This window comes from Dermacentor albipictus, unplaced genomic scaffold, assembly GCF_038994185.2.
Source record: "Dermacentor albipictus isolate Rhodes 1998 colony unplaced genomic scaffold, USDA_Dalb.pri_finalv2 scaffold_12, whole genome shotgun sequence".
Classification (NCBI taxonomy): domain Eukaryota; kingdom Metazoa; phylum Arthropoda; class Arachnida; order Ixodida; family Ixodidae; genus Dermacentor; species Dermacentor albipictus.
This window is the reverse complement of record NW_027225566.1, coordinates 13120094-13192182: the sequence shown is the minus strand read 5'-3', so window position 1 is coordinate 13192182 and position 72089 is coordinate 13120094. Positions and strand designations below refer to the sequence as shown.

The following is a 72089-nucleotide window of genomic DNA, read 5'->3' as shown; positions in this document are numbered from 1 at the left end:
TCAGAGATAGGCCAGGGATGATATGATTGAGCGAAATTATACTTTAACACTCTGGTTCGAGAATACACAAACTAGTCTGCTTGTGTTTATCCAAACATTAACTCCCTATCGCATTTTCGGTGGCTAACGAATGAAAATTACAATCAATGTATTTTTTCTGATAACTTCATGGCGCCTTTGCAAGTTCATGTTATCTCTTACAAGTATTACAAACATGGCCACTATTTCAAACAGGAAGATGACTTTTCCCTCAGCATTACATAAGTCTGAGCTACTGGGATAGAAACAAACATTAAGGTAGGGTAAGACCTTGAAAAGTGGTATGGAACGATTGAGGAGTCACGAACATGATTGTGCTTCTTAAGCTCTTCATATAGCACGTTATATTTGGGCTGTCTTAACCGCACAAAATTTTAAAAATGTATTGCAGCTTTTTGTTTTTATGTTTTCACAAATACACCTCATTTGTCATATCTATTAGTAGCAAAGCATTCCAATTTTGAACAAGGACAGTGGTATGCTACACAAGTGGAACTAGAATTACATAAATACATAAAATATTAGGGGGAAAGGCTTTTGTTTTTTCATACTAGTATTGCCTCTATGGCATGCATTTATTTGTTTACTAAATTGCCATGGGCTCATTGCCTGAAGTTAAGATGCAACCAAGGGCAGAAAAAAAAGCTTTAGGCCAGGGATGAGTGTCACTTGCTACTACTTTATTTAAAGTAGTAGCAAGTGACAGATTAAGTAATGACAGAAGTGACAGTAGTGACAGTAATGACAGTAGTGACAGAAGTAATGCATGAGTACAGATTGGATAAGACAAGGTGCATACGGCTTTCTTGGTGCCTCTGATGCTTCAGAGTTGCTTGGGGAGACAACCAAGTTAATCAGTGCTCCATCATGCACTGTGGTACACACAATACTCAAACAAGTTTGCATCATTATACAATCATACAGTGCAGAAACTGCCGTTCAGCGATATGTAAAGCCACAGATGTATCGACGACACAGACGTCATGTTTCATGTTGATGAAAGAGGCCTCCAATAATTCCCATGGCAGATAATCTGCTTTTACCAAGAATGCGGGTATGGAAAAGATTTGGCTTACACATGCGGGGATTGCGGCACCAAGGCAATTGTGTATTAATCTTATTCTTGACAGACAGCTCACGTTCCCTTGCCAAATCGTTATGCAGCGTCCTGTCTGGCCAATATGCACCCAGCTGTGATTAGGTGGAATTTCGTACACCACGCCGACTGTGCAAGTCACATGTGGCCTTTTATAATTTTTACCATAAATGGTCAGCTTCTGTGGGTCTCAGATGCATGGGCACAGGCAAGTAAGCTTCTGTGGAGCAAAAAAGAAATAATAATAATAATAGGTACTTTGTACCTGCTGGCCACTTTCTTTAAATCGTGGGCCACTTTATGCATGCATGGAACAGCATGTGGCCTTTTCTCCACTAGTGGCTCGGCAAGTGACAGCCAAGTGTTCTTTCTGGCGGTGACGCTCGCCGCCTGAAATCATGGGTTGGGGGCACTGCAATGAGCTATTAATGAATCAGTTTGAAAATTTTTGCAATAGAACGCTCCCAACAGGGCACGTAACTTCCAGCATATAACCAAATTGCCTACGTAGCTGGTTGAGGGGCCCATAAATGTATTGCTCAAATACCGGCATTTTAGCCTTCCGACGTACGACAGATTTTAATGTTGTACAGAGTTAATGCATGAGTACAGATTGGATAAGACAAGGTGCATACGGCTTTCTTGGTGCCTCTGATGCTTCAGAGTTGCTTGGGGAGACAACCAAGTTAATCAGTGCTCCATCATGCACTGTGGTACTTTCATCCATGTCGACGTAGCATTGAAACTGGTCGTTGACGATCTGAAAACAAAGCCAGATGGTTTAGCGATAGTTTTGCACATTAAGTGTGAAGCTGTGGACACTCAACAGACATAAATAATTAAACAGCCTTTTTCTATGGTCGCTGTACTGTCCCAAACAGGTTTGTTATTTAGAGCCATCACAGCACAGCACGACACTTATCCTGCTGCCCATATGTGAGCTAACTACAGGACGCATTAAGCATACAAGGCTGAGCCTATTTACCAATGTCACCAATGATCAATGTATAAGAACAGATAATTTCACAGATAGAACCATATTGCTGATTGCACAAGGTTTTCATAGTCCTATTGCTGAAAATGCAAACAATTTTTTTTTCCTCAGTAGGTTCAAAATAACTTCATTGCTGCGTGATTGCTGCAGCACACAAATGACATCAAAGATTGAATAGGCAGGCAACAAGTGTCTGTTTTCCTCGCCTTTTCTATTCACAGGATAAACGTTGCAGAAATTTGCAGAATATGGCATGTTACGACCGGTTACGCTAACTAAAGCACCATTACATTGACTGAACCTGTTAGTACTTCACTTTCCCCCACCAAATAGGGTAGCGATTGCACACCTGACCTCAATATCAGTAGTAAACCAACCGCGCAAGTTTTCAGAGGATGGAAGCCGTGAAAACGACTTGTTTTCTTGCGGCTTTTTGACACGGCAACAATTATAATTGAGCAACGTTGTGTTCGTACGGGCATGTATGCGTTGCACTTGTCAATTTAAGGTCAAGTGCACTGGCTGTGACGAAACAAAAATATTAGTAGTTGGCAGCACAGTGAGGTGACACAGAGCAATTTCGTAACACTCGATCTGTCAATTCAACGTGCGGCGACCCAACAGTTACTAATCGTGCTCGACATTTTCGCTACGCACACTCTTGCTATTTTGCCTATATGAATCAAACAGTGACCAAATCCTCTTTGAGCTCCATAACGCGCAGAACATTCACGCTCACCTGTATTAGAAGATCGCCGTTTGTCATCAGGTGCGCGAACTCACCCGTCCGAAGGCTTTCGTGAAGGTCGGCGAGTTTCCGGGCGCCTGTTAGCTTCACCACTTTTTTTGACGGCCCGTGCGAAACGAGGCAGAGCACTTCTTCTGCATCAGTCGGCGAGCAGTTTGCTGAACGACATGCTGCCGCCGCTGTCAGGTTTCAAAAAAGAATGCCACTCGCGTTTCGATAGCTTTTGTCGCCGTGGTTTGCGATTCCAAGGAGCCGTTGCCGCGCTTTTCACAGGTGTGAATCCAAAGTCGAAGTAAATACGGAAGCCATGAGTCAGCCACTGTACAGGGTCCCCAATATTTCGCTCTGCGTATTCGAAAAAAGATTTTGCACTCATCGCTGCACTGTTCTCGCTGAAATTTTGCAGAACGATCGCATTTTGGCTACGACTTTGTTTGGTATAACACTTGGCACAGTTAACTGCCCTGTTTTTAGGAAAAAAAATGCAAACTGGCCAGCGCCCGTGGGAATGCGAGCTGCTGCGGCGATGGGCCAAGCATAAACTTGTGTCGCCACCTGCCGTCAGCTGCAGAAAGCTGTATTTTATTGACGGCTGCCGCGTGTAGCCCGCTCCTGGAATAGGCGACTGCCATCCTTGAGACACTACTTTTTGCATATGATGGCAGGCGGTGTAACAAGTTTAAATTTGCAACGTCGTGGTAGCTCCTTGCATGCCCGTGGGCGCTGCCAAATTTGCAAATTCGCATTAGTCATGATTACTATCAGAGACGCAAAGGGCTGCGCCTTTCGGCTCGGGTACGCTTCAGTGAGTGAATAGATCCGTCTGTAACTTTCGGTGCCCACGATGCCCATTTTTCGCACAGAAATTCACACGTGTGATACGGCACCTAGAAGAAGTACACGCGTCGGACCCAGACTTGGACCCGGACAAGATTACTTGTGGCATTGAAGGCTGCTAGAACACTTACAAAATCGCTGGAAGCTTTCGAAAGCACGTCTACCGTCAACACCAGTGATGGCTTTCAACACGTGACGGGGATTCAGCCATGGAATCTTCAGAAGAATGGTGTGATCCCAATGATGCCTCTGATTTAGCTGCGAGAACTTGTCCTGACGACAGAGATGGTGACGGCCGCTCTTCCCCTTGTCAGCAAAGTGAGCCACCTCCGTAACCTGGGACGTCTGACCGAGAATTGGATCCGCCAACATTGCAGTGCTTCGCGACGGCTTTACTGCGAAGCCTGGCGAAGATGTTCTTTAACATATCCGAAAGCCGAAAAGTGCCATATTCAGTCTGTGACAGCTTGTTTCAGGAAGGGCAATCTCTGGTGCACTCACTCTTGCAAAGTTTTGCCGGGTTCATAAAACAGGCACTCATTGAATGTGGCTGTGTTGTGCCAGAAAGTCTGACACAGCTTCTCGACTGCAACTTTCTTGTTGGCTTGTTTCATGAGATTCGATCTCAGTACCAACGATTCCGCTACGCCAAAGCCAACTTCCCATATACAGAGGCACAGCAGCTCGCCTATGCAGGTGATGACCGAGCCTCAGATCAGTAAATTTCAGTTGGCACTGTCATACGTCAGTTTGTACAGTGTAAACATGTTTTTGAACACCTTATGAGGACTGAAGTTGATGGCAGTGCTACACTTCGCACTTTTCGGGATGGTTCAGCCTATAAACAGCAGCTGAACACTGTGCTCCCCTGCACAAATGATAAGATATTTCACCTAGTTCTGTACATGGATGAAGTGGAAATAGCTAACCCAATCGGCTCTGCCAGGGGTGTGCACAAGCTTCTGACTGTGTACTATACACTTCTGAATGTACACCCGCAATACCGTTCTCAACTGAAATTTATGCATCTTGCCATTCTTGCGAAGTATGCTGATGTACAGAAATACAGCTTGGAGGCTGTTCTGCGACCATTGCTTCATGAACTAAAGGAGCTGCAAGAGAGAGGCGTAATGGTTCAAATAGGGAAATATGAAGTGACCTTGACGGTTTTAGTTCTAGCATGCTGTGGAGATAACCTTTCCATAAACAGGCTTGGGGGCTTTACTTGCTCTTTTTCACGAGGTGCAGTTTGTCGCTTTTGCATGGCACAAGTGAGAAATCTTGCATCTCTTACGAGGGAAGAATTGTGTCAAATAAGAACAAAACAGCTCTATGAAAGTCACCTCGCAGCCGTTAAACTAAATCCACTTCTGTACAAGAAACTTTATGGCGTAAACGAGATGTCAGCGATGGACTGCCTTCCAAACTTTGATGTCACATCACAGCTTCCACCTGACATTATGCATGATATCTTTGAAGGTGCATTCCCGTTTGTGATGCAGCATGTACTCAAAGGGCTGCTTCAAGACAATGTTCTTGAACTATCGGACTTAGACGAAGTTTGAATATTCCACTATGGCCGCAATGATCGTACAAACAGACCACCACAACCCACGGAAGCCTTCGTACGAGGCAACGCCCCGCTAAAGGGCACTGCTTCACAGAAGTGGTGCCTTTTGAGACTTCTGCCTCAGATTTTAGCTTCTAAATTTCCAGAGGGAAACGAAGATTGGGAGGTTTACCTCTTATTCAGAGAAGTTGAAGATATGATTTTGTCTGATGAGCTTTCTTCACAGTCTCTTGTGTATGTGGAGATGAAAATTCAGGAATTTCTCCGTTCATTCATTACCCGCTACCCAGGAGCCCACATAATCGCAAAGTTCCATTACCTTGTGCACTACCCACGTATGATATCTCTTTTCGGACCACTCAAAGAAATGTGGTGTATGAGGTTCGAGGCTAAACGCCAGTACTTTAGGAATGTGGCATCAAAGACAAAAAAACTTCAAAAACATATACAAAACACTTGCAGAGCGTCACCAACTTTTGCAAAGCTATGCATTTAGTGAGATTGTCTTCAACCGAAGCCACACCATGTCAGGCCTGAAACCTGTGCAAAGATCTGTTTTACATACATGCATTGAGGAACGTCTGCCTGCAGGTAATGTATGGCAAGTAAAGTCAGTCACTATTGAGCATATGGCATACCATGTGGGAGATGTGCTTGTAATGGCCAAGGGAGACGACCCGCAATTCGCACAGATTGTCGGTATTTTTACTACTCAGAACGAGGTTCTATTCTTCTTAGACAAGATGGGACTTGTTGAATTCAAGAGACACTGATATGCATTTAAGGTATCTAAAGGCAAAGTAGTCTGTGCGGCGCGGCCAGGAGATGAGGTATTGCCAGAGTACCTGGATCGTTATCTGGCAGGGGAGCTGGTCCCCAGATTTGAAATGGTATTATTTCATTAAATATAGTAATATTTCCTTAGCCTTATGTCATGATGACTTTACGAAGTGCACTTCCGACTTTGTGTCCTATTGACATTGTGTGTATAGTCGTGTTATATTTCACTTTCTTTTTGTTCTATTCTGTGCATGTTCAATAAATTGTTAAGTGCTCCCTCCCCCCTTGAAGGTATTTTTATAAACCAAATATATATTCATGTACAGTGTGTTTTATATAACCACCATCCAGTGTTCTCGCTTTTGGAGTTTGGTGTTGTACCATCCTGTTTCTATTATTTTTAACTGACTAATGAAAAAAAACAATTATTATTTCTTGCCATGCTGATTACTCAGCAATGCAGCACTGCATGAAACACATTAAACTTTTTTGCGGCTATATACTTGAACTCGGGTAGTTAAATATTATGGTGTTTTCTTTGCTTTAGTCAATCAGTATCTTGATTGAGTGAACAAATGAATCCACATGATTTGCAACCTATAACATCACATATGCCTTTCACTGACTCCCTTCAAGCAGCATGGGAGTCATCAATTTCATGCGTTAGCCCTGGCTTCATTTTGCGACTCCCATCGCAAAAAAAAGGTAGTCAGTGACTGAAAAAGAGAGTCGAGGTAGTCGTGACTCTCTTTTGACTCCCTTTTTTTTTAAGAGTGTTGGTCATGTGTAAGGGATTTTAAATCATCAGTGGCTCACGTGCTATATGGCCAAGTGTGCGTTGGTAAATGCGCTAAGTCTAAGCAAAGATTGATTTTTTTTTTTGGGGGGGGGGGGGCAAGTGCGATATCACTTTCGTAAAATGGAATTGTAACTGCCAGGCCTTGGTTGTTATGGCTTTGAAGATGAGTTTAGAGTGTGCATCTCGGAGTGCACCTGCAATTATACGCAGATCTTTTTCTGTAGTCTATATATTCCGCCTAAGTTCTTTTTCGTTGTTGTGCTCCATACTAGATAGCAATAACGTAGTGTGGATAAAAATGAGAACTATATATTAAAAGTTTAATTCTTTGTTGCAAAAGAACAAGCAGACACGATAGGACACCTACTATAGGAGAAGGTTTAGAGTCGACAAGTTCAGCCCAATAGTTCCATTGAATATTTTCGTGAAAAATGACTCCCAGCGTTTTCACTATAGGTTCAATTTAATTGTTTTCGAACCAATCGTTAGGGCCGAATCGCAGTTTACGGGCTCATTTTTGGGACGAAAGAGTACTGATTTTGCTTTAGAGGTGTTTATAGATAACCAATTGTTTATGCTCCTTGTGTTCAGTAATTCTAGTATACGATTTTGTCTTAGAGGTGTTTATAAATAACCAATTGTTTATGCTCCATGTGTTCAGTAATTCTAGTATACCGTTTGCTTTATCCACATGTTTACGCAAATCGCAGTGCTTAAATACATAAACTTGTATCATCCATATCAATAAAGAAAGTTCTGAAATTATCAATGTTGGCCAAGTCATTGACATAGATATTGAATTGTAGCGGACCGAGAGTACTACCTACGGGCGCGTCATTTGATGATTCCTTAAAACTAGATGCATGGCCATTCATTTCAACTTTTTGCAGTCGGTATTCCAAATATAATTTTATGACATTTAAAAGTAAGCTCTGAAATCATAGTGGTTTAGTTTTATGATTAGTGTAGTGTGATTAATTCTATCGAAGGCTTTTAAGGAGTGAACGAAAATTCCAAGTGTGTATGTTTTCGAATGCGTCCAGTGTAATTTCTTTTTTGGATAGTACCGAAGTTTCGGTTGAATGGTGCTTTGTGAAACCAAACTGAAAAGGCTTCTTAATGTGCTGCTTGGTTAAGAATGAAACTATTACTGAATTACTATAGCGCCAAACAGACGACACAAGAAGAGGCATGGACGAGTGCTAACTAACAACTGATGCTTTATTGACGGAAACACACAATGTATATTTGCCAATTTGGCGGCGCAACTCGCGCATTGTCAAACGTGACATGGTAATCAGGCAAAAGGCGATAGAATGATTGTGAAGGTTACGTTCGTGAAGATGACACGCGGTGTACAGGGCCAAATGACTCTAAATGATAGTGGTTACGCGGTACACAAACACCGCCGTAAGGAACTACCGCATAAAAACTAAAAGATTAGGAATTTCTCACCAAGCGCAGGCAGCGAAGCAACATGCTCAGTTCTAACTAAGGGCTTCTAAAAAAGGACATCTCATTTTTATACAGAATTTTTGATGGTTCGCTCATGCATTCAAGGCCCTTCCTGATAATGTGGAAGGCTTCCTTCAGCTCACGGGAAACGCTGTCTCGACTTCTGTCCAGAACGATGGTATCTCTTGGCCGAGGCTTGCATCCGCACTCTTTGCAATGGATGGCCATATTGGAACCAGTTCCTTTTTCCTGTGACCGTTCGTGTTCTTTTAGCCTTTCATTTAAACACCACCCCGTTTGTCCGATGTAAACTTTTTGCATGAGAGCGGAATCTAATACACTACCCCTTCCTTGCAACTGACAAGTGGATCGGTATGCTGGGTTCCGCCGGTCGTGCGTTCTGTTCTTTGGTTGTTAACGCGGGCGCATAATGTAGCAAATTTTGAAGGGGCTGAGAAAACAACCGGGGCTTTGAATCTACTCGTGACATTTTTCATGTTGTGAACTATGCGGTGAGAGTACGGTACGACTACAGGTCTTAATCTCCTGGTTTGTTCTTGCGTGTTTTTTCTTGCTTTCCCTTTTATTTTCTGGAGCAGGCACTCTACTACAAAACTTAGAACTGTCTGTGGAAACCCGCCTCTTTTAGTCAATCAATCTGCTGATGGAAGCTACTTCGTATGGCCATGCTAACATAATTTCCCGGCAGCCGATTCCAATGCCCCTGTGGCTATCGCTCTTTTTACGATCTTAGAGTGGGCTGACTCATAAGACAAGAGATCTTTTTGAACTCGGGGTTGGTACTTCCAGTGCACTTCAGCTCCCAGGCTGAGCTCGAGGTCTAAAAAGTGTAACTTATTGTTCTTTGGTAGTTGAAAGGTGTATTCTAAACCATGGCAATATTTCATAAAAACATCTAGCATCTCTTTGACAGATTCTTGTAGGCCTGGTGGATCCTGTCTGTTTAACACAATTAGGAAATCGTCTACATATCTAAATACTTTGAAAACCTTCTGTTTGTCAAGCATGCTGTCCAAAACGCTATCAATGGCCGAAAGAAAAATGTTGCTTAAGATAGGGGCTACACAGGACCCTATACAGATGCCCTTCTTCTGAACATAAACCCTATCATCAAACTGAACAAGCGTGGAACTAAGATAAAACTTCAAAAGCCTAATGAACTTTTCAACTGACATGCCCACAGAATTCTGAAACGGAACGGTGTCTTTCTTTTCAATACATGCCTGTACCGCTAAAAACAGTTCCTTGTGTGGGAGAGAATAGAAAAGATCCTTAACATCTACCGAGAAAAATACCACCTACGGTACCGCAGGACTGCAAAAATCCTACCACATCATAGGAGTTCCTTGTTTCGAAAGGATCTTCTATGTTAATTGAACTCAAATGCTTTAGTAGAAACTGGCTAACATGACGTTGCCGAGATTCCCTTTCGCTCACGATACACCGGAACGGAACTCCTTCTTTGTGGGTACTGGCGGTAAAAAACATGCCCAAAGTCTTATTTTTGCACTTACTTATAGCATTTGCTATTTTTCTTAGTTTCAGTTCCTTGCACAGGGACACAGCCTGAGATTTCACCCCAGCCGGCTTGAGGCTTGACGTGGCGAAATTCCTTTCCTCAGCTCGGCAGGCCTTCTCCATGTAAATTCCTTGCGGGACCACAATGAAGCCTCCTTCCTTGTCAGCCTGTAAAAGGGTCAGGCCATTGTCCTTGAAGAATGTGACAACTTTGTTAATCCCAGATCGGTTGCTCGAAGATTTCTTCGAAACTTCTTGACAGAGCGCCTACTCCTTCCAATAGGCACCTTTCCTGGTCTTCAGGTGACGCCTTCTCGGCAACACGCCTATTCAAAGAAAGTAGCTCATGCGCTGCAGTGTCAGGTTCGAGGCTGAACTTCGGTCCCTTCGCCAGCACGTTTTTTACATCCTCCGTGACTTGTCCCAGGATTTTTACGGCACCACTGGCCTTCTTCTTGTCTGGCGGCTTGGGTGTGTTGTTTACCATATGTCGCCACCAGAATTCCACCGTTTGAGCCGCAAGCTTCCTGTGTTCCCGGAATCTCTTCTCGGCAACCTACTCAGGATAATTGATGTGACATGTCACGCGCAAATAGTCAAAAAAGAGCCGCACTTGCCTCCACAATTCCGAACGTACAATCCTACACGCCCGCTTTGCGTGCCCGTAGGAAGGCGGAATGGCACCGAAGAGGGCTGAAATTTCACCAGAGATTAGTCCCTTCCTGGGGCAAAACGAGATGTGTCTGGCGCGGCATGAAGACCATGTGGTGTTGGTGACGAGGGCTGCCATATTTGACGTAGGGGAGGAAACACATATTGAAGTGAAGGGCCCAGCCGGCCGGGCAGCATTTCCCGATGCATAAACGGTACCACTCATGAACAGTACACATCCGTAGAACAGCGCACAACAAACCGGTACAAAGTGCACGCCACTCGACACCAAATCCGTCGTCGATTACGCCGTTGAGAAACACGAACACCTTCGAAAATTCGCAAGTCTAACGAAGATGTGCTGCGAACTTCAAACAGATCTTACTGCCCTGACCATTTGATTCTACTGCTGCGCAGTTTGCTGTCCTCGCTGTTGAAAGCAATGTCAGCAAAGCTGTTGAAACAGGCCGCCTAACACGCACAACATGGACATAGTACGCCTCTACTACCCATGCGATCACGGTTACCGGAACCAGAGACGTCGTATTAACCATCCTCCATGGTATTGAAATGACATCATACCTTTTAATTTCGGACCGAGGTTTAGAGTTACTTTCTCACCTGCACGACTCTTCTTTTCGAGCAGGGCGCGACTTGGGGCGCTATTCTGGACATTCCGCCATTTTCTTCAATTGGTGCCGTAGACGCGACGCGAATAAATAGGCGCTGATGCTCCCAGATTGCTTTCGTAGCGTGACGCAAACTTGACGTTTTGCCTACGAAACTGAAATGAAGGCATTGCACGTAAGGTTCTCGGTAAAGCAAACTAGTTTCCCTCCGCAGTAACAGTAAAACAGCTAGCTCAAAGCGCATGATTATTCCGTCGAAAACGTTTCTCGCTGCCGTCGTCTGCTGCGTACAAGGCGTCATCTGCTTCATTAGCTAGTATGCTTGTCTCTGGGAAATGGAATGAGTCATCGTATGTTGGTGCCAACGCACTTGTTTTCTTGCTTGAGACAACATACACGACCTACCAGTGGTGATGCGCGCACATTCTAGGCCACCTTATCACTATCTCGTGTAACGTAAGGGACTCTGCCCGAGTCGGCTGGCAGAGAAACGCCAAATATCACCGGTAGCGTTGCGCGTGCCATTGATATCCGCTAGCGCAATGCAAGCGCCGGCGCTGCCCACTCTTGTTCTTTGTACTGGTTACTTGCACCGCGGGAGGAACTTTCAAGGCGCTGCCTTGCATTCAGGTGCCAAAAAAAGTGGTATACTCCACACAGTGGTAGCCGGAGCAGCCGCACACTTAAGTCCCTTGATAATTTGAAAGTAGCGACACTCTTTGAACTCTGCCGCCGCCGCGCGAACTCCTCGCCCCTTGCGCGTTCCGCCGCGGCAACCAGTCTTGCCCTCGTTTTTCTGCACCACGATTGGTCTCCCTGCCGTTGCCCTTGGAAACGCGCAGATCTTGAGTTTTTCTTGAGTTTTTCTTTTTCGTTCGCGCCAGTTTCCTCCTTAGCACGGCTGGCTCGGCGCTTTTGCTCGGCGTCGCGAACGTTGTACGCTGTGTTTCCTGCACTTTGCTAGCGCTATGGCAGGCTGTTGCGCATATACCTGCCGCAAGGAGCCTGAAGATGGTTATGCCGTTTTTATGATACCGCAAGGAAAGCGTGACGGCTTGCGCAGGAAGCAGTGGCGGCATGACATTGGCCGAAATAACTTTGTTCCGACAAAGAACAGCGTTGTTTACGAGCTGAGGCGTCTTTCTTATAGCTCGCAGCAAAGCATTCCACAATGCTGCATTTTTTTTCATGCTCCCGGCCTGTTCAACAGCGTTTTTGTTGCGGTTGTCCTCAGTATGCTTAACATTCTGGGGTGGCTGCATCACTTCACACGTCGCTAACTGTTGTTATTCAGTTGGAAGTGCAGCATTATAGATTCTGTTTTGCACCCTGAAAAATTATTGGCAAGTATACCCGTCGTATTGCAGGTGATGAGCGTTAGCTAGTCAACATTGAGTTTCTTTTTTGAGGCGGAAGCCTTCAGAGCTCCATGTTTCAAGGTCGCGTTGTGAACTGGAAGTATCGCGTGACCCAAAGAAGGCCAGAGGTGGCCCAAAGCCTGTCCACCCTTGTATTAGAGAATGATTACCCAAGTTAATAAATTAATTATTAGTGATTGACATCAGGTGGATTAGGAAGGATTAAGGTTGATTAGAGTGTAATAAAGAAGATTAAGGTGGATTAGAGCACATTAAGGAGGATTAAGATGGACGAATAGGATGGAGGAGGATTGAGGTGGATTAAGGTGAAGGGTTCACGAAAGGGTATTAAGACCGATAAGGGTGGATTAGGGTGCATGAACGAGGATTAGGGAGGATTGAAGTGGGTAAAGGAAGATTAAGGTCGATTATTGTGGATTACGGTGAATTAGGGCTGATAAAGGATTATTAAGACCGATTAGGTGGGATTAGGGTAGATTAAGGTGGATTAGGGACCATGAAGCTGGATTAGGTTTGATAAAGGTGGATTAGGGTGTATTAAGGTAGATTGGGGCTATTAGGCAGGATAAAGTTGAATTAGAATTAGGGTGGAATAAGGGGATTATGGCGGATTATGGTGGATTAGGGTTGATAAAGGAGGATTAATCCCGTATAGAGTAGGCTAAGGTGCATTAGGGGCGCTGTAGGTTGATTAGGTTGTAGTAAGGTGGATTGGGAGTATTAAGGTGGATGAAGGAGCATTAAGGTGGATTAGAGTCTACTAAGGTGAATTAGGGCTCACTGGGTATTAGGACCGATTCGTCTATCATAATCCTCCTAACGCACATTAATCCGCCGAATCCACATTCATCGACCTCTTTCTTTCACTTTATTCCATCATAATCCACGAAAGTCCTCCTTAATGAACTCTAATCCACCTTAACCTACTTTAACCCTCCTTAGTGAAGTTTAATCCTCCTTAATCAACCCTAATGCTTCCTCGTTTCCTTTATTCCACCCTAATCCACTATATTCGTCCTTAATTCACCCTAATCCACATTCATCTACCTTAGTCAACCGTAATCCTCCTTAATCCACCCTAATACTCCTTCATTCCCTTTAATTTACCCTAGACCACCATAATCCTCCTTAATGCACCTGAATACTTCTTAATACACCCTTATCCTTCATCATGCACTGTTGTACGCCCTAATCCTCTATAATCGTTCTTAATGCACCTCGACGCACCTTCATCCACCCTAATACACCTTCATCGACCTTAATTCAACCTGGTCCTTTACGAAACTTAATCCACCTTCATTCACCCTAATTCACCTTCATGGACTTTAGTCCACCTTAATTCTCCTTAATACACCCGAATTCATCTTAATGAAATCATTATACAATCATTACTTTTATAATAATTAATCATCTTTTAGACGCGGTTGCACATGCTTTGGTTCGCGTCTCGCCTTCCTTCGGTCACGTGACATTTTCTGTAGCTCACAACGAGACCTTGAAACAGGTGTCTAAGGCTTTCGCTTAATAAGTCACACACAAAGGGATGTGTCGCAAGCAATACTAGATCAGACGCACGAAGTAAAGCATCTGATCATGGGACAGAAAAATTGTCTGGAGTGTAGAACTCGCCTCAAAGCTCCCTTTACATCATTATACCCCGTTCATACGGTCTTGAGAAAAAAACCAATCTCCTCATAAACGTTGCCTCCAGCATTATCGATGCTGTTATTAGCATTTCTCAAAATTTTCATCCCCACTGGGGCACGCAACTGGCCCAAAATAACAGGCCTCCATAAAATCCTGCGGCCCGTACGTGGGAGCCCAGGAGGAAAAGCGCGCCGTGCGCAGCCGGCGGGCAAGTGGAATTGAGGAGAAAAGCGCCGTGAGGAGGAGAGTGTCGCTACTTTCAAATTATCAAGGGGCTTTACCGCACACTGCATCGCGACGCCATCTACATTGACACGAGCCAAGCAACATGCCTGCAGATAATAAAGTGCACCCATTGGCTGTCTTGATCCCAGATGCTGCCTGTAGATGGCGTTGCGATGCTGTTTGCCGTTGCTCCGGCTCCAGCTGCGTCGAATATACCACTTTTAGCGGCGCCTGTACATTTCCTTTTATAAATAAAAAGACGCCGTTGTCATATATTTTGAATGTGCAAAAAGGCAATAATCTTGATTACAATAGAAATGCAGCAGCGAAAAGTGAAGAACGTTGCCGAAACATTGCTATGTTAATCCAATATTATTTCGTATAAACGCGTTGTTTTAAAAATGGTAGCTCAAAACAAAAATGACAACAGCACCCAAGAGCGATGCAAATACTGTGAGCACGCGGTATGAACAAAATATTTCCATGGCGCCAAACGACGGGGAAAATGTGGCGATACGCATTCCTCTCGGGTACCATTGCACATGCCTGCGCATTAGCATAATTTGCACGGCTCGCCACACCACAAGTTATGGCACAAAATCTCTGCAATGGCAATCTAGCGCAACCTCAAATTGACGCTTACGAAACGGCCGGTCCCCACAGCAAATTCCTTCAGTCAATTAGCGAGCTGGCATGGCGGCTATCTTGGATCGCCACCACATACTCGCGAAATTGCAGATGCAGAGCATTGGGTTATGTACGCTGCCGCTCATTTTGTTTTTGAAGCGCTAACGCCGCAGTATAGCTGCCAAGGACCAAGAAAATGTATTAGCCGAAAAAATTTGCAGCTCCATGTCAGGTTTTTTCATATTGATGAAAACACAAAATTGCATTTTGCAAGAATTCCTTTTTCCGGCACAAATTTGGAGCGGCGTTACCTCTCCACAGCCAATCACAGAGCAAACATGGCGGATAATGGCGGCCGTGCAGCCGACATGCGTGTCGGGAATAGTGCCCTTGTTCCTGGTACCGTAAGGGCGCCGCGGTCGAACTCTGCGCCAAGTGAGCGGAGCTGCTCTGTTGACATGTACACCCTTGTTTCGAGTGTTTGCGCTTCTTGGGTAGCCGATTTTATTTTGTCACTGTGTGTGCCTTGCCATTGTCCTCGTGAACGTGGCCGGCAGTCGAGGCCTTTTGCGTCAGTACGCCAGTACCGGCGCCAGTACCGGCGACGTGTGGGTCACCGAGCGTTAAGATGGCTTGCGCACTTTGGTTTGTAGGCCCACTTTTTTTCATCTCATTCCTTTCTTTGGACGTGCACCTCCAGGTATGGTTTATGTAGAATAATATACTTCACTTTAAACAACAACAGAAAGAAACAACGGCTGCTTTATTCAGCGGGCACCATGTAAATGCCGAGTGGCCCAACAAACAACCATAACCGTACCAGGCTACAGCAGACGATGCTAGGACGCTTGTCGCGGATGTCGATGGCAGCGCTGCGGTGGCGGGAATGGCAGCGGGTCGCTTGGTGCGCATAGGCGAGGCGAGGAATCGAGGTACTTAAAAAGAATCTATAAACCTCGTTGCGACGGCCCTGGCAGCCGATGTGATAGTGATCCCTTGATCATATTTACGCATTGCTTAGAAAAATTTGCTCCTTTTTGTGTGCATTAACGATCACTAAACCCTTGGGCCAGAGCAACGCTTTAGCTCACTGTAAGTTTTATGCGGTGCGCCGTTGTGGATCATCGTAGTTTGGTCCATTCGCGCTTTCTTTGCATCCGGCTCATGAGAACCTCTGATACTCTCGCCGCTCCCACATTGGGTTACAGTGCGCGGAATAATATGTTCATAGTTGTGCTATCGCGTGCTGTAGTTCACCGCAATTCAACAGTGGTTACGCCCGAAGAACCGTTGGCGCAGTCAATGTGGCGTGAACTGACACGACGGAGCGCTGACATCAAAAGGTAAGCACGGCACCTAGTGCATTTGTGTGGTTAATGTAGTGTGCATAGTCATGCGAAGCAGAAGATCATTAGCACTGCTACAAAAACAATAAAAGGGATTTCCTAACGTTCGTTCGACATTGTGGGGCACATTTAGCAAAAAGTTTCACAAAAATTACCCCGAGATTGATGTTGCTAAGAGCTTCATGTATTGTTTGTTTGCTTTTTTTGTGGAGTATGCCAGCGCCGGGCATCGCACGGTCTGAACGGGCACAAAAATTAAAGCAGGGAATGTCACTGATTCTGTACGTAATTTCTCATCATGAAATCGTACATACATTCGTAGAAGTACATAGATTTGTTGTTTTCCTGGATAACGTCAACGTGCGACTTTACCCGAATGCTCTCACTTATGAGAAGATTTTAGCTTGTATGCAGATTTTCGTGCTCATAGGTTGTTGCCAAGGCAACCTGTATTTCTTGTGCTTAGTGTTCTGTGTGTTTTCGTGCATTTTGCACGTTGAACAACTGCCTGTGATGTAAGAATGAGCTATTTAATTTGTCTAAGTGGATGCAGCTTCATGTAGCTGGTTGTACGAGAGCATTTCACAATTTAACGCAATGTTGTTACATCACAAGTTTCCAGTTTCACCAGTGATTACAAGAAGCTCAACATTTCTTATTGTTAAGGGATGTGATAATTTCCTGACACGGAGGCATCTCTGCACTACATAGCAGTCTGCGGCACTAATGCAGCCTGAACAGCACGACAAAGCATCTGATCTGCTTGCTTTGACAAGGGCGTACAAAACGGTCAAAATGACTTATGTGTTCTAAGTTCTGTTCGTGTGTTTGGTACCTGTCAAGTTTCCTTAATCGCTCGTGGAATTTACAAATCCTTGCTCATTCTACAATTTTACTAATGTTCCATTAAGTAATGAGAATGAAGTTCTATTGGTGAAGATGCTTTAAAGCTGTTGAGAGATGGGGTGGCATGGGATTGCGAGAATGCACCTAAAAAATAGTCATGGCACTTATGCTGCTTTCTTAATTGTTAGAAATGAAAAATTTGTAACAAAAACACCCGAGCGGCACCTGCTTTAGGCAAGATTATTAAGTCACGCTCCAGAAGCAGGCTAAATTGGCAGCAACAAAAGCACTGAGAAAAACACACTGATCTAAATACATGCTGTTAGTTTCTACTGTTCCAATTATACTGCTTGTGTACAGTGGGTCAAATAAATAAACGTTAATAATGTATGCATAGAAAAATGTGGGTGCTGAGAGAAAGCTTCAAGAAAGTGCGCCCCGTCTTTCAAACACAGGATTTCTGTTAGGATTTTTGCAAAATGTAAAGTGCACAGGCTAACAGGTTTGTCAAAAAAGGTTCAGCAATTTTACTTTAGATCTTAAAGTAACCAGTTCTTATGTGTCCCTAGTACAGCTTAGCGTCAAGCTTTAAGATGATCTCTGATCTCACATCAGTTGCAGGTTGTAATAACGTGGTATAACTAAGTGCTTGTTACGCATGTCAGTCAACCTGGTGCACAGGTCACATGTGGGAGTACAACCGAAAGCTGGGTGTTCTTTGCCCTTCTGCACATGATTAGGGATAGAGCTTGAACTATACTATAGTGGCACCATCTCGCTCACCTTCTCCTCCCCATTATTCTGTTAAGGTGCTAATATACACAACTTCCAGAGGCTTGATTACGGTGTTGACTGCTGAACTTGGCTGATGTCAATGTCAGTAGTTTGTGGTACCCTCAAAGCCATGCTGTACTTTGAATGCATTTTAACATGGTAAAATTGAAATATGTGATTACATATTTCAAACTGACCGTTTGAAAATGCTGTTTATTATGCCAAAGCCAATTGGCTGCGGCATTCTGTGACAAATAATGCTTCTTGTTGTGAATAATGTATGTATGCATTATCGCATTTGCTTGTACTCTTTCGGGGAGTAGCCCATAGGCTCCTCCTCGAGAGTATCAAAATATATTTTCTCACTGAACAAAAGTGTTTTATGCACGCCATGCACAAGCCGTGCTGTCCTACGACAAGTATAGCTGCTATGTCAACAGCTACACACTATTGAAAGCGGCAAACAAAGGTAATAACGGACCTTAATTTCACGGTTAAAATGTTGTGACTAGCTAAGGTTTAGCCTTAGCCCCCGCTGACGTAGACAGCATTAGTGCAAAGGGAGGCGTATGTCATTAACAAGCTTTCGGGATAAGTACATACTGAATAAGCATGTGTCATGATATAGTGGTACCACCATTATGCCCCACCCACAGCTTAATTTCATTTTTAATTTCCCATTTAGACCAAGTAGCCACGTTTCTCTTTAGCCTGTGCAGTTGCTTCACAATAGGGGAATCCCATTCATTTCTGTCTTTACAGTGACTCCTATCATTCATTTTCATGTTGTTTGGTATAAAAAGGCACATTGGGCAAGGCCGAAGGTAGGTGGTTTGAATGTGTGCCATATGAGTTGGGTCAAATATCTCACTGAATATACTTATGGATTGGCCTTAAGGGAACACTGAAAAGAAACACTATTTCATTTCAGATGCATCACGTATTCTTTCATTTTGTGCCTATTTTCTGATGGGAGGTTATTTATAGAAGGGTGTATGAAAGTCAAAGCTCCATTTTCTACCAAATTTTGCACACAACCGGCACTGCCGCTACGTCAAGGAACATTGTGCATTCCAGAGTATTTTACTGTAGTTTGGCTGCTGCGGCTGAGTACATTTGCTCGAAAATTATAAATTACAGTATTTAGCTCTTTCAGAAGCCTATGTAATCTATATTTTCCAAAAACAAATTAATTAGGCCTTAGCAGATGGCGAGCAAGTGCGGCAACTTTATTTCAGTTCCACCATCTTTATTTCATTCTTGTCTCTTTTCTGGCTTACCAAGCCTCCTTTTTGGTAACTGCAGTCTTCTTCTCATGTTGCGGAAGAGTATTTAATAATGCAGCTCAGAGAATTACTTTTTTCTGTGGTTCCTTAAATATTTGCCTGAATGATGTGACAATGCTGCCCGAATATATTTTGCGTGTCAGCGGTTTGTGTTGCCATGTAATCACCAGTAGTGTCCGTGGTGCTCAGACATGTCACTGCACTTGCTCATTTCCAAAGTCACTAAGAAGCCATTAAAGCAATGAAGAGCATCTATTTGAAATTTCGTGCAGTAAACTAGATCATACGGTGTTTCTTGATGCTCTGGTGGACGAATGCAATAGAAAAGCACGGTCTTCTTCAAAGCATTTACAATGTGTCAGAAATGTTTTGCGGTTCATTTTTACCTCAACAGCCACGGGAATATTTATTTATCGTGTTGACTGTGGCACATTTATATCAAGCCTGGTCTGTGTAGCTGAATGTATGCTTATTGATTACTCAGAAATTAAACTAGTTTTCGATCTATTTTTAAACTAGATCTATTTTAAAACTATTTTTAAACTAGTTCGCTGAAATAATAGCACTAGCGCAACTATATTTTTTTCTTAAAGCAAAGTACCGTCTTTCAAAGCAACTTGAGTAAGCTTTTTCAGCACAATGGCAGACAGGATGTCAGTTAAAATTAAATTTCCTAAAAGAGTGCCGCTTCGGAGGGTATGGTTCATGCTCTATGTAACCATTGCAGCATTCTATGCTCCCAGTTATCGTTTTCATGCTATTCACAGTGCACACATACTAAAGAGATAAGGGACATGTAGAGGATGGAATGTGCAGCATGCAAAATCCAATAACGGACACGCAGTGTGTAAAAGAGCACAGAGTTTTATCACTCTCTGTTGCTTATTTTTTGAAGTGTGCGCGCTATAAACACCATTACAATGACCTCTTACCAACTTGACCAAACTTCAGCTCTTGCGATTGTTGTTTTTGTCCAGAAAATGCCCATATGTCACTAGTAGTGCTGGTGATATTTGCATGTATGTAAAAGAGGATTGCTTGATTCCAGAACAATTTCATTTGTTCTACTCATGATACTGAACTTGCCAGTGTTATAATAAACGTGAAACTGGGTAGGATGATGTTGTGGTATCTTGAACGGTGCCCTGGTACATTTAGCTTGTATGTCCTGAAAAAAATTGGGCTTAAGTTATAGAAAGAGAGGTGCAAAAGTCTAATGAAAACCCCTAATAGATATGATGAGTTGTGCTGCTGTGGACATCAGTTGGTTAGCCTTACTGGGTAATGCTGTTAGGGTTATGGGTGATTTTACACTTTAGGGCCTACAGGATGGCTAGCATCCCAAAACACATTAAAACGAATGTAAGGATGCATGTCGTGCTATGGTATCATTGTTGGCTCAAGAAGTTACCACCTTTGCTTACACTACGTAGCAGTCTGATATATTTTACTTAACCTGACTGCCATCTATGAACGAGGAGGAGGACGGAAACAAAAAAAAAAGGCACCATCCAATAATGTTTTTGCACAGATGGCTCATCCCTATTGAAAAATTTGCATGAGAAATAGAACGAGATGTAAGCATGTCGCACAGATTTGACGAGAAATAGAACGAGATGGATGCATGTCGCACAGATTCGACGAGAAAAGAACGATATGAAATGCATATTGAACGAACTCGCAGAGAAAACGGGCGAGATCTGTGTGATGTGCTACGCAGACATTTACGAAGTGCACGAGATTTATGCGATGTGCGATATGAATGCATAGAGCTTGAGTGACATGTGTGCGATGAGTTGTGTAGACCTGACGAGATTATGTATGACGTGTGTGAGGTGGCATGTGATGTGTACGCACTGTAGTCGTATGAGCAACTTGATCTTTGAAGATGACTGAATTGTATAAAAAGTGTGTGCACTTAAGTCGTAGTGCATACAAAAGCTCATTAATGACAGTCAGATTTATGAGCTGTTCGTAGTAAATGCAAGAGTGTGATCAATGTGCTGTATGATCACATTGAATCATTATGACACATATATACCAGCATAAACTACAGAGCAAATAAGACGTTCAGAGCTCAACTTCTGCAATTTCATCCCCATCAAAGCTGGTGTCGGTACTTTTGATGCAATGATTTTCACTTGGGGACATATTCTCGGATGAACACTTATGGCGATACTACTGCCTTTGCATGACGCATTCCTCGACCAGCCAGTAAGCACTGGATAGCACAATGATATTGTCAAAAGCTATCAGCAGAGTTTGAATCCCTAGTACAGAGAGTAGATCTGCCTAAGATTTTATTGCAATATAGGAGTCAGGTACCATAAAAGTTTCATAATAAAATGTTACATGTTTGTTTGTGCACGCAATAAAATAATCTGGCAATGTGATTATAGCACTTTGGAGATGCTTCAAACAAGGACGAGTTGGCAAAGTTTATTGCAAGCAGTTTGATCAGTGATAAATTATGTATGCACTTTGTCACATCCTAATAATATTGCTTGCATCAGATATATCAGTCAGAGGTAGTATAAGGGCGAACTTGAACCTGCATATTTTCCAAATAGCCAAGTGCGTCAATCACAATACTGTCAAATACAAATCTGCTAAGAGCATGTTAGTGCCTGTTTATGTCCAATTGTAGAAGGCAAGCGTGCGATTGGCCATGCATGCCCACATATAAAAATAAAAAGCAGAACCACAAGACAGTATAAATAGGTTGGTGAACAGATAGCCAAAATAGCAGTCAAAATCCATCGCACTTTGTCACAAATAAATTAAAAATATTGTAATTAAATAACAATCCCTAAAAATGTCATGTGATCAATTGTGGTAATGATCACAGTTACTGCTGTGAAAAATTATTTGCACTAAGTGTTTCACAACTTGCTGAGAGGGCTTGACCTAGTAAAAAATCCTCATATGTGCACAGCAGTGGCAAAAAAACGAGATGAGCGTCGCATCTTGGTGACCATTATCTCCCTACATACTACACAAAACTGAATTTGAAATTAAAGGAGAAATAACAAAGCAGTTCGTGTGCCAATGATGGTTAAGCGCACTGCAATGCCTTGCCATGCGTTGAAAGCTGACCTCCAAGCAACCAAAATGTAAGTGACCCTACATTGAAGCAGCGTCTCTAAATGACGAACGTGTATCACATCCTGGCATTCGCAGACGCAGTCACCAAATGAAAAACACCTTTGCAAATCGCAATAACGACGAATGTCACACGCGTGCGCACACAGACAGAATGCGAGCAGTTTCCGAAAGCACTCGCGAAAGACTGTACGGACGTTCCTACGCGTTCCACGCATATCAGAAGCGCGCGCGCGCGCGCACACATACACACATACACACACACACGCACGCACAAAAGGCGAGCAGTTTCCGGAAGCACTCGACAAAGACGGCACGGATGTTTTTACAAAAAAGCAAATCCCACCGGCGTGGCACCATTTCCCGATGCACAAACAGCACCACTCATTAACAGTACACATCCGTAGAACGGCGCACAAGCCGGAACAAAGCGCACACCACTCGACGCCAAATCCGTCGTCGATTACGCCGCTGAGAAACGAACACCTTCTAACATTCACAAACCAAACGACGATGTGCTGCGAACTTCAAACAGATTTTACGGCCCTGTCCGGTTGATAGGGCTGCTCCACAGGCTGTCCTCACTGTTGAAAGCAATGTCAGCAAAGTTGTTGAAAAAGGCCGCCTAAAACACGCAAAAACATGGAAATAATACGCCTCTACTACCCACGCTACTCATGCGATCACAGTTACCGGAACCACAGACGGCGAAGTAAACAAACGACGTCATTTCCCTTCATTTCAGACTGAAGTAGTTTCTCAGTTGCGCGAGTCTTCCTTTCGAGCAGGGCGCGACTTGTTCCGGGGACTGCGAGGGCGCTGCGGTCGAGCTCTGCACCAAGTGAGCGGCGCTGCTCTGCTGACATGTGCACGTTACTTGCGGGTGTTTGCGCTTCTTGTGCTGTAGCCGATTTTATTTTCTCATTGCGTGTGCCTTGAAACTGTCCTCGGGCACGTGGCTGGCGGTCGAGGTCTTTTGCGTCCGGTCCAAGTTTTGCGCTCATGGAGACGCCAGTACCGGCGACGTGTGGGTCACCAAGCGTTAACATTGCGTGTGCACTTTGGTTTGTAGGCCCACCTTTTTTTCCATCTCACTTTCTTCGGACGTGCACTCTCAGGTATGGTGTCTGTAGAATATTATACTTCAGCTTAAACAACAACAGAAAGAAATAACGGCTGCTTTATTCAGCGAGCACCATGTAAATGCCGAGTGCCGCGACTAACAACCATAACTGTGCCAGGCTATAGCAGACGACGCTCGGATGCTTGGCGCGGAGGTCGATGGCAGTGCTGCGGTGGCGGGAACGGCAGCGGGCTGCATGGTGCGCATAGCCGAGGAATTGGGGTACTTAAAGAGGACTATAGGCCATCGCTCTATAGGCGTTGTTGCGGCGGGCGGCCGATGTGGTGCTGATCGTTTGATCATATTTACGCGGTGCTTAGAGAACATGTGCTCCTTTTTTTGTGTGAATTAACGATCACTAAGCCCTGGGGCCTGTGCAACGCTATTAGTTCGCTGTATGTTTCTTGCGGTGCGCCGTTGTTGATTATCGTAGTGCGGTCAATTCGCGCTTCTTTGTCTCGCCGCTCCCGCATCGGGTCACAGTGCACGGAAGAATGTGTTGATAGTTGTGCTATCGCGTGCTGTAGTTCACCGCAATTCAACACTACGCTGGACGGACTGTTGGTGCAGTCGATGCGGCGTGAACGGACACGAAGGAGCGCTCGCCTCAGACGGTAAGTCGGGCGCCTTGCGCATTCTTATGGTTCATGTAGTGTACAGTGCTCACGGAATGAAACGCGTCAATTTAGGGCTTAGTAATGCGCATATATTCGTTTTCACCGGCTGTAGTTCGTGTCACATCGACGTAATTTTGGTGCGTACACGTACATCGGAGTCCTCGTCACCTTTGGTCACCAAATTCCTTGCGACATGACATGGTTCTCTCGCGTACTTTGCACGTTTGCAGGGCTTTACTAAATGCTCCGTGTCGCGTTTCATTCCGTGAGCACTGTACCTTGTCATGCGCAGCAGAAGATGATTAGTACAGCTACAAGAACAATAACAGTGATTTCCTAATGTTCGTTCGATATCGGAGTGCACATTTAGCAAAAAGTTTCACGAAAATTACCCCGAGGTTAATGTTCTAAGTGCTTCATCTATTGTTTATTTTCTTTTTGTTATGAAGTATGCTAGCGCCGGGTCATCGCTTCGTCTGAACGGGCAAAAAAATTCAAGCAGGAAATGTCACTGCTTCTATACGTAATTTCTCAGCAAGAAATCGTATAGACAATTCTAGAAGTACGTTGATGTGTTGCGCAGATGTTTTCACAGCTAACGTTAACGCGCGACGGCATCCAAATGATCTGACTCGTGAGAAGATTTTAGCTTGGATGCAAACTTTGATGCTTATAGGTTGTCGCCAAGGCAACCTGTATTTCTTGTGTTTAGTGTTGTTTGTTTTCGTGCCTTTGACACGTTGAATAACCGCCCGTGATGTAAGAATGAAATATTTAATTTCTCTAAGCGGATGCAGCTTCATGTAGCTGGCTGTACGAGAGCTTTCCCCAATTTGACGCGATGTTGTCAAATCACAAGTTTGCAGTTTCAGCAGTGATTACAATAAACTGAACATTTATTGTTTAGGGATGTCACAATTTCTTGAGACGGAGGCATCTCTGCACCACATAGGCTGCGGCACTATGCAGCTTGAACAGCACGACAAAGCATCTGATCTGCCTGCTTTGACAAGGTACGTACTAAACGGTCACAGCCATTTATGTGTTCTAGGGTCTGTTCGTGTATTTGGCACCTGTCAACTTTTCTGAGTCTCTCATGCAATTTATAAATTCTTGCTATTCTACAATTTTACTAATGTTCCATTAAGTAATGAGAACGAAGTTTTATTAGTGAAGATGTTCTAAAGCTGCTGAGAAATGGGGTGGCATAGGATTGCTAAAATGCACGTAAAAAATAGTCCTGGCGCTTTGCTTTCTTAATTGCTAGCAATGAAAAATCCCTAATAAAATTAGCAAAGGGACACTTGCTTTAGGTAAGTTCATTAAGATACGTTCCAGAAGCAGGCTAAGTTTGCAGCAACAAAAGCACTGAGAAAAACTCACTGATCTAAAAACATGTTAGTTTCTGCTTTTCCAAGTGTGCTGCTTGTGTACAGTGTGTCAAGGTAAATAATGGTTAATAATGTATGCATAGAAAAGTGTGGATGCTGAGAGAAAGCTTTAGGAAAGTGCGTGCTGTCTTTCCAACACAGGATTTCTGTCTAGAATTTTTGTAAAATATGAAGTGCACAGGCTGGCAAACAATGTTCAACACTTTTGCTTTAGATTTTAATGTAGCCGGTTCATTATGTGTCCCTAGTATAGCTTAGCGTCAAGCTTGAAGCTGATCTCTGATGTCACATCAGTTGCAGGATGCAATAACGTGGTATCACATACTGCTTGTTACGCATGTCAGTAAACCTGGTGCAGTTGTCACAGGTGAGAGTATAACTGAAAGCTGCGCATTCTTTGCCCTTCTGCACATGATGTGGGATAGAGTTTGAACTATGCTATAGTGGCACCATCTCCCTCACCTTCTCTTCCTCATTATTCTGTCAACTTGCAATAATATGCACAACTTCTAGAGGCTTGATTATGGTGTTGTCTGCTGAACTTGGCTGATGTGAATTTCAGTAGTTTGGGGTACCCTCAAAGCTATGCTGTACTTTTCATGCATTTTAAAATGGTCAGTTTGACATATGTGATTGGCTGTGGCATTCTGAGAGAAACAAGGCCTCTTGTGAATAATGCATATATGCATTATTAGCATTTTCTAATACTCTTTCAAGAAGCAGCCTACAGGCTGCTCCCCGAAGAAGTGACCACCTTTGCTTACGCTACGTGGCAGTCTGGTCCAGTTTACTTAACCTGTCTGCCATCTATGCACGAAAACGAGGAGAGAAGCGAAAAAAGGGACCTTCGATTTATGTTTTTGCACAGATGGCTCATACATTGCACTTTTCTTATCTCGCATGCTTTGTTAACTCAAAGCTTTCTATGGGCGAATATAATTTCATTCCTATTTATACCTAATAAGAATTACTTAGTTCACAGTGTCACTTTTTATATTATACTTTTGTGAGACTAAGCTCACTTGTTTTAATGCAAGTGTGGCTGGGCCTGCAGAAAGAGTAAGCAGACTACTGTGTTGCTGATCAGTGCTGATCTCCACGTCTGAGCTGGTCCCACAACATCCAGGCACCACTGTGCTTTGCTTCATTGACAAGGTAATATGATATAGACACCTTGCACCTCAGTATCAGTTTTGAGAAATATGCTAAGACACAAGGGTTGGCCTTGGTGATAAATACACTCGTGTTCTTTTTTTTAAGCGTTCTTCTTGCAGTGTTCCTCATGTACATGTTTTCAGAGGATGCTTAAATGCAAACTGCCATGGAACTTGTTTATGCCTTAAAGTAGCACTCTTTCACCAAGAAAAAAGCCTTATTTAATGCACAATTCATAAGAAAGGTGAGGAGGTGACAGGACATAACAGTCTAACAGCCATCCAATTTTACTGCTTGCAGAGCAATATAAAGTGAGAGGTGAAAGGGCAAGAACAGATAAATCGACAATGTATGTTGCTCACACAACTGCGAAAAGAAGCATGGCTACTATGACACTTGTTTTACAATGATAAATAAGCAGTCTTGCTATCTGATAATCCACTGGAGGGCGAGCCAACTCGCAGATTCTCTGTAACACATGTAAGGAAAGGCTCACAAATCTTGCCAGCCCTATGCTCGTAACACATTGCCACAGTTGCATAGTTTTCAAACAAAATAATGCAAGTGAGCTTTGCACCACCAAATGACCTGAGCATTCAGTTGACATGGTTGCAGATCCAGTCATTTATACATTGGCCTGTTTTGTTGACATGGTGTCTACTGCACGACAGTGGTATTTAATATCCATCAACACCCCTGTGCTCGACGTACTCTTTCTTGCATGCTTTTTTTTCACAGGTAGTGGAAGATTACTTGATTCCAGAACAATTTGGCTTGTTCTGCACATGATAGTGAACTTTCCAGTCTTATATTAAACATGGAATTGGGTAGGAAGATGTGGTATTTTTTATAGTGCCCTGGTGCATTCAGATTGTGCAGAGGCTTCAAGCTTGTATTGACAAAAATTGGGATGAAGCCATAAGAGGAGAATTGTAAAAGTGTAACGAAAGCCTCCTGATAGATATGCTGAGTTGTGCTGCTGTGAACACTTATTGGTTATCCCTACTGGGTAACGCTGTTAAAGTTATGGATGCTTTGACACTGTAGGGCCTACAAGGTGGCTAGCATTACGGAACACATTAAAACAACTGTAGGGATGCATGTTGTGCTATTGCATCATAATTGGCCCACAAAGTGACCACCTTTGCTTACACTATGTGGCAATCTGGTCCAGTTTACTTAACCTGACTGCCATCTATGCATGAGGAGGAGAAGGGACTAAAAAATGAAGGGACCTTTGATTAATGTTCTTGTACAGATGGCCCATACATTGCATTTTTCTTATCTTGCAGGCTTTGTTACTTAAAGCTTTCTACGGGCGAATATCAGCATTTCATACCTAATAAGTATTGCTTTGTTCACAGTGTCACTTTCTATATTTACCGTATTTACTCTCATAATGATCGCACTCACGTAATGATCGCAGCCCTGAATTTTGTCATCCAAATTCGATTTTTTTTATTTCCTGTGTAATGATTGCACCCCTAACTTGCTGCAGCGATATGTCATGTGCCAAGTCTAGCTATTAATGATCGCGCTTACCATCTGTCGAATGCTACGCGAACAACTCTTCAAGATAAACCAAGTGGTCTGCACGCACCAAACATTTTTAAGCAGATGCTCGTTTTCATTCCTTTCATTACTTTCCGCACTTCCATGACAAAAAAGCTACAACCAAAATTGCCTTTATTATGTGTAGGCTTTGTAATGGTTGTGGTCAACAGCAACAAAAAAGATGCCTTTCGATTCTTCTCATCTGCACTCGTGGGCACGCAACAAATCACGAGCGGCAACAATAGCAGCCACATTTACACTGATACGTTAGAAGTGTACCCTATCCATACGCCGACACTTGTAACACAGCTAAGATATTTGCCCACCCTTAGCACAAACGTGCTGTATTAGGATAGTAGTGAAGACAAATGCCGCAGTTTCTGCAGCATGCCCGCCGTGTCTTTCTATGTCACTGGCAGCTAAGCGTGCCCATCTGTTTCTGCCCCCTCATAGTGGACATGGCGACGTTATTGCCACAAACTTACCGATATTATTCATTACTGATATGGAAGAAACTTTCAATGCAAGTAATGTACTCGAGAGAAAAAAAAATCGCGTTCGGCGCATTTGGTGTTTTCAGCTTGCTATGCTGGCCGCCACTTTTGTTTCGGTGTCCCGCACTACATACAGTGGCAGCCACTTATTTCTTGACCTATTGCCATCCCGCAGCAAACGCGGGATGAAAAAAATTCTTTTTGCGGGAAATTTAACCGGCACAATGATCACACACCTGAATTTGTGACCATTTTTTTTTACAAGAAAATGCGATCATTATGCGAGTAAATACAGTACTTTGTGGCACCAAGCTCACTTGTTTTATTGCAGGTGTGGCTGGGCCTGCAGAAAAGCTGTAAGGAGACTGCAGTGTTGCTGATCAGTGCTGATCTCCACGTCCGAGCTGGTCCCACAACATCCAGGCACCACTGTGCTTTCACAAGGTAATATGTTGTGGACACCTTGCACCTCAGTACCAATTTTGAGTTTGACTTGATAAATATTTAAGAAGACACAAGGTTTGGCCTTGGGGATAAATACACTCGTGTTCTTTTTTTGAAGTGCTCTTTCTGCAGTGTTCCTCATGTACATGTTTTCAGAGGATGGTTACACTCCTTAAATGCAAACTCCCTTGGAGCTTGTTTAGGCCTCAAACTAGAACTCTTTCACCAAGAAAAAATCCTCATTTAATGCACAATTCATAAGGAAGGTAAGGAGGTGACAGGCAGTGTCTAACTATCCAGTTTGACTGCTTGCCCAGCAATATCAAGCGAGAAGCGAAAGGGCAATGCTAACAGATAAATCGGCAATGCATGTTGCTTGCACAACTGCGAATGCGACACATGGCATGGCTACTATGAATGCTGATATGACGATAAAAATATTGTAGTTTTTACATTAGCCGGTAAGCTTATTAATATTTTGCACCAGCAAACAACCAGTTTGGTAGCTGTAGTTGTTGCACTGCTTCAGGAGTAAGATATTCTTTTTAATGAAAATTGAGTAGTGCTGCGGTTAGCGAAGCTATTTCTGCCTGTACAATAAATTAGGCATTTTTAAAGAGGCGGCATATAACAATTGTGTTGCTGTGCCACATAATTAGTAAAGTGAGGGGAGGTTTAAGTAAGCAAAAGAGGAAGATTAACCTTGTCGTACAAACAGATCCTTGTCTCAGCTGTCGTCACTGTGATGCAACGGCTCCCAGATAACTGGGGGGGGGGGCTAAAATTAGCCTTAAAAAGCTGACGCAATAATACAAAAAGCCATTGAAGAGTGTGGTTGCACCTATGTTTGACCAGTGCAGTATCGGGAGCAGGGCCAGACAGCAGCTGAAATGTTATGTAATAGAAGCTGGTCATATTGAGTGCTCTAACATGCTAACAAAAACTGTCATTTAGTTTCTATAGTGGTATTAAAGGTGCATTAATCTTTCCTATAAACAATTCTGCACTGGCATCTATGCAGTGTTTTCCATCTGCATATTCCGCAGTGCGGTAGCAAAAAGCTGTGAAATCTGTGTATTCACTTGCATGAGCTGGTTATGCTTCATGAATACTTTGTTTAGCGCAAAACGACACACACAAGACGACAGGACAAGGCGCTACTCTCAACTGACATCATTTTATTGCGTCACTCCTTTATAGACCGCTCAAACCAGAGGAATATGCGCAGTGAGCACAATGCGGTGAAGCCACCACCAACATCCGATCCAAAGAGCGCACTCATGTGACAGAATCCAAAAAACCAAATTCAGTGCTTTACTAGGTTAAGGAAGGCACACTAATGCACTGTGACTCCAGTGACTTAATGAAAAATGCTTCCGATAACTCTCGGGCGGTGGTGTCACGGCTCTTTTTCAAAATCGTGGTATCACGAAACATGGGTTTGCATTTGCATGTTTTACAATGCTGAGCCAAATGGGAACCTGTGCCTGTTGGTATGGATCGCTCATGTTCTCTAAGGTGCTCGTTAACACAGCGGCCTGGCTGCCCTACATACACTTTGCCACATGACAAGGGAATCTTATAAACGACACTGACGCTGCATTCTACAAACTTCACGTGGTTCTTTTCACAATCAGGTTTTTTACTTGTTTTAGAAATACGGCTGCACGACATTGACAGTTTCTGAGGAGCGGAAAACACTACCGGAATTTGGTATTTAGTGGCGACATTCTTTAGATTGTGAGCCACTCTGTGGCAATACGGCACAACTTCAGGCCTCTTCTTTTGTGTGATGCAGTTACTTTTGTGCCGCTTCCCTTTCAGTTTCTGAAGCAATACCTCCGAGATTGACGTCACCACCACACTTGGGTAACCAGCAGCCTGCAGCCTATTTAACTGTGCAATGAAACTCATGTTCGCAGAGTGATGACAAGATTGCATAAAGGAAGATTCTAAACACATCAAAGCAATGGCGCGTTTCACAGTCTTTGAGTGCGCAGACGCGTAAGGTAAAAGTTCCTTACGTGCGCGTGGCGAGTACATCTGACAGGCGTGGCCTGTTTGTAAGGATAGCTGCAAATTTAAAACTGGAGTTTACCGTCCCTAGATAGCTCATGTGTGAAAGTTAAACCTTTGCCATTGTCATTGAAAAGTGTTAAAATATCAGCTACCGTCACGGAGCATTCGTTGTTAGTCTGTTTTATCACAACGAGAAAATCGTCAACATATCTAACAATTTGAACCGAGTCATTGTTTAAGGCACTCTTAAGAGCGCGGTCGACAAAAGATAAAAAAATATTACAAAGAGCAGGCGCCACACATGAACCAATACACACACCATTTTTCTGAATAAAAAGGTTATTTTCGAACAGGATAAAAGTTGCACTTCAATAAAATTCAAGAAGGGACATGAAACTTTCCGAAGATAACCCGGTGGCATTGCAAAAATCTACCTCGCCACTTTCTTCGATGCACATCATCACACTGCGAAATAGCTCATCATGCGGTATAGAATCGTAAAGATCTTCGACGTCAACAGAAAAAATGTTGGCTAATGAATGGTTGTCTTCCAGAAAGGAAACAACATCGAAAGAATCCTTTATGCCATAAGGATCGTCAATAGTTAAATGATTAAACTGTTTTTGCAAAAAGCGGCTAACCAAAACCTGCCAACAGTTGTTTTCACTGACTATTGTACGGAAAGGCACATCCGGTTTGTGCGTTTTTGCAGTGAAAAAACCTCTAAAGCAAGTAGCTTACATTGTTTTACATCTTTCACAATCTTGGTGAGGCCTATGACACAGACACACAAATATCAGGGCCCACTGATATTTGTCTCCTGATCCTGCTGTTCTGGTCAGTCACATAGCTTTTGCTGTGTGCCGTGCAAGGATGCTTACGTTCTGCATGAAGAATGGACATGTTCCTCAAGATGTGGCGAGTCTCTTCGGGAACGTCAGGCCTTCCGTCGGTCACGTGCGGCGAATGTGTCGGATTCTTAGTTCTTAAATTTGGGGGCAGGTACGCCTTCTGTACGACTGGTTGAGAGCTGTGTGCTACTCGCGCGATGCACCTATTGTGGCCTAGAAGAAGTTTCGTTTCTACAGACTTCTATCAACTTGGACTACAGAATTCTGGTGGACACAGCTGCTGCTACTCCTCCGGTCCAGACTACCGTGCAGAAAGGAAAAAACGCAACCGGTCACCACTGGTTTCCAGGTACTCGGTGACGTCAGGCTTCCTGACGAAGTTGCTGCATTGCTAAAGAATGGGCCGAAGTACAGCACGGAACCAAGAATTCCTGCACATGAGCTACTGGCTTTGAACAGGTGCATCGCAAGGAAAGCAGAACTAGAGGACCAGGAGCGGTGCCTCCTCGATAGGGTGGACAACCTTCGTAGGACCGCCACTGGGAGCGCGCCACGTTCGACAGCTGTGATCAAAAGGACAGTATCTTTCTTTAGAGACAATGAACTGCGGCTGTTACTGAGTGACAAAGAGGGCGGGTTTGTGATAGCTCCGTCTGCTGTCTTCAACAAAAAAGCCATTGAGGCTGTCAACAAACACTTCATTCTGGCAAATGAGAAAGCTCAGAAGGTAAAATGCAAAGCCATTTCTTTGTTGGAAAATATAGGCCTCACCAAGATTGTGAAAGATGGTAAACAATGTAAGGTACTTGCTTTAGATGTTTTTTTTTCACTGCAAGAACACACAAACCGGATGTGCCTTTCCGTACAATAGTCAGTGAAAACAACTATTGGCAGGTTTTGGTTAGCCGCTTTTTGCAAAAACAGTTGAAGCATTTAACTATTGATGATCCTTATGGCATAAAGGATTCTTTCGATGTTGTTTCCTTTCTGGAAGACAACCATTCAGTAGCCGACATTTTTTCTGTTGATGTCGAAGATCTTTACTATTCAATACCGCATGATGAGCTATTTCGCAGTGTGATGACGTGCATCGAAGAAAGTGGCGAGGTAGATTTTTGCAATGCCACCGGGTTGTCTTGAGAAGGTTTCATGTCCCTTCTTGAATTTTATTTAAGTGCAACTTTTATCCTGTTCGAAAATAACCTTTTTATCCAGAAAAATGGTGTGTGTATTGGTTCATGTGTGGCGCCTGCTCTTTGTAATATTTTTTTATCTTTTGTCGACCGCACTCTTAAGAGTGCCTTAAACAATGACTCGGTTCAAATTTTTAGATATGTTGACGATTTTCTTGTTGTGATAAAACAGACCAACAACGAATGCTCCGTGACGGTAGCTGATATTTTAACACTTTTCAATGACAATGGCAAAGGTTTAACTTTCACACATGAGCTATCTAGGGACGGTAAACTCCAGTTTTTAGATTTGCAGCTATCCTTACAAACAGGCCACGCCTGTCGGATGTACTCGCCACGCGCACGTAACGAACTTTTACCTTATGCGTCTGCGCACTCAAAGACTGTGAAACGCGCCATTGCTTTGATGTGTTTAGAATCTTCCTTAATGCAATCTTGTCATCACTCTGCGAACATGAGTTTCATTGCACAGTTAAATAGGCTGCAGACTGCTGGTTACCCAAGTGTGGTGGTAACATCAGTCTCGGAAGTATTGCTTCAGAAACTGAAAGGGAAGCGGCACAAAAGTAACTGCATCACACAAAAGAAGAGGCCTGAAGTTGTGCCGTATTGCCACAGAGTGGCTCACAATCTAAAGAATGTCGCCACTAAATACCAAATTCCGGTAGTGTTTTCCGCTCCTCAGAAACTGTCAATGTTGTGCTGCCGTATTTCTAAAATAAGTAAAAAACCTGATTGTGAAAAGAGCTATGTGAAGTTTGTAGAATGCAGCGTCGGTGTCGTTTATATAAGATTCCCTTGTCATGTGGCAAAGTGTATGTAGGGCAGTCAGGCCGCTGTGTTAACGAGCGCCTTAGAGAACATAAGCCATACATGATCCATAGCAACAGGCAAAGGTTCCCATTTGGCTCAGCATTGTAAAACGTCCAAATGCAAACTCATGTTTTCTGATACCACGATCTTGAAAAAGAGCCGTGACACCACCGCCCGAGAGTTATCGGAAGCATTTTTCATTAAGTCATTGGAGTCGCAGTGCAGTAGTGTGCTTTCCTTAACTTTGTACAGCGCTGAATTTGGTTTTTTGGATTCTGTCGCATGAGTGCGCTCTTTGGATCGGATGTTGTTGGTGGCTCCACCGCATGGTGCTCACTGCGCATGTTCCTTTGGTTTGAGTGGTCTATAAAGGAGTGACGCAATAAAATGCTGTCAGTTCAGAGTAGCGCCTTGTCCTGTCGTCTTTCTTGTGTGTGTCGTTTCGCGCTAAACAAAGTATTCATGGATTCGCACCAACTAGCCCGCCAACGCATTGTGCTGGTTATACTTGTTCATTAAATGTAAAATACTTGTGGAAAAGTATTAGACTATTTCAGTGGTCTTGTATTGCAATTCTGCAGCCATTTCTATTCTTTGTGAAACACGAACATTTAACAGAGACGAGAACAAGACAATGCGAGGACGAGCACTTGCTTTCAACTGCTGTGGTTAATCTTGAAATATCAATTTACGTAGGTAGAAAACTCATGAGCCTCCGTGTTCTCTTTTTCCTGTTTCTCTGTGAGATGTTCACGCTTTACACACAATATCATGCAAGAACCAGCCAAATCAGTTATGCAGTGGAGCTACCTATTGTGCATGTCAGTTCCAATGGCTTGTTGTAATCTAACAGGGCCGGCTACTTTGTTTACATTTTTGTGCAGAGGCATACGAGCACTGTTTCAAAAACGCCGAACACTGTGGATACGGAGGCAAGGAGGCTGAAGGACCTGAACAAGCACCTGGCCACGATGCTTCGGAATACAAAATAAAGATGGTTTGTGTTAATTGTGGGCCCTAAAAAGTGTCCTCTTTGTCTCTGAGCTGGCACATCGGCCGACTCACGTGATCGAAATTAATCGCTGCAATGTTGGCAGAATGTGTTACTGTGTGGAACTTCACCAAAAATATTGCATGAACAAAAGAACTCATTCAACACAAATGCGAACACTTGTAGAATGCAGCTAAACAAGAATGGTGTCATTTTGCATAGCTGAATGAGAACATTTTCATGTAGCATACACAAACGAGAACGATATCGTTTCGCATCGCCGTGCGAGAACTATCTCGTCAAGCATAGCTATGCGAGAATAATCTCGTTTAATATACCCACACGAGAACGATCTCGTTCATTGACGATGTCCACTCGTACACATGTGATGTACGACGTCGTCGAGTCTACGGAGCAATAATAGCGTACAGAAGTTCTCGTGAAATTCTCATACATATTTTTTCAATAGGGATACAGTGCATTTTTCTTGTCTTGCAGGCTTTCTTACTCAAAGATTTCTATGGATGAATATCAGCATTTAATTCCTAGTTATACCTAATAAGAATTGCTTTGTTCACAGTGTCACTTTTTATGTGATATTCTTGTGACACTAAGCTCACTTCTTGTAATGCAGGTGTGGCCAGGGCTTCTGTGTTGCTGATCAGTGCTGATCTCTACGTCGGAATTGGTCCCACAACATCCAAGTGCCACTGCACTTTGCCTCATTGACAAGGTAAAATGTTATATACACCTTGCACCTCAGTATCAGTTTTTGTTTTGAGAAGTATGTTAAAAAGACGCAAGGGTTAGCCTTGTTGTTAAATACACTCGTGTTTCTTTTTTAACGCGCTCATTCTGCAGTGTTCCTCATGTACATGTTTTCAGAGAACGCTTACACTCCTAATTGCAGGCTGCCATGGAGCTTGTTTATGCCTTAACGTAGCACTTTTTCACCAAGAAAAGAGCTTTATTTAACGCACACTTCATTAGAAAGGTAAGGAGGTGACAGGGCATAACACAGTCTAACAAACATCCAATTTTACTGCTGGCACATCAATATAAAGGGAGAGGTGAAAGAGCGAGAACGTATAAATCGGCAATGCATTTTGCTCAGACAACGGCAAAAAGGATAAATGTCATGGCTACTATGACACTTGTTTTACAATGATAAATAAGCAGTCTTGCTATCGGGTAATACTCTGCAGGGGGAGCAAACTCGCAGATTCCCTGTCACACATATAAGGAAAGCCTCACAAATTTCGCCAGCACTATGGTCCTTATACATTGCCACAGTTGCACAGTTTTCAAACAAAATATTACAAATGAGCTGTGCACTACCAAGTGACCGCCAAATGATCTGAGCATCAAGTTGACATGGTTGCAATGGCAGACATTTATAGATTGGCCTGTTTTTCCGACATAGTGTCTACTGCACGATAGTGCTATTTAATATCCATCAACACGTCTGTACTCTACGTACACTTTTTTGCATGGTTTTTTTCGTAGGTAGTGATGTATGCCTCTTTATTGTTTACGTGCCTACAAAGCAAAGCAAGCTGCAGCCATGGCGACAAAGCATTATAGGAAAAGCCGACATTCGGCTACTTTTCTTAGCACTGAACAAGCTAGGTTTGTTGGCTTGAGTTTGCGTTCATTGGTTTGATGATTTTTGAAGCCCCATGCGGTTTTTTTTCTCACACTTAGGCAGACAAGCTTGTGGGATATGCTTGCGCAATTTGTACACTGCAAGTATAGGTGGCGGTCTGATCTTTAGAAGGAAGTGCAGTAATGGCACCATTCACGGCGCAAATGATTCTCCTCGAGTTAGGCAAGGCACCAGTGGTAATGTTTGTTCCTTTGCCCAAAACAGCAGGTTTAGGTTCAGTGTAGTTGCAGGAAGACATGTTAAACATAACTTCTATGCTTTGAGTGGGTGCGTTCATCTGAGGGCGTAAAGTGTTTTTCTTGCAACTGACTGTGGGGGGCAGTAGCGCTTCCTTAGCATCGGCATCAAGTTACCATGAAGTTGAGCATTCCGAAAATCGTGAACAATGACCCTTTAGTTGGAACATTGCGAAGAAGAAATCAGCTTTGATGCCCTTCATTTTTTGCAGACCCACTTGTGCTATCAGTAATTTCTTCTAAGCTGGCTGAATTCTTGTGAGGCCCCATGCTGACGCTACTGATGCAGACTTTTCAGGAGAACGTTCCTGGCTTTGTAAGTATTGTTGAAGAAAAGGTGGCACTCACAAGTGGCGATTATAAATGGGAGTGAAACGAACTGGCAAATCTTGGTTCCACCTTGTGTTCAGTTGTGTAGGAGGTAAAGGTTTGATGAAAATTCGTCTGGCCTTTAACGTGATGATCATCACTTACTTGGTCAGTGACAGTAGCTTCACAAATCATGTTACGCAAGGAAATAAATTTTTGTCGAACCCTAGATAACGCTTTCTACAGAACTCATTGTATACAACATTTTAACCGAAATTACTTGTTCATCTCTTTCGCGTGCAGAATAGAAGTTTATAAGTGCCAACTTTCCTTCAAACAGACTTCCAAAGGAAATGATCTTAATCCAAAAAGTTTGCATTTGAATTCATCGATAGTGTCAGCTTGCTGCCTCAAAGTAATTCGGCTAGCTGGGGAGAAATTACTGCCAGCAAGATATCAGTGCTGACAGAATATCAAGGGCTTGGAAACTCAAGCGTTCTTTGCTAGGAGCGAACTATATCAGACCAATATTTGTGTCTTCTGGGACATACAGTGTTGTGATTTCGGGGTTGAGGACCAAAGACGGGCTGTTTACACAGACGAAGAAGAAACAAAAAAAATTGGCACAATATTTACAGATAGTGGATGATAGCGCACAGGCAGGAGTAAGAACGCATCAGATGGACTTGGAGGCTGGCAACGACTCTTTCTTCTCACAATGGGTTGGTTCTCCCTTTTAGTCCCTTTGGCAACCGTCGTCAGCAAGAACCAGGCGGGGCAGGGTGATAAAGTCGCCTGCGTCGAATTCTTGATTCGTTGCGGAGACGGCTGGGCGCTTCTTGAAGTGGCCTCCCGTGTCGAATTCTCGATTCGTCGCGCAGAGGTGGGAGCTCCCTTTGCCTCCCTGATATGCACGTAGGCCACGTAGTATGGCAGCTCCCGTCGCCTCATGGTAGCCACATGATGCACGTATTATGGCGCAACAACAGCTAAATGTCATCTTCATAGCGGCACTAAAGGACCATCTGCGTAGACCGTCTCAAGAAAACTTGATCTATTAAAACAAAAAGAGCCCATTAAAACCACAACTATATCTTAAGGTTGTCTTCCTGCAAGCCTGCTAAACCAGCAACTACCATTAGGCACAAAGGAATCAACACCGTGGTAATTCACCCAACCCTGACGAGAGTGACCTGCACCATCGAAAGAGCGAACAGTAAGCTCTTTCTAAGGCAAGACCACGAACTTAACCTACCAGAAAGGAACTCTGTTGGCTTGACTTGGGTCAGTGACCATAAATTCATCATTATAAAACAGGATGCCTTAACAATTGCAAACTCAGGTTAATGTCTTCATAGGCATCATTTTGTGGACAAGAGTTGAAAAAAGAAGCCCTGTATGACTAGTGATCCTACACAGGAGTCCGTCATGTCAAAAAGTGTGAAAATCGTTTGCATAGGATCAAAATCGCAAAGAAAACTTGTGTTGTCGCTTGAAACAATACCATGCACTCTAAGGAGTGGTGCCAATTTTTTTTTTTAAATGTGGTGAGCACCTACACTGCGCATAATTTAGTTAAAAAGAAAGTAAGGCAGAATGGGCCATATAAAACTAATGGCAATAATTTTCGCATATATAGATGTTTGCTAAAATCATGTGACAATTGCTCATTTTAGAAATTATGAAATTTCGTTAAATGTAGCTGCCCTCGGATGATTCTGTATAACCATTTGCCCTAACGCATATGCTACTTGCCCAAATAAATTAAACTGGGGAGTTTTATCTGCCAAAACCACAATATCATTATGAGGGATGCCTTAGTGGGGGACTCCGGATTAATTTTGGACACTCCGTGTTCCTTATTGGGCACCCAGTGCTCCTTACGTTTTGGCATTTTGCGAGCATCGAAATACGGGTATTGTGGCCGGGATTTTACCCTGCGCCATTTTGCTTAGCACTTCAATGTGAAAGCCACAACGCCACCGCGGTTTTTAAACTGGTAGCAGAAGGGTAGTTTCAAAGATTTTTGTTTTGTTCAACCTGTTTGTGCTGCTTTTTAAAATTACATCTTAGGCTTGTTACTTCTGTTGCTCGAATAGTAGTAATTATTGTTGATGAGCCAGTATTCTTTCTTTTTTTTTACGGTGATAGCTTGTTGCAGTGGCCTCCTAACGCGACAGGTTATTCTACTACAATGATGCATGTTCCGTTAGATGTCAAAAACGTTGCAGAAAACCACTTACTTTTACTAAACTTTGTTCAGTATCCTATATGTTCTGAACGCTGGAGCGCTCTTACCTTTGTGATTGTAGGCAAATCCGTTTTTGCTTATGCGCTATCTTATTGCATAGGTGAAAATAAATTGTTGGCGTTTCTTTACTTCTTCAGGTACCCTGCAAGCTCTCCCTCAAGGAACACATTCCAATGGTCATCTGTCAGCAGACTGGGTGTATCAAAGTACCATTGCAAGGTCCAATAAACAACATTTGTGAGATGTTTGACATGCTGTTGCTTAAATCCAGAGGACATCACTATTAATGAGAACTTGAACCACCGTGCAAAAGAACCTGTGTAAAATATACTCTTTTATTTACAAATAGAAGCCATTACTTCATGTGACATCTTCACCTCGAAATTACTCTTTACCGTAGAATTGTGAACAAACCATTACAGCAAGACAACACTGCAGGAAGGTGAGCACAAGTGATCATGTATGTAGGACGACTTACAATAATTCTTTTTGATATAATATACTAACTATGTAAAGGAAGTACCAATATTTTTTTAGGGTTTACACTCTTGCAAGTCGTACAAGGTCGTCTATCTCGTATGCACTCAGCTCGTACAAATAAACTCGTTCATGATGTATGAGCACCTAGTTCATTGGAAAGGACTCAATCTCATACACACGTGTAGTATGAAAAATCATTCAGCCTGCGACAAATTGTTCAGTCGCCGAGAAATCGTAATCTATGGAGCAATAATAGCGTACAACATTTTTCGTAGATTCTCGTTCACTTTTTTTTTCAATAGAGATATTCTAAAACAGGGGATACAATATGAATGGCATGTTTAATTGGCCAAAGTTCCAGGCTGTTCACGTCACAACTGTTGTTCTTTATGGACGGGACATGAGAGGTACCCTCCCGTGTAGTTACCGGAAACAGAAATACAGTCTCGCTAATTTGCGTGCCAATGGAACGGGTGAAATTATTGTTATGTCAGCTCCCTCGAATAAAGGTAAAGAATTTATTAAAAGCTTTGGGAAGGTCAGCACCAGTGATGATATTTTCTTTCCATTTATTTACCCTAAAAGCCCAGCTTGGGCAATACATAGGGAGGGGCGGGACAACAATTGATATACAAAGGTATAAGGCAACATACATGTCAGCCGAATATCCTTATATGAAGTAGTACATGGTATGCAACATCTACATTTGTTCTCACTTGACATCATACGCCAATAATTCTTACATTACACATAAAATAATATTACATCCTCTGACATCTGGAGAAATGCAGGAAGAAACGTTAATGTTTCTAATTTCTGAAAATTTCATTAAGTGCTTGTTTAAATATAATATAGTCAGTTATTTTGGCTATATTACTTGGGAGATGATTCCATTGCGAAATGGCTAACTGCACACATGAAAACTACAACAGTTTAGTTCGTGCAACTGGTTGTTCAACCTTAAACTCGTGAACAATTCATGGGAATTTCCTTTTGGCTGGTAAAATGTGTGCGTTAGAGAAGATATTTTGGTGATGAAAAAGCTGATGGAAGAAAGTTCACCGAGACATCTTTCTTCTAGTCTGCAATGGCATGAGTCCTCCCTATTGAAAAATTTGTGTGAGAAATAGAACGAGATGTATGCATGTCGCACAGATTTGACGAGAAATAGAACGAGATGGATGCATGTCGCACAGATTTGACGAGAAAAGAACGATATGAAATGCATATTGAACGAACTCGCAGAGAAAACGGGCGAGATCTGTGTGATGTGCTACGCAGACATTTACGAAGTGCACGAGATTTATGCGATGTGCGATATGAATGCATAGAGCTTGAGTGACATGTGTGCGATGAGTTGTGTAGACCTGACGAGATTATGTATGACGTGTGTGAGGTGGCATGTGATGTGTACGCACTGTAGTCGTATGAGCAACTTGATCTTTGAAGATGACTGAATTGTAAAAAAGTGTGTGCACTTAAGTCGTAGTGCATACAAAAGCTCATTAATGACAGTCAGATTTATGAGCTGTTCGTAGTAAATGCAAGAGTGTGATCAATGTGCTGTATGATCACATTGAATCATTATGACACATATATACCAGCATAAACTACAGAGCAAATAAGACGTTCAGAGCTCAACTTCTGGAATTTCATCCCCATCAAAGCTGGTGTCGGTACTTTTGATGCAATGATTTTCACTTGGGGACATATTCTCGGATGAACACTTATGGCGATACTACTGCCTTTGCATGACGCATTCCTCGACCAGCCAGTAAGCACTGGATAGCACAATGATATTGTCAAAAGCTATCAGCAGAGTTTGAATCCCTAGTACAGAGAGTAGATCTGCCTAAGATTTTATTGCAATATAGGAGTCAGGTACCATAAAAGTTTCATAATAAAATGTTACATGTTTGTTTGTGCACGCAATAAAATAATCTGGCAATGTGATTATAGCACTTTGGAGATGCTTCAAACAAGGACGAGTTGGCAAAGTTTATTGCAAGCAGTTTGATCAGTGATAAATTATGTATGCACTTTGTCACATCCTAATAATATTGCTTGCATCAGATATATCAGTCAGAGGTAGTATAAGGGCAAACTTGAACCTGCATATTTTCCAAATAGCCAAGTGCGTCAATCACAATACTGTCAAATACAAATCTGCTAAGAGCATGTTAGTGCCTGTTTATGTCCAATTGTAGAAGGCAAGCGTGCGATTGGCCATGCATGCCCACATATAAAAATAAAAAGCAGAACCACAAGACAGTATAAATAGGTTGGTGAACAGATAGCCAAAATAGCAGTCAAAGTCCATCGCACTTTGTCACAAATAAATTAAAAATATTGTAAATAAATAACAATCCCTAAAAATGTCATGTGATCAATTGTGGTAATGATCATAGTTACTGCTGTGAAAAATTATTTGCACTAAGTGTTTCACAACTTGCTGAGAGGGCTTGACCTAGTAAAAAATCCTCATATGTGCACAGCAGTGGCAAAAAACGAGATGAGCGTCGCATCTTGGTGAATTATCTCCCTACATACTACACAAAACTGAATTTGAAATTAAAGGAGGAATAACAAAGCAGTTCGTGTGCCAATGATGGTTAAGCGCACTGCAATGCCTTGCCATGCGTTGATAGCTGACCTCCAAGCAACCAAAATGTAAGTGACCCTACATTGAGGCAGCGTCTCTAAATGACGAACGTGTATCACATCCTGGCATTCGCAGACGCAGTCACCAAATGAAAAACACCTTTGCAAATCGCAATAACGACGAATGTCACACGCGTGCGCACACAGACAGAATGCGAGCAGTTTCCGAAAGCACTCGCGAAAGACTGTACGGACGTTCCTACGCGTTTCACGCATATCAGAAGCGCGCGCGCGCGCGCACACATACACACATACAGACACACACACACGCACGCACAAAAGGCGAGCAGTTTCCGGAAGCACTCGACAAAGACGGCACGGATGTTTTTACAAAAAAGCAAATCCCACCGGCGTGGCACCATTTCCCGATGCACAAACAGCACCACTCATTAACAGTACACATCCGTAGAACGGCGCACAAGCCGGAACAAAGCGCACACCACTCGACGCCAAATCCGTCGTCGATTACGCCGCTGAGAAACGAACACCTTCTAACATTCACAAACCAAACGACGATGTGCTGCGAACTTCAAACAGATTTTACGGCCCTGTCCGGTTGATAGGGCTGCTCCACAGGCTGTCCTCACTGTTGAAAGCAATGCCAGCAAAGTTGTTGAAAAAGGCCGCCTAAAACACGCAAAAACATGGAAATAATACGCCTCTACTACCCACGTTACTCATGCGATCACAGTTACCGGAACCACAGACGGCGAAGTAAACAAACGACGTCATTTCCCTTCATTTCAGACTGAAGTAGTTTCTCAGTTGCGCGAGTCTTCCTTTCGAGCAGGGCGCGACTTGTTCCGGGGACTGCGAGGGCGCTGCGGTCGAGCTCTGCACCAAGTGAGCGGCGCTGCTCTGCTGACATGTGCACGTTACATGCGGGTGTTTGCGCTTCTTGTGCTGTAGCCGATTTTATTTTCTCATTGCGTGTGCCTTGTAACTGTCCTTGGGCACGTGGCTGGCGGTCGAGGTCTTTTGCGTCCGGTCCAAGTTTTGCGCTCATGGAGACGCCAGTACCGGCGACGTGTGGGTCACCAAGCGTTAACATTGCGTGTGCACTTTGGTTTGTAGGCCCACCTTTTTTTCTATCTCACTTTCTTCGGACGTGCACTCTCAGGTATGGTGTCTGTAGAATATTATACTTCAGCTTAAACAACAACAGAAAGAAATAACGGCTGCTTTATTCAGCGAGCACCATGTAAATGCCGAGTGCCGCGACTAACAACCATAACTGTGCCAGGCTATAGCAGACGACGCTCGGATGCTTGGCGCGGAGGTCGATGGCAGTGCTGCGGTGGCGGGAACGGCAGCGGGCTGCATGGTGCGCATAGCCGAGGAATTGGGGTACTTAAAGAGGACTATAGGCCATCGCTCTATAGGCGTTGTTGCGGCGGTCGGCTGATCGTTTGATCATATTTACGCGGTGCTTAGAGAACATGTTCTCCTTTTTTTTGTGTGAATTAACGATCACTAAGCCCTGGGGCCTGTGCAACGCTATTCGCTCGCTGTATGTTTCTTGCGGTGCGCCGTTGTTGATTATCGTAGTGCGGTCAATTCGCGCTTCTTTGTCTCGCCGCTCCCGCATCGGGTCACAGTGCACGGAAGAATGTGTTGATAGTTGTGCTATCGCGTGCTGTAGTTCACCGCAATTCAACACTACGCTGGACGGACTGTTTGTGCAGTCGATGCGGCGTGAACGGACACGAAGGAGCGCTCGCCTCAGACGGTAAGTTCGGCGCCTTGCGCATTCTTATGGTTCATGTAGTGTACAGTGCTCACGGAATGAAACGCGTCAATTTAGGGCTTAGTAATGCGCATATATTCGTTTTCACCGGCTGTAGTTCGTGTCACATCGACGTAATTTTGGTGCGTACACGTACATCGGAGTCCTCGTCACCTTTGGTCACCAAATTCCTTGCGACATGACATGGTTCTCTCGCGTACTTTGCACGTTTGCAGGGCTTTACTAAATGCTCCGTGTCGCGTTTCATTCCGTGAGCACTGTACCTTGTCATGCGCAGCAGAAGATGATTAGTACAGCTACAAGAACAATAACAGTGATTTCCTAATGTTCGTTCGATATCGGAGTGCACATTTAGCAAAAAGTTTCACGAAAATTACCCCGAGGTTAATGTTCTAAGTGCTTCATCTATTGTTTATTTTCTTTTTGTTATGAAGTATGCTAGCGCCGGGTCATCGCTTCGTCTGAACGGGCAAAAAAATTCAAGCAGGAAATGTCACTGCTTCTATACGTAATTTCTCAGCAAGAAATCGTATAGACAATTCTAGAAGTACGTTGATGTGTTGCGCAAATGTTTTCACAGCTAACGTTGACGCGCGACGGCATCCAAATGATCTGACTCGTGAGAAGATTTTAGCTTGGATGCAAACTTTGATGCTTATAGGTTGTCGCCAAGGCAACCTGTATTTCTTGTGTTTAGTGTTGTTTGTTTTCGTGCCTTTGACACGTTGAATAACCGCCTGTGATGTAAGAATGAAATATTTAATTTCTCTAAGCGCATGCAGCTTCATGTAGCTGGCTGTACGAGAGCTTTCCCCAATTTGACGCGATGTTGTCTAATCACAAGTTTGCAGTTTCAGCAGTGATTACAATAAACTGTACATTTATTGTTTAGGGATGTCACAATTTCCTGAGACGGAGGCATCTCTGCACCACATAGGCTGCGGCACTATGCAGCTTGAACAGCACGACAAAGCATCTGATCTGCCTGCTTTGACAAGGTACGTACTAAACGGTCACAGCCATTTATGTGTTCTAGGGTCTGTTCGTGTATTTGGCACCTGTCAACTTTTCTGAGTCTCTCATGCAATTTATAAATTCTTGCTATTCTACAATTTTACTAATGTTCCATTAAGTAATGGGAACGAAGTTTTATTAGTGAAGATGTTCTAAAGCTGCTGAGAAATGGGGTGGCATAGGATTGCGAAAATGCACGTAAAAAATAGTCCTGGCGCTTTGCTTTCTTAATTGCTAGCAATGAAAAATCCCTAATAAAATTAGCAAAGGGACACTTGCTTTAGGTAAGTTCATTAAGATACGTTCCAGAAGCAGGCTAAGTTTGCAGCAACAAAAGCACTGAGAAAAACTCACTGATCTAAAAACATGTTAGTTTCTGCTTTTCCAAGTGTGCTGCTTGTGTACAGTGTGTCAAGGTAAATAATGGTTAATAATGTATGCATAGAAAAGTGTGGATGCTGAGAGAAAGCTTTAGGAAAGTGCGTGCTGTCTTTCCAACACAGGATTTCTGTCTAGAATTTTTGTAAAATATGAAGTGCACAGGCTGGCAAACAATGTTCAACACTTTTGCTTTAGATTTTAATGTAGCCAGTTCATTATGTGTCCCTAGTATAGCTTAGCGTCAAGCTTGAAGCTGATCTCTGATGTCACATCAGTTGCAGGATGCAATAACGTGGTATCACTTACTGCTTGTTACGCATGTCAGTAAACCTGGTGCAGTTGTCACAGGTGAGAGTATAACTGAAAGCTGCGCATTCTTTGTCCTTCTGCACATGATGTGGGATAGAGTTTGAACTATGCTATAGTGGCACCATCTCCCTCACCTTCTCTTCCTCATTATTCTGTCAACTTGCAATAATATGCACAACTTCTAGAGGCTTGATTATGGTGTTGTCTGCTGAACTTGGCTGATGTGAATTTCAGTAGTTTGGGGTACCCTCAAAGCTATGCTGTACTTTTCATGCATTTTAAAATGGTCAGTTTGACATATGTGATTGGCTGTGGCATTCTGAGAGAAACAAGGCCTCTTGTGAATAATGCATGTATGCATTATTAGCATTTTCTAATACTCTTTCAAGAAGCAGCCTACAGGCTGCTCCCCGAAGAAGTGACCACCTTTGCTTACGCTACGTGGCAGTCTGGTCCAGTTTACTTAACCTGTCTGCCATCTATGCACGAAAACGGGGAGAGAAGCGAAAAAAGGGACCTTCGATTTATGTTTTTGCACAGATGGCTCATACATTGCACTTTTCTTATCTCGCATGCTTTGTTAACTCAAAGCTTTCTATGGGCGAATATCATTTCATTCCTATTTATACCTAATAAGAATTACTTAGTTCACAGTGTCACTTTTTATATTATACTTTTGTGAGACTAAGCTCACTTGTTTTAATGCAAGTGTGGCTGGGCCTGCAGAAAGAGTAAGCAGACTACTGTGTTGCTGATCAGTGCTGATCTCCACGTCCGAGCTGGTCCCACAACATCCAGGCACCACTGTGCTTTGCTTCATTGACAAGGTAATATGATATAGACACCTTGCACCTCAGTATCAGTTTTGAGAAATATGCTAAGACACAAGGGTTGGCCTTGGTGATAAATACACTCGTGTTCTTTTTTTTAAGCGTTCTTCTTGCAGTGTTCCTCATGTACATGTTTTCAGAGGATGCTTAAATGCAAACTGCCATGGAACTTGTTTATGCCTTAAAGTAGCACTCTTTCACCAAGAAAAAAGCCTTATTTAATGCACAATTCATAAGAAAGGTGAGGAGGTGACAGGACATAACAGTCTAACAGCCATCCAATTTTACTGCTTGCAGAGCAATATAAAGTGAGAGGTGAAAGGGCAAGAACAGATAAATCGACAGTGTATGTTGCTCACACAACTGCGAAAAGAAGCATGGCTACTATGACACTTGTTTTACAATGATAAATAAGCAGTCTTGCTATCTGATAATCCACTAGAGGGCGAGCCAACTCGCAGATTCTCTGTAACACATGTAAGGAAAGGCTCACAAATCTTGCCAGCCCTATGCTCGTAACACATTGCCACAGTTGCATAGTTTTCAAACAAAATAATGCAAGTGAGCTTTGCACCACCAAATGACCTGAGCATTCAGTTGACATGGTTGCAGATCCAGTCATTTATACATTGGCCTGTTTTGTTGACGTGGTGTCTACTGCACGACAGTGGTATTTAATATCCATCAACGCCCCTGTGCTCGACGTACTCTTTCTTGCATGCTTTTTTTTTCACAGGTAGTGGAAGATTACTTGATTCCAGAACAATTTGGCTTGTTCTGCACATGATAGTGAACTTTCCAGTCTTATATTAAACATGGAATTGGGTAGGAAGATGTGGTATTTTTTATAGTGCCCTGGTGCATTCAGATTGTGCAGAGGCTTCAAGCTTGTATTGACAAAAATTGGGATGAAGCCATAAGAGGAGAATTGTAAAAGTGTAACGAAAGCCTCCTGATAGATATGCTGAGTTGTGCTGCTGTGGACACTTATTGGTTATCCCTACTGGGTAACGCTGTTAGGGTTATGGATGCTTTGACACTGTAGGGCCTACAAGGTGGCTAGCATTACGGAACACATTAAAACAACTGTAGGGATGCATGTTGTGCTATTGTATCATAATTGGCCCACAAAGTGACCACCTTTGCTTACACTATGTGGCAATCTGGTCCAGTTTACTTAACCTGACTGCCATCTATGCATGAGGAGGAGAAGGGACTAAAAAATGAAGGGACCTTTGATTAATGTTCTTGTACAGATGGCCCATACATTGCATTTTTCTTATCTTGCAGGCTTTGTTACTTAAAGCTTTCTACGGGCGAATATCAGCATTTCATACCTAATAAGTATTGCTTTGTTCACAGTGTCACTTTCTATATTTACCGTATTTACTCTCATAATGATCGCACTCACGTAATGATCGCAGCCCTGAATTTTGTCGTCCAAATTCGATTTTTTTTATTTCCTGTGTAATGACTGCACCCCTAACTTGCTGCAGCGATATGTCATGTGCCAAGTCTAGCTATTAATGATCGCGCTTACCATCTGTCGAATGCTACGCGAACAACTCTTCAAGATAAACCAAGTGGTCTGCACGCACCAAACATTTTTAAGCAGATGCTCGTTTTCATTCCTTTCATTACTTTCCGCACTTCCATGACAAAAAAGCTACAACCAAAATTGCCTTTATTATGTGTAGGCTTTGTAATGGTTGTGGTCAACAGCAACAAAAAAGATGCCTTTCGATTCTTCTCATCTGCACTCGTGGGCACGCAACAAATCACGAGCGGCAACAATAGCAGCCACGTTTACACTGATACATTAGAAGTGTACCCTATCCATACGCCGACACTTGTAACACAGCTAAGATATTTGCCCACCCTTAGCACAAACGTGCTGTATTAGGATAGTAGTGAAGACAAATGCCGCAGTTTCTGCAGCATGCCCGCCGTGTCTTTCTATGTCACTGGCAGCTAAGCGTGCCCATCTGTTTCTGCCCCCTCATAGTGGACATGGCGACGTTATTGCCACAAACTTACCGATATTAACGATATTATTCATTACTGATATGGAAGAAACTTTCAATGCAAGTAATGTACTCGACAGAAAAAAAAATCGCGTTCGGCGCATTTGGTGTTTTCAGCTTGCTATGCTGGCCGCCACTTTTGTTTCGGTGTCCCGCACTACATACAGTGGCAGCCACTTATTTCTTGACCTATTGCCATCCCGCAGCAAACGCGGGATGAAAAAAATTCTTTTTGCGGGAAATTTAACCGGCATAATGATCACACACCTGAATTTGTGACCATTTTTTTTTACAAGAAAATGCGATCATTATGCGAGTAAATACAGTACTTTGTGGCACCAAGCTCACTTGTTTTATTGCAGGTGTGGCTGGGCCTGCAGAAAAGCTGTAAGGAGACTGCAGTGTTGCTGATCAGTGCTGATCTCCACGTCCGAGCTGGTCCCACAACATCCAGGCACCACTGTGCTTTCACAAGGTAATATGTTGTGGACACCTTGCACCTCAGTACCAATTTTGAGTTTGACTTGATAAATATTTAAGAAGACACAAGGTTTGGCCTTGGGGATAAATACACTCGTGTTCTTTTTTTGAAGTGCTCTTTCTGCAGTGTTCCTCATGTACATGTTTTCAGAGGATGGTTACACTCCTTAAATGCAAACTCCCTTGGAGCTTGTTTAGGCCTCAAACTAGAACTGTTTCACCAAGAAAAAATCCTCATTTAATGCACAATTCATAAGGAAGGTAAGGAGGTGACAGGCAGTGTCTAACTATCCAGTTTGACTGCTTGCCCAGCAATATCAAGCGAGAAGCGAAAGGGCAATGCTAACAGATAAATCGGCAATGCATGTTGCTTGCACAACTGCGAATGCGACACATGGCATGGCTACTATGAATGCTGATATGACGATAAAAATATTGTAGTTTTTACATTAGCCGGTAAGCTTATTAATATTTTGCACCAGCAAACAACCAGTTTGGTAGCTGTAGTTGTTGCACTGCTTCAGGAGTAAGATATTCTTTTTAATGGAAATTGAGTAGTGCTGCGGTTAGCGAAGCTATTTCTGCCTGTACAATAAATTACGCATTTTTAAAGAGGCGGCATATAACAATTGTGTTGCTGTGCCACATAATTAGTAAAGTGAGGGGAGGTTTAAGTAAGCAAAAGAGGAAGATTAACCTTGTCGTACAAACAGATCCTTGTCTCAGCTGTCGTCACTGTGATGCAACGGCTCCCAGATAACTGGGGGGGGGGGCTAAAATTAGCCTTAAAAAGCTGACGCAATAATACAAAAAGCCATTGAAGAGTGTGGTTGCACCTATGTTTGACCAGTGCAGTATCGGGAGCAGGGCCAGACAGCAGCTGAAATGTTATGTAATAGAAGCTGGTCATATTGAGTGCTCTAACATGCTAACAAAAACTGTCATTTAGTTTCTATAGTGGTATTAAAGGTGCATTAATCTTTCCTATAAACAATTCTGCACTGGCATCTATGCAGTGTTTTCCATCTGCATATTCCGCAGTGCGGTAGCAAAAAGCTGTGAAATCTGTGTATTCACTTGCATGAGCTGGTTATGCTTCATGAATACTTTGTTTAGCGCAAAACGACACACACAAGACGACAGGACAAGGCGCTACTCTCAACTGACATCATTTTATTGCGTCACTCCTTTATAGACCGCTCAAACCAGAGGAATATGCGCAGTGAGCACAATGCGGTGAAGCCACCACCAACATCCGATCCAAAGAGCGCACTCATGTGACAGAATCCAAAAAACCAAATTCAGTGCTTTACTAGGTTAAGGAAGGCACACTAATGCACTGTGACTCCAGTGACTTAATGAAAAATGCTTCCGATAACTCTCGGGCGGTGGTGTCACGGCTCTTTTTCAAAATCGTGGTATCACGAAACATGGGTTTGCATTTGCATGTTTTACAATGCTGAGCCAAATGGGAACCTGTGCCTGTTGGTATGGATCGCTCATGTTCTCTAAGGTGCTCGTTAACACAGCGGCCTGGCTGCCCTACATACACTTTGCCACATGACAAGGGAATCTTATAAACGACACTGACGCTGCATTCTACAAACTTCACGTGGTTCTTTTCACAATCAGGTTTTTTACTTGTTTTAGAAATACGGCTGCACGACATTGACAGTTTCTGAGGAGCGGAAAACACTACCGGAATTTGGTATTTAGTGGCGACATTCTTTAGATTGTGAGCCACTCTGTGGCAATACGGCACAACTTCAGGCCTCTTCTTTTGTGTGATGCAGTTACTTTTGTGCCGCTTCCCTTTCAGTTTCTGAAGCAATACTTCCGAGACTGATGTTACCACCACACTTGGGTAACCAGCAGTCTGCAGCCTATTTAACTGTGCAATGAAACTCATGTTCGCAGAGTGATGACAAGATTGCATTAAGGAAGATTCTAAACACATCAAAGCAATGGCGCGTTTCACAGTCATTGAGTGCGCAGACGCGTAAGGTAAAAGTTCCTTACGTGCGCGTGGCGAGTACATCTGACAGGCGTGGCCTGTTTGTAAGGATAGCTGCAAATCTAAAAACTGGAGTTTACCGTCCCTAGATAGCTCATGTGTGAAAGTTAAACCTTTGCCATTGTCATTGAAAAGTGTTAAAATATCAGCTACCGTCACGGAGCATTCGTTGTTAGTCTGTTTTATCACAACAAGAAAATCGTCAACATATCTAACAATTTGAACCGTGTCATTGTTTAAGGCACTCTTAAGAGCGCGGTCGACAAAAGATAAAAAAATATTACAAAGAGCAGGCGCCACATATGAACCAATACACACACCATTTTTCTGGATAAAAAGGTTATTTTCGAACAGGATAAAAGTTGCACTTAAATAAAATTCAAGAAGGGACATGAAACTTTCCGAAGATAACCCGGTGGCATTGCAAAAATCTACCTCGCCACTTTCTTCGATGCACATCATCACACTGCGAAATAGCTCATCATGCGGTATAGAATCGTAAAGATCTTCGACGTCAACAGAAAAAATGTTGGCTAATGAATGGTTGTCTTCCAGAAAGGAAACAACATCGAAAGAATCCTTTATGCCATAAGGATCGTCAATAGTTAAATGATTAAACTGTTTTTGCAAAAAGCGGCTAACCAAAACCTGCCAACAGTTGTTTTCACTGACTATGTACGGAAAGGCACATCCAGTTAGTGCGTTTTTGCAGTGAAAAAACCTCTAAAGCAAGTAGCTTACATTGTTTTACATCTTTCAGAATCTTGGTGAGGCCTATGACACAGACACACAAATATCAGGGCCCACTGATATTTGTCTCCTGATCCTGCTGTTCTGGTCAGTCACATAGCTTTTGCTGTGTGCCGTGCAAGGATGCTTACGTTCTGCATGAAGAATGGACATGTTCCTCAAGATGTGGCGAGTCTCTTCGGGAACGTCAGGCCTTCCGTCGGTCACGTGCGGCGAATGTGTCGGATTCTTCGTTCTGAAATTTGGGGGCAGGTACGCCTTCTGTACGACTGGTTGAGAGCTGTGTGCTACTCGCGCGATGCACCTATTGTGGCCTAGAAGAAGTTTCGTTTCTACAGACTTCTATCAACTTGGACTACAGAATTCTGGTGGACACAGCTGCTGCTACTCCTCCGGTCCAGACTACCGTGCAGAAAGGAAAAAACGCAACCGGTCACCGCTGGTTTCCAGGTACTCGGTGACGTCAGGCTTCCTGACGAAGTTGCTGCATTGCTAAAGAATGGGCCGAAGTACAGCACGGAACCAAGAATTCCTGCACATGAGCTACTGGCTTTGAACAGGCGCATCGCAAGGAAAGCAGAACTAGAGGACCAGGAGCGGTGCCTCCTCGATAGGGTGGACAACCTTCGTAGGACCGCCACTGGGAGCGCGCCACCTTCGACAGCTGTGATCAAAAGGACAGTATCTTTCTTTAGAGACAATGAACTGCGGCTGTTACTGAGTGACAAAGAGGGCGGGTTTGTGATAGCTCCGTCTGCTCTCTTCAACAAAAAAGCCATTGAGGCTGTCAACAAATACTTCATTCTGGCAAATGAGAAAGCTCAGAAGGTAAAACGCAAAGCCATTTCTTTGTTGGAAAATATAGGCCTCACCAAGATTGTGAAAGATGGTAAACAATGTAAGGTACTTGCTTTAGATGTTTTTTTCACTGCAAGAACACACAAACCGGATGTGCCTTTCCGTACAATAGTCAGTGAAAACAACTATTGGCAGGTTTTGGTTAGCCGCTTTTTGCAAAAACAGTTGAAGCATTTAACTATTGATGATCCTTATGGCATAAAGGATTCTTTCGATGTTGTTTCCTTTCTGGAAGACAACCATTCAGTAGCCGACATTTTTTTTGTTGATGTCGAAGATCTTTACTATTCAATACCGCATGATGAGCTATTTCGCAGTGTGATGACGTGCATCGAAGAAAGTGGCGAGGTAGATTTTTGCAATGCCACCGGGTTGTCTTCAGAAGGTTTCATGTCCCTTCTTGAATTTTATTTAAGTGCAACTTTTATCCTGTTCGAAAATAACCTTTTTATCCAGAAAAATGGTGTGTGTATTGGTTCATGTGTGGCGCCTGCTCTTTGCAATATTTTTTTATCTTTTGTCGACCGCACTCTTAAGAGTGCCTTAAACAATGACTCGGTTCAAATTTTTAGATATGTTGACGATTTTCTTGTTGTGATAAAACAGACCAACAACGAATGCTCCGTGACGGTAGCTGATATTTTAACACTTTTCAATGACAATGGCAAAGGTTTAACTTTCACACATGAGCTATCTAGGGACGGTAAACTCCAGTTTTTAGATTTGCAGCTATCCTTACAAACAGGCCACGCCTGTCGGATGTACTCGCCACGCGCACGTAAGGAACTTTTACCTTATGCGTCTGCGCACTCAAAGACTGTGAAACGCGCCATTGCTTTGATGTGTTTAGAATCTTCCTTAATGCAATCTTGCCATCACTCTGCGAACATGAGTTTCATTGCACAGTTAAATAGGCTGCAGACTGCTGGTTACCCAAGTGTGGTGGTAACATCAGTCTCGGAAGTATTGCTTCAGAAACTGAAAGGGAAGCGGCACAAAAGTAACTGCATCACACAAAAGAAGAGGCCTGAAGTTGTGCCGTATTGCCACAGAGTGGCTCACAATCTAAAGAATGTCGCCACTAAATACCAAATTCCGGTAGTGTTTTCCGCTCCTCAGAAACTGTCAATGTTGTGCTGCCGTATTTCTAAAATAAGTAAAAAACCTGATTGTGAAAAGAACTATGGGAAGTTTGTAGAATGCAGCGTCGGTGTCGTTTATATAAGATTCCCTTGTCATGTGGCAAAGTGTATGTAGGGCAGTCAGGCCGCTGTGTTAACGAGCGCCTTAGAGAACATAAGCCATACATGATCCATAGCAACAGGCAAAGGTTCCCATTTGGCTCAGCATTGTAAAACGTCCAAATGCAAACCCATGTTTTCTGATACCACGATCTTGAAAAAGAGCCGTGACACCACCGCCCGAGAGTTATCGGAAGCATTTTTCATCAAGTCATTGGAGTCGCAGTGCAGTAGTGTGCTTTCCTTAACTTTCTACAGCGCTGAATTTGGTTTTTTGGATTCTGTCGCATGAGTGCGCTCTTTGGATCGGATGTTGTTGGTGGCTCCACCGCATGGTGCTCACTGCGCATGTTCCTTTGGTTTGAGCGGTCTATAAAGGAGTGACGCAATAAAATGCTGTCAGTTCAGAGTAGCGCCTTGTCCTGTCGTCTTTCTTGTGTGTGTCGTTTCGCGCTAAACAAAGTATTCATGGATTCGCACCACCTAGCCCGCCAACGCATTGTGCTGGTTATACTTGTGGAAAAGTATTAGACTATTTCAGTGGTCTTGTATTGCAATTCTGCAGCCATTTCTATTCTTTGTGAAACACGAACATTTAACAGAGACGAGAACAAGACAATGCGAGGACGAGGACGAGCACTTGCTTTCAACTGCTGTGGTTAATCTTGAAATATCAATTTACGTAGGTAGAAAACTCATGAGCCTCCGCGTTCTCTTTTTCCTGTTTCTCTGTGAGATGTTCACGCTTTACACACAATATCATGCAAGAACCAGCCAAATCAGTTATGCAGTGGAGCTACCTATTGTGCATGTCAGTTCCAATGGCTTGTTGTAATCTAACAGGGCCGGCTGCTTTGTTTACATTTTTGTGCAGATGCATACGAGCACTGTTTCAAAAACGCCGAACACTGTGGATACGGAGGCAAGGAGGCTGAAGGACCTGAACAAGCACCTGGCCACGATGCTTCGGAATACAAAATAAAGATGGTTTGTGTTAATTGTGGGCCCTAAAAAGTGTCCTCTTTGTCTCTGAGCTGGCACATCGGCCGACTCACGTGATCGAAATTAATCGCTGCAATGTTGGCAGAATGTGTTACTGTGTGGAACTTCACCAAAAATATTGCATGAACAAAAGAACTCATTCAACACAAATGCGAACACTTGTAGAATGCAGCTAAACAAGAATGGTGTCATTTTGCATAGCTGAATGAGAACATTTTCATGTAGCATACACAAACGAGAACGATATCGTTTCGCATCGCCGTGCGAGAACTATCTCGTCAAGCACAGCTATGCGAGAATAATCTCGTTTAATATACCCAAACGAGAACGATCTTGTTCATTGACGATGTCCACTCGTACACATGTGATGTACGACGTCGTCGAGTCTACGGAGCAATAATAGCGTACAGAAGTTCTCGTGAAATTCTCATACATATTTTTTCAATAGGGCTAGGTCATGTTTTTTTTTTGGTGATGCTTCAATCTTGTGAATAGTTACCTGTAAGAAATAGTGCTGCCTTGTTCTGAAAAGATTCTAATTTGTTAATAGGATGCGTTTGGTGCAGGTTCCACAAAAATGAGGCATACTGAAGATTGAACGATATACGGTGGTATATGCAAAAAGCTTGGTATCACTATAAGCCTCACGAAGCGTTCGAGGAATGAAGCCAAGAGATTTGCATGCAGTGGAAACAATACAACCCTCATGATTATGCCAAGACAAAGTAGGAGAAAGTTGAACACCTAGATATTTAAGTGATTCTGCAGTTTCTAGAGCCTCACCATTAAGAAAGTGTGTGTGTTTCGTAATTTCACTGCAAGTGCTAAATCTCATAAGGCTATTTTTTGAGGTATTCACGCTTATTTGCCCCTCTGAGCCCCATCTTTCAATCCTGTTCAGGTCATTTTGTAATTTATCACAGTCAGCCTAACATTTTATGGCCGATACAGAACGCAGTCGTCGGCATATAACCGGATTTCCGAGTCTATACCCTGATGAACATCATTTAGATAAATTAAAAATAGAGTGTGTCCCAAAACTGAACCTTGATGCACACCGGACTGAACACGGTTAACAAGGTGAATTCGGCATCTGCTGCCGTCCGAGCATGGATTAAGTAACAGGTTAAACTTTCTCCAGGCGGCTTCAGATGTTTTGGTTTTTTTCATGGTCAGAGAGGTTACTGAAATATACGAGTTTGTTTTTCCTTAAGAGAGAATTTGTGATATTCCTGTGTTTTCTTAACGCCTTAAAGCCTTCTTTGTCCCTCGATTTTAAAAAGCACTCGTACGGTGTAATTTTAAAATTTTCATATTCGAAACCATCTAAAGTAATCAAAGGTTTTCTTGCATTACGTGGTCACATTTTGTTTTCAAAGGAAACCACTTCTTAAAGGCTTCTATGAAAGTTTCAATAAAGACATTACACGCTGTGTTTGCACCATTTTTACAGAAGAAGGTGTCCCGTTTCATTATGAATATACATGCAGTAAACGTATCAACAGTGCTTGGGCATATGTACCGGAATTGGGGAGGCGGTGGTTTGCATACTTAGATTGAAATTTCTTTTAGCTTAAAATTACGTATACATGTAGATGGTAACAAGTATGTGTTTTAAGGACACCAGAAGAAATAGGTGCATTTGTGCTATTGGTTACAAAGACGTTACTAAGTGTGCAGGAATCTGCATGAAATCGAGTGGGTTCTTTAATAAGATTTGTAAATGCGTAAGAATAAAAATGGCCGTGGCTTAGCTAAGGTTAAGCACAGGATGCGAAGCATACTAGCCTTTATTTTAACGCGACAGCGTTAAGGAGCTCGTGTCGCAGAAAAGCCGGTGTCGTCGGCGTCGGCTCAGGCGTGCGGAGCTTGCTCAGGCGCACATTTCGTTGTCGCGCCGAACGCTGCGTTGCTCGACGCTCACCACGTCCGATGCGGGGCGCGTAGTCGCTGCGCCGTAGCAAAGCCACCTAGAAAATCAGTATCTGTAGCACGCCGCAACCTTCGCTTCTCATTCCAACGAGCAGCTCTGTCTCCAGGAGGCATCTCACCTCGTGAGTGTCTAGCAGAGGCAAGCGCAGCTGCTTATATACCGCCGCGACGCCGCGAGCGACGGCGTGAGTTGGAGCCCCGCTTCTCCTCTGTCGTGACGTCACGGTGTCACGTGGTATTGAAGGCGACACCGCCGCGCCTGAGGAGCTGGGTTGAGCTCTCGTAATATGCTTCGCATAAAAGATATCGCAAAGTTCAAGACGTTGGGGACTGGCAGTTAGCATGTCAAACCCCGCGAATAGTGTGGTGGTAATAATTTTGATTGGTCCACGCCATGTCATGACATATTGTCACGTGGTAGTGACGGTGAAGAAAGCAGCAATACTGTGTAATACAAAACTAGCTTTTATTGGGCGAACCTGGGCCCACAAAAACAGGCTACACTTATAGCACAACTATAGCGGCGAACACCGTCGGCGATAGTCGGAAATCTGATCAGCGGGTCAACTGCATCGGCTTTTAAAGAACAGTCGTCGAATGTTCCAGACTAATGGTTCGGACCCGCGTGCCTTCCACAAAGTTCTACACCATTCGCGTCAGGTGATGAAATCAGATAACATAAGGTTCGGCGACAACAGACAGCGGATAGAAGCCTCGATAGCTTTCCAGAAACTGCGGATACATGCAGGCGCGTCCCACGCTGTGCGATTACATTTGTTAGGCGGCGAAACGTGGTTGCCCGATAAAGATAAGTACACGTGTAATTATTATGGCCTATCATTTATCTTTGTCATGCACTCTTGTCATGAGAGCTTGAGTTTAACCTAGTTTCTGTGCACTGCCTATAATATTAACCGCAAGAAAAGGCAAGTCTTAAAGGGAAGCTGAAGAGTCTGTGGAATTCAATAAGACGCTCATAAACAATGTAGGTAAAATTTGGTTTTTTTTTCAATTAGGAGCGACGTATTCGTCGGTTCAAATTGCGCTGTAGTTGAGTGAGCGAGCGGAGCGGAGAACGGAAACCATGGTGTTGTGACGTCAACTCTGTTTTTGTGACGTTAACTCTGTCCGCGACCGTGCCTGACCGCGCTTGTTTCTGCGTGCGTGCCATCGTAATCTGCTTCGATCGACCCTGCATTCCTTTGTTGGTGCGTCTGCGTGTATTTAGAGTGGTAGTCAACGTGCGTGGTAGTCAACGTGAGTGGTAATCAACGTGAGTGGTAGTCAACATGAGTGGTAGTCAACAGATGAAGGTCACTACACCTACTGCATGAACCGGCAAGCTATTCACGCGTTTAAACCGTCTTTGTAGATTGCCGACAGCTTTGGACAGCGCACAAATGCCGACGATCGCATCCCCGCTTACTTTCCACGAGGAGGCATGCAGTAACACAACACTACAGTTGTTTGACCGGAAACGAGCTCACTAGATCGGCGAAAAATCGGCGAGATCACTAGATCGCTTTGCAAAAAACGTACTCACCAAAGAGCATTTCCAACACGAGGAGATCCCAAGACTTTGCTTTCGTTCGCGTCGAAAGCACTGCTCGCACCAGCATCGTTTGCTTCTTCGAGAGGCCTGCTCTTCGCAATCGGCTCGTACATGTAGGAGTAACGCCGAACTCCTCAGAAAAACGCAGTCTCTCTAAATTTTTTCATTACCGTCTCAGAAAAACAGCATCAAACTACCTGGCACCACGCTTCATGTGTAGCGGCAGCGGTCGGTTGCTAGAGTTGACGTCACGAGGCGCACCGACCAATCACAGGCGGAAACGAGACGCGCGAGCTGGGCGTGTCCACTGCTGCACTTTTCGTCGAAATAAAATATATTTGCGCTTTCTTTCGCTCAATTTCGATACGATATTCGAATTTGGGGGGTTGAATACCATTATGCACAGATGTACACTCATTTTTTCTGGAAAACCTTTCAGCTTCCCTTTAAGTAGGGCACACAGGAGGGTGCTTGAATGATCGAGCCAGGGAGCATGAACATAAGTTAACTATAGACGAATTGGCGCACTTGCCCGCGCACTGCGATGCCTGCCCCTTGACGCAACGTTTCAAGGCAATAAAGATTCTGGGGTGAAGCCGGAACCAGACTGTACGCGAAATGATGGAGACATATAAAAGAAGGACCACGACTGTGTTAATGATACTTCCATTAAGCTGTTTAATAGGAGACCAATTTTTTGGATAAGTTTTACCCCGCTAGGCTGATGAGTGGTATTGTTGCTACGTTGTGCGCATGTTATCTTTGTCTATATGTCGCTACGCGTTGCCGTGAATAAATCAGTTGAAAGTTTAAAAAAACGCTCCCGTCATAATTTTGTGTTCTCTTCCCCTGTTCTCGTCTGTCCTTAGGGGTCAATATGATATACTCTTGTGATGCCAATTTTAGTGCACACCAAGTTAACGAAACGACTATGAGAGCACCAAGTCGTTTGCAGCTGTTTCTCGACCTATATTACGCACGTCATGATATTATTGTCATGACCGATAATTCATGTTAGTCCTGCACTCTTGTCCTACCATGTTAGTTTTGGTACATACCACGACGTAGGTGGCTCTTTCATGACCTACATGACATGCATGTCGTGACCTATCATTTATGTTCCTCATATGCTCTTGTCGTACTATGCCAATTATGGTGCATACTGAGATAACGAAATGACCATGGGAGCACATGGGCGTAGGTGGCTGTTTCATGACCGATGACACACATGTCATGATATTCATGTCATGACCGATTATTTATATTTGTCATGTACTCTTGTATTACTACACCAATTTTGGTGCATACGAAGTTAACGAAACAGCCATGGGAGCAGCAAGACCTAGACGGCTAGATAGATACTACCAAAGTGACAAATGTTCGCCAAGGAATGGTTCGCATTTAAAGAAATGCAGCTCTACTTTTAAAGAAGCGGCGTGTTTAGACCACGATCTACTAAACTACAAACCTGCGCAGATGTAACCTCTCTATCGCGCCACGGTAGCAGGCGTCGTCTATAGGAAACAAAGGGTTGCAAGAGTGGAGGTCTGTCTGCGGTGGCTGCGGTGAATCGCGCCCCCGCGCCCCCCACGCCCTGCCTCTCGAAATCTCTTCCGATTAGCGAGGCAGTCGCACCACACTTCACTCTGTCTGCAATGTCCCGCACGAGACAGATTGTCTGCGCCAGTCACGCTACTCGCAACGTTCTCTTCCTACTATAAACCGCATACCTTTATAATAATAATAAAAAATTGAAAACACCTGTAGAGCGACGCTCAAATTTTGAATGAGGGAGTATGGTAGCAGATGGTGAATTTATTGTGCACTGCATTTGAATTATTCTTAGTTTTAGAAAAATGGAAGGTATCAAGATAGCGGATTGCCATGAGGCTCCACGTGTTTGTGTGTTGCTCAAGGGCGGGTATTCGAAAAACCTGTCAGCGCCCGGTGTTACGTGTCGCCTACGACGCGCGGTATAGCCGGCGCGGATGCAACGGACGCCGGGGCTTCGTTCAAAGCGACGGACATTTTGGCCCGTTCCGCGCCGCCGCAACGCCTCCCCGCCAAGCGCGTCCAGGCATGTTTCAGTGCCACTTGTCTTCAAGTGTGCGTGTGTGTGTGTGTTCATGTTGGTGCCCACGCTTGTCAAAGTGCGGCAGCCGGCGAGAGGAGCTCCCCAAGTGTGAAGCGAGGAGGTCTGACCGGCGTCGGCCCGGCGGATGCGTCACTACACTCGTCTCAACATGTCTCTCAGCTTGTCCGTGCCCCGCCGTCACGTGGCCTCATCCCGTGACGTTCCTTCTTACCCTCAACTCCGAGAGTACAAAAGCAGCTGCCCCCGGACGCCAGGAGAGAGGCTCCGATTTCTTCCGTTGAGTAGCGTGCTCTCCCGTCTCTCCACTTCGGTCGACCTGACCGGCCGCTCTTTTGCGATGCTAGAATAAACAAGTTGTTCTGTTAGCAGTCGACTCATGCTTTGCCAGGATCTTCGGATGCTTCCAGTTGTGCCCCAGGCCGCCAGGCCAACGCTACCCTTGGGGCTTGCGACCCATTTGCAACAACTCGTGCCAGCGGTGCGATTGCAACAACGGGCGTCAGCACTGAGATTCCAACACCGGCGACACACAGTAATACGGATTTGTTAGACGTCGCCTCGTTCCCAGACTGTTGCCTTACTGGACATACTAAGAGCCAAAAGCTGTTATGTGAGACCTTGAAGTATCACCCATAAACATTTATCGCAGTCGACAGCCTGCACTTCACAGAAAAGTGGCAGTGCTCTATGTGCCTAGAACTACGTGATCGTCTTTCAAAAACTCTTCCAAACGTCAAGGATCCAGGCCAGCAAGACTGAGCGTAACAGTCCGTTTACAGTACACGAAGACCCATGTATGGATCACCATATCACAAATGACACGATGCCTAAGAAGACGGTTTTGGTTTCAGCCACTGTCAGACCGGGTCTGCTTCATGTTCCCTACATGCCCCTTCCTGTTATACAGCACACACGACAAGGGCTAATCTCAGAGTGATGGCAACTCGCTTAACTCGTATTTTCTCAAAAGCGGCTGGAAGATTATGTCGGGAAAAGGCTACATATATTTATTTCTTATCTGACAAGCTGTGCTTTGCCATGAATACTGTATGGATTCTGGACAAGAGTACAAGAACTTTGTGGTGCCGTAGAAATTGCAAATATTTATTTTACAATTTGCACGCGAGAGTATAATCTCAGATAATGTCTTCGGTAACCAGCTGAATGAATTTTGGAAGTCTTTGCTGGGCAGATGTACATCGCGATGTGAAGCGACTTCTGAAATTGTTTGACGTCAGTCGTCGAACAACTACTCAAGGACTCGTTGCAGAGGCACCCCTTGGTCGAATGTCAGGTATTCGTACTGCGTCTGAACGCGTGGTAGTTGACTTTGGGGGTTCCCTTTCACCGAGACCTGAGATGTGAAATTATCACTTACAGGCAATCCTCAATTTCGCAACTGGCTACCCCGATTCCATTGCCTTGTCTCAGTCGACAAAGCACATTTTGCACAAGCCCATGTAGAACATTTTTTCCGTGTTAGTCTTCAAAGAGGGATAGTCCACGACCAAAAAGAAAAGACCCTTGCATGACAACTCATTTAAGAAGTTAGTCACCTGTTGTGTGTGAGGGTCCGATTGACGCCTTGCTATGCAATGGGGAATGGACTCGTGGAAAGGTAAATAGGAACTTTACACTCATGACGAAACCAATGTGCCAAGAGCACCGACGCTCCTTGAACCACTACTTAGCACCCGTGTTCGCTTACCGCTGTCTCACAAACAAGGTTGGGCTTCTCACCGTTTGACTTGATCTACGGCCATAACGTCCGCGGTCCTCTCACAGTTCTGCATTACGGCTTTCTTATAGGTGCTACATCGTACCCGGTCGCTCACCTTTTAATGCCGAAACACAGTTCCATGTGATGAAATGTGACATGGCAAGCTTTATTTTTCCCTATGGAGAGTGCATTTTCCCAAACAGCATAATAAAATGTTAATAAAGGGAAATTTAGTTACCATAGCAATTGATTAGTGATCGGTTTGCTGACCCACCCACAGCTAGTCTCTCGAGCGCACCAGAAACGACATTGCTAATTGTGCCTTTAGTTTCGCGAGCTTCAAAAATACTTCAGGTAACAAAGTCAGGGCAGCGTATACGACAGGATGGGGTTTATATTATTTCACAAAAATCCATACGTGAGTGAAGCTGTTTCATTAGCGGAAAACAAATGATGCTGTTTTATAGCAGACGCATAATTGACTGTTAATTTTAAAAGCCGAAAAGCAACAATCCTCTGTGGCAAGTTGGTGGCGCTACCATTTTAAGTTCGCTATTTTTCACCTTCGCGAGCCTGCTACCTGGAGTATTCTGGAATTGTTTCTTCTACGAGGATTTTAAATAAATGTGCCATTTTAGCAAAGTGACAGCTGTTTGTAAAATATCACTTGAATTCAAGGCACATCACTCGTGAAGTTGTCTCACCAGTTTTTCTATATGAGCGCATCTTTCTGCTTAGGTGGGGGATAGAAACAACAAACTTGCATGAAGCCATGCTTATAATTTTGCGCATAATTTGGGAGGGAAGATGAAATCGTTAGCTTAAAATAATATACAATGACAGCAAAATGACAGTGGTGGTTTCTTTAATACCTATATGACATTGCGAGCAATGCCTCTAAGAAAAGCACAACTTGCGATCGAAAAATGCTAAGATGAACATACTATATGAAGAATGACACAGAAGTGAATCTACGATATTCGAAAAAGCATCTAGTTTGAATATGTGTACATGGGTTTTCGAGATGCTGAAGAGGTGGTTTCAAAATTCAGCTTCCGATATTAGTTTGCGCGGCACCAGCAGACTTATCACATTTTCCTCCCCACTGGGAATGCCTTTACAACTGCTCCTCGTGCGGTCCGCACAACTGGCCGATGAGAATCTGCTCAACGGTTTGGCCCCGCGTTTCACGCAGAAAGGTCCTGATCAGCAGGGTGCCCACAAGTGTTGTCACGCCGAAGAACCAGGCTAGCGCAGAGAAGTGGCGGGTCTCGACCAGTGCGTGCGACAACCACGGGACAACCAGAGCACGTGTAGAATTTGGCGGCACACAGAAAGACGCCGCTCTCACAGCACGGCACGAGCTCGGTGCCCAATGTCCATACCACGGGAGTCACACCGACTGAATACCCTGCGACAGGGATTGTTCCTAGTGGTTAAGGTAGAAGGCTGGTCTAGTTCTTTTGAATATGCTGACATATCTCCAGTTCTAAAAAAAAACGTGCTTTAAACATGCAGAAAAGACTGACGCCTGTCCTGTTTTCTTCACTCTGTGTGCCCATTTATTTGTGCTGTAAATATGCAGGATTGAACCCTGTTAAGGAATTAGTTTAAATATGCCTTCACTTAGGCTAAACCGTTCGGATACCACGCAATAATCAGACCCCAATTCATACATTATTGCACCGTTTTGGATCCTTAGACGAAGATAAGCAACTAAAAATTATAAGGAATCTAAAGAAATGCTGTGAGGTAATGTTTACAACATATTCTATGTCAGATTCTGCCGAGCTAATGCAGCGCCATGGGCAATACCTACTCGTAGTACGAAGAACTGACTGAGGTTGTAGCTCCTCAAGGTACATGTTAATAAAGAATCAATAATTAAACCATCACCGTTTAGGTAACCCTTAAATACCAGATACACGTGACAACAGCTTAATATTGTGCATACTAACAGCGTTCTTAGCACGAACGCACAGAGTTAGGTGTTCTCTTTTGCCGCTTACAATACGTGACTGGAAATGCCTACCGCGAACATTTACATAAATTACCGTTCATTGTTTTCTCGATTACATTGTATGGTCTGTTCTGTTGTGCTGGTTACCTTGATTGGGCCTGTAGTCTGCGGTACGTATTGAATAATAAATAAATGAGATTGGTTAGTAAAGGAAAGTGGAGCAATACACTATGGCCAGAACTGCACGCAAAGCTTTGCTGGAGCCTTCGCTTCGTCAACGCTTCGTCGAGGTTGGTACAGCTTCCATGCCTGCGCGCAGCCCTTATACCAGCAGCAGTTGCTATAGGCAGGCTTCGCGCCAGCGGACAGCAGCAGCACGCCGTACGCACCACTCAAAAAAGATTTGCTGCGCGTGTCATGGATCACCGCACCACAGCTGCCACACTCTGCTATAGTGCATTTTGTGTTCGTTGTTATCTGAATGAATAAACCGGCGTGTATTCTGTGTTGCCATCCATCATCTCGCAATGCCACAAGAGCAAACTGCGCATATTTCCCAAGGATCTCCGAAGGGAGGCCCTCCAGGGTGCATCGGTGTTTATGGTGTTTCGCTGCATGACACGCGGCGCCCCTGCAGAGGTGACTGGGAGCGCAAAAAAGGCTTATGTGCTGGAACTGCGAGTACTGTAACTGAACACAAGCAGCCAGATTTGCAGCGGATGCCATTCTCTGCGATGCTCCTGAGCCGCGCCAATAAATTGTGCTCAGGCGAAGTCAGTCAACGAGTAAATACAAAAATTTAGCCAAAATAGGTGTCGTTTTAATATCGCGGCTATCTGCGTCAAGTAGCGCAGGGATGAGCAGCATATGTGTTCCGCAAAATGGTAGATGTAAATGTCGGAGTCCGCGCCTGCGATCTCTTGAATGCGTGGTTTTCTCAGCAATATCTTCGGTGCTTATATTAGCAAAAACTTGCCCAAAAGGAGAAGATGGCAGAGAGTGAAGTACCTGAGAGTAATATAAGTAATAAATTCATAATAGGGGAGTCGCCTACTGCAGACATCCGGCAGAAAAAAATTAATCAGGCGAAGCGGACGGATTTGTGTACACCTGGTACTTGTAGCTGTGAACAGTCACATCAATTCGCTATTATAGTTTGATGGTGCCGGTAGGATTAGGTCATTCAACCAGATACAGTGACGATAATAGATCACCACGGCTATTGTGCAACAACTGTGGTGTCACAACAATAAGAGTGACATTTTGGTATCATAATAGGATTGCGATAGCAATAAATGCACGTAGTGTGGCAAGTCAGGAATATTTTCAAGGATAGATGTCCTTCTGGCTCGCAGTACAGCTGTTGTGCTCGCTATTGAGCCACAACAGTTAAGCGTTGCATCATTGCTTTCTGAATGGCAAGGACACATTACAGCAATATCCTGTGCAAGACTATAAGCGCATTTTTGCGCTGTGTTGTGCTATCAGGCGGCGGCGTTCTACGTGCCAAAACCACTTTCTGATTATGAGGCACGTGGAGGACTCCGGAAATTTCGACCACCTGGGGTTCTTTAAAGTACATCTAAGTACACGGATGTTTTCGCCCCCGTCGAAATGCGGCCGCCGTGGCCGGGATTCGATCCCGCGACCTCGTGCTCAGCAGCCCAACACCATAGCCACTGAGCAACCACGGCGGGTTGAACCGCCACAGTAGCAGATTGCAACGGGGAAAGCTTCGCAAAGGCGGCTTTCCACTGGAAACGTTCATTGTTATAGGATGTGGTGTTGCGATGGGCTTTTCTGCCTTTCCTGGATGATTTGATGTAGCGTTACGCACCAGATAAAGTCAGCACTACCTATTGCAGTGGCTCATTAGTAATACATTATATAAATATATATATATGTGTGTATATATATATATATATATATATATTAAAACAAGAAGAAAGGAGGTTAACCGAGGGTCCCAATTTTTAATTCGTCATAACATATGAAGCCAACAAACACTGCCACCAAAGACAACATAGGGGAAATTACTTGTGCCTAATAAATGAATTAAATAAGCGATAAATTAATGGAAATTAAAGTGGATGAAAAAACAACTTGCCGCAGGTCGGAACGGAGCCCATAAATACCCATGAATGTGGATGGAGAAACAGTGCCGCGGTAGCTCAATTGGTAGGGCATCGCACGCGAAATGCGAAGGTTGTGGGTTCAGCTCCCACCTTCGGCAAGTAGTTTTTTCATACACTTTAATTTCCTTTAATTTATCGTTTCCTTATTTCATTTATTAGGCACAAGTAATTTCCCCTATGTTGTCCTTGGTGTCAGTGTTTATTGGCTTCTTATGATACCCCATACAAAAATACATACCTACTTTCTTTAGACATTTTTCCAACTTTCTATAAACTTTAATAACATCCTATGTACTTTTACTTCCTATTAACGCTTGTTACAAGAAAGTTGGTAGGCTTTGTATTTACTTTCGTTCGAAGAAAGTTTGTTCAAAGAAAGTTTAAAGGAAGTTGGTAGGCTTTGTATTTACTTTCGTTTGAAGAAAGTTTGTTAAAAGAAACTTTAAAGGAAGTTGTTAGGCTCAGTTCTCAGTTTTGTTTGAAGAAAGTTTGTTGAAAGAAAGTTTTAAAAAAGTTGGTAGGCTCTGTTCTTACTTTTTTTGAAGAAAGTTTGTTAAAAGAAAGTTTTTAAAAAGTTGGTAGGCTGTGTTTTTACTTTTTTTGAAGAAAATTTGTTACAAGAAAATTTTAGAAAAATTCGTAGGCTCTGTTCTTACTTTCGTTTAAAAAAAATTATGCCAATTGTATTTGCTTAATTCATTTGTTCATTTATACTGCGTTAAAGAAGCATATTATGCAAATGAATTGGTAATACAATAATTAATACGAATGCCAGAGTGTCCCAGTGATAATTCCTTCATGCAATTTGAATTAAAAAAGCAATAATAGGAGACAAAATACTTTTTTGCTGCGTATGGACATATAATCAACGGAAGCAAAAGTAAAATATATTTGCCTACACCGACGAAATTGTCTATTTAGGAAGTTTCTTCTACTTCAAAAAAAAAAGTTCTCTTATACATTTGGAGTACCTTTACGTCTCCGTGTGAGGCAGAGACACTACCTCTGCTCCATCTAAAACAGTGGCCCTATTAAACTTCTTGACGTATTGTAAGGCTGTTTACTTTAGTTCGCGACACTTTCTTGCCTTTTTCCCTTTCGACAGGGTGGATAGCTAAATTCTTGAACGAAACCACGCAAACGCAGAGGACGCCGCGTTTTTTAGTAGTTCGTACGTACATATGACTCGGAGTTGTCACCGTTGTCGTAGTGTTGTGGAGGGGACATGAAATGTTCAGACGCGCTCGAACGGACCCCGAGTTCAAAGCCTACCGCTGATTCATATTATCGCACCGGTAACAAATATGAGGCGATTTGTGCGCTTCCACTTTCCCTATTGTACTAAAAAGAGTCCTGAGGCTCAAATAGACACATTTTAGCGTTCGCCAACTACCCGCACCGAGATCGGTCGCCACCGAAGCTTAGGCACAGCGTATACCTCCGAGTCCGTCTGCGCGCTATCGGCGCGTCTAGGCTCAGGAATCAAGAAGTCTAACAAGGTTAATCACTCTTTATTTTTGGATTTTGCATCGGTGTTCTTAAATAAACCATTTTTTCATGTTTACAGTGCCAGCACAAGCGATCAGCGCCGATGCTACGCGTCATAAACACAGGTATATGTGCTGTCGCCGAAGGCTCCAACCACTAGCCTGCGCTTCTCTGACGAAGATATATGACTAGGCAAACGTGTCGACTGGAAGGCATGTTGAATACGGGCAGCAGATTTGACTTTGTGGTACAGGCGTGAGCATTAGTTGCTGGGCGATAGCGCAGCTAACGCACTACCATGTCTCTGCAAAACGTATCTCTGGAAAACTAAAACTGCTTCACAATTTTATCATTACAAACTATCCCGCTATTCCATTTTGTTGGCGTGGCGCAGTGGTAGAGTACCGGGGTTGGGAGCGGTAGGTCGGAGGATCGAATTTACTTTTACGGTTTTTTTTCGTTTTCTAATGCACTAAAACGCTCTCTGTTGCTTTTTGCGTTCAACAATATATATGGGATGTCAGGCACCGCGTATTTAACACGCTAGAGCTGTTTTTCGCGCCACCGCCTCCCAGTACGACGCGCCTGCCCAGCGCCCCAGCATACAGAGCGCCGCACTGGGCCCATAATCCGGCGCTGCACTGTACACTGGAAGCGTGGATATGGGCCGTGATCATGAATGTGTGCTCGGTAGGTGTCAAAGAAGCCAGTAGGCCGTCCACCATTGCAAGCAAACGGACCTGCACGGACGGCGCGCTGATAGGCTCGTGCTCGCCAACTAAAGTTCGCTCATGGTTCGGCTTAAGTCCGTGTATATGCTTTATAAATAAGCAAGCTTACCCAGATACTGTAAGCCCACCAAATGGGGCCTAAATGCCTGCCCTCCTCCCCGCTGCGGCTTCCCTTGAGTAACAAAATCCGATCTCGAAGGCGGTGCTTTTGAAAGCCGCATGCGCCTAAAGCGGATGGGAATCTTGGAGGCAATATCCACTTCGTTTTTTTTTTCGTATATACATTTCGTTAAACTTCGTAACACAAACTGCATACTTTTACAAATTACACATCTTTTGAACCCATCAAATTCGTTCAATGGTCTCTACCGATTCTTATTAGGAAAAAACACGCAATTTTCTGATTTACGATACATTTTTCAAAGAACCGCAGTGTGGCGCTACCGCAGTATTTGTTCGGTTCACAGACCACGTTAGTTGAATGAAGTGGCCGTTGCTGTAAAACGGTCGTGGAATTGTCTTTTATAAGTGCCTGGACATAATGTGCACCTTGTCGTGTGCATTAACCATCGAATACCTTCCGGACTCGTGTAACGACATGAGTTCGCCGTGTGTTTCGTGCGATCCACCTGTGTCGACAGTAAGTGTCCTATTGCAGCCCCCGTCCGAGCTTCCTTTGTTCTGCCGAACTGCCCGCCCGCGCTCTCGTGAAAAGTCTGGTACTGGGGCTTCCAATCATAGTGGATGGAAGAGTTTGTTGAAGATGGTGATTTTGCGGAGCTGGAGTTCATGGGAAGTTATACAGTGCTTGCGCCAGAAAAACGTTGGTGCCGCGGTACGTGAGGAGCGTTTGCTGACCACGTCTTGAAAAGGTAAGCAAGTTTGGCGCTTGCGCGCATTCTTGAAGCTTATGGTTTATGTAGTGACAGTCCTGTAACTAGCCAGAGCAGAGCATTTTCTGATCGCAGGTTGCTCATGTTGTGGTATTCATTTAGCTAGCGATTTCACGAAAGCTTCGTCTGATGTTGCAGCATACTAGTACTCTTCTGTGAAGTATATGCTACCCGCCTTGATTGCTATGACTGAATAGGCACACAATTAAGAAAACACTGAAAGTTGCCGTTTGCTCGGTAGTTTCCTGGCAAGAAATTTTTCGTTATGTCGGCCTTCCCGCAATTATAGTACATGTGTAATATATAGGTCGATGTGTGATGGGCTTCGCGCTTTGACACACGATAGCTAAGTTCGACGATTGAGGAGATATAGCCTGGTATGAAGATTTTTGTACGCATGCAGTTGGGTTTGAAGGTCGGCGTCGCGAGAACCTGCCTGTATCGTTTATGTTCTTGAGTGTCTTCGCGAATTTGTCTGTGATCCAGAGCAGATATCGGCCGATAATACAATAACAAGGTTTCTTTCCAATCGAGACATCTCAGTGAGACGCTGACCTTACATATATATATATATATATATATATATATATATATATATATATATATATATATATATATCTGTGTGTGTGTGTCTGTGTGTGTGTAAAGAACTGAATTTTAGCTCTTGGCAGTCGTAGGTTAGGGCTAGTGCTAAATAAGGTACTGCGATTTTGTAGCGATGCTTACCACTCGATTCTATGCCACTCTTGTCACCCACCGCTAACGGCCGGCTAACAAGGGCCGCGGCGTCCGTCAGGCCACTAACGAATAGCGAAAACAATAGCATCGCTACGAAATCGCGGCCTATCTTTCAGAATGCTTCTCATGTGCTCAATATTTTTTTTCTTAATCCAATGCTCTGTGTTTTACTATATATTCGAGTTTTGTTGATGATCGTCCTAGTAGTCTGTTGTTGCTGCTGATTTCGTTCCTTCCTGAAATTTCACTTGTTACAAAATAGCAATGTAAACCTCCTGAGATATAACGAAAAGAGATTTGTACAACCAGACATAGATTGATGCAGCTGGCTATGTGCGGCACTGTTTGCAATTCCACATGACACTGGTAAATCGCAAATTTCCTCCTTCACAGTACAATAAACAATGATTTCTTACTGTTCAAGGCTATGTGGATTCTGGAGGCATCCCTACACCCCACAGAAACCTGCTGCACTGCTGAAAGCTGGGAAGCACAACGATAAAGCACCTGATCTGCATGCTTTCACAAAGGTGGGTATAAAACTGTCGCTACCTTGTGAGTTAGGATAGGTTTGTGCAAGATGCAATCATTTTACTGTATGTGCCATTTTCGGGATTTCTAGTAGCAGATCACTTGAATTTTATCTTTTGGTTATCTGGAGTGCCCTCAGTTTAACAAACTTACCAATGTAGCCTCCTCTGAGTTGCATATAATTGGGGAGGGGGGGGGGCTTAAGTAATTATGCGTGATATACTCCATACAGACTCTATAATTATCTAGCCAAATTTCCTTTATAAGAACCTCGTTGAGTTGCATGAGGTGGTCCAGACGTGTATAATTTTTATCTTTTCATTATGCAGTCTTATGGAGTTAAATTCTCACACTATTGCCTGTGTGCCTATATTCTTCCCTCCAATCGGTCGCAATTATGTATTGCATGCCATACTTCACCTCCTAAATACATTTGCATAAAACAATATGTTTTCTTGCTCTATTAGCTAGCTGCTGAATTTCTAGTCAGTATGAGTGTTCAATTGCTCAAACTAGTAACAAATCATTAACCTTTTAATGTTAGAAGCTCACAATGAGAACCAAGTGCAGGTTCTTTTCAGGCTGGAAGCTGGTCTCCTTTATACATTACAGAAACTTGAGTGGGTAGCATGGTATAGGGAACTGCTGAATCATATAACAACCAGCCCAGTGCAGTAGTTGCAAACCATACCATGACAGCACAGCTCAATGCTGACAATTCACTGTTACATTGCCATAAGTTTTCTCCATTTCTTTTTCCTTTGGCATGGGATAAAGCTTGTTCTTTGCAAAAACTTATGTGCAATGCAAAGAATTGATTTTACTTTCCCTCGGATTTACCAAGATGTCGCAAGGAGGCTTGCTTCAAGCTCAAGCTGCACTGCACTTAATTTTTGAACTATTTACTTTTTGATATAGTGCAATTATTTGCTGCACTTCTTATCAAATTGAGGCTTCATACTGCGAATAATGCACTCTAGAGCACCCAGAAAAATGTGTTCTGCTTCCCACATACATGGTTTAGGCGAAAAGTACCTTAATGTTTTT

At 43.5% G+C, this 72089-nt stretch overlaps 1 protein-coding gene and 2 long non-coding RNA genes across 6 annotated transcripts in view; all 3 read left to right on the top strand.

Annotated features, from left to right (window-relative positions):
* The first annotated feature begins 23281 nt into the window (after nucleotides 1-23281).
* LOC135907197 (uncharacterized) lies at nucleotides 23282-39700 on the top strand. Of its 2 annotated transcripts, XR_011509389.1 has the most exons (7): nucleotides 23282-24106; nucleotides 25017-25122; nucleotides 26538-26655; nucleotides 29035-29147; nucleotides 34908-35020; nucleotides 35649-35747; nucleotides 39614-39700. It is a non-coding gene; the product is annotated as an uncharacterized lncRNA (long non-coding RNA). The 2 variants fall into 2 exon arrangements; XR_010565927.2 differs by lacking the exons at nucleotides 35649-35747; nucleotides 39614-39700 and having other exon boundaries at nucleotides 34908-35067.
* Nucleotides 39701-43598: 3898 nt separating this feature from the next.
* Nucleotides 43599-55263, top strand: LOC139051485 (uncharacterized). Of its 3 annotated transcripts, XM_070528461.1 has the most exons (6): nucleotides 43599-43683; nucleotides 44303-44346; nucleotides 45257-45362; nucleotides 46795-46895; nucleotides 49285-49397; nucleotides 55140-55263. In XM_070528461.1, exons 1-4 carry the CDS (start codon nucleotides 43622-43624, stop codon nucleotides 46889-46891), a joined length of 309 nt encoding a protein of 102 aa, XP_070384562.1. In that variant the 5' UTR covers nucleotides 43599-43621; the 3' UTR covers nucleotides 46892-46895; nucleotides 49285-49397; nucleotides 55140-55263. The 3 variants fall into 3 exon arrangements, 2 of the variants coding, with proteins under 2 accessions (XP_070384562.1, XP_070384563.1); XM_070528462.1 differs by lacking the exon at nucleotides 46795-46895; XR_011509391.1 differs by lacking the exon at nucleotides 43599-43683 and having other exon boundaries at nucleotides 44108-44346; nucleotides 46778-46895.
* Nucleotides 55264-69383: 14120 nt separating this feature from the next.
* LOC139051569 (uncharacterized) overlaps nucleotides 69384-72089 on the top strand; it is a 4389-nt gene continuing 1683 nt past the window's right edge. The window contains exons 1-2 of the long non-coding RNA XR_011509429.1: nucleotides 69384-69752; nucleotides 70936-71041. This is a non-coding gene — a long non-coding RNA (uncharacterized lncRNA). The remainder of the gene's footprint in view (nucleotides 69753-70935; nucleotides 71042-72089) is intronic.

Bases quoted from the DNA above. Each gene is read 5' to 3' on its own strand.
- LOC139051485 (XM_070528461.1), top strand. From the start codon at position 43,622: ATGGAGACGCCAGTACCGGCGACGTGTGGGTCACCAAGCGTTAACATT. The intron at 43,684-44,302 runs GTTTGTAGGCCC...CTGTTTGTGCAG, and splicing joins AACATTGCGTGTGCACTTTG to TCGATGCGGCGTGAACGGAC. The intron at 44,347-45,256 runs GTAAGTTCGGCG...TTTATTGTTTAG, and splicing joins AGGAGCGCTCGCCTCAGACG to GGATGTCACAATTTCCTGAG.